We start from the raw sequence: 54946 nt of genomic DNA, 5'->3' as shown, positions 1-54946 counted from the left end.
TTCCTAATTTTTAATTTGATGCGGACAAACTTTATATGGTTAATGTTTATCACTATCCAGTCAGGATTCTTCTTTCTAAAAACTAGTTCCCCTGTACACCACCTATATTAGCATCATTTTATTATACTTTTCATCTTTTTATGTTAAAATAATTGTCTTCAAATTTAAAAGTTTACAGAGATCTCGTAGTCTATAGAAACAGAGGCAATCAATTCAGATATGAATATCAGGCTGTTATGTTGCGGTGGGAGGGTTGCATTATGTATATGCCTGTCCCAAGCCAGGAGCCAGTAGTTCGGTGGTTGTTGTTTGTTTTAGTATTTCATATTTGTTTTTGGTCATTATGTATGTTGTTCATAAATCTGACCTTTAGTTTTTACGTATGAATTGTTTTAGATTTTCACTTTCGGGGCCTTTTACAGCTTACTTTCCGGTAAAAACATACTGTGACCTATAGTTGTAAATTTCTTTGTCAGTTCGTCTCTTGTAAAGACTTTTCTTATCGGCATTCATACCACTTCTTTTTATCTTTATATGTATTACATCCTTTTCACGTTCAAATTTCGATATTTTGATAATTTTTGCTGAGAAAAATGTATTTAGAAACAACCAGTTTCTTTACTGGACATGCATTTGATTTTACTCCTAACTGCTGAGTGCATTTCGGAAAATCATCAAATGCATTTCATGTTTTGCCTACCCATACAGACTATCGAACCATCTGGCTCTTGAAACTGAAGCAATTATGCTCCCTAATGACAATTTCAGGCAGACCAATAGAAGAAAAAGGATTGCAAGTTACATCGGTTATCACAAATAAATCAAATTGATTAATTCTATCATTTATTGAAAAATAATCTGTTTTTGATACACCTGTCATCAAAACTAAATTGAAGAGTTTTTTCGAAATACCTTTACTTACTACTCATTGACACATGCCGCACACAAACACTTTTTACTATATACAGAACATTATAAAAATTAGAATATTTCTTTAAAAAGCATAGTCAGTGAATATCAACGACACTCAAAAACATTGTTTTTTGTTAATAACCAAAAACTTTGTTTAAAGCTAAAGATCTTCGTGTGGAAAACAGTTCATGCTCAGTCTTGATTAACAATATCATTCATGTCCTTCAAAAGAATGTAATGTCTTCATACACTCACTGTTAACAATACTTCAAATACCTCATTCGAGTGGAATGCTTTAATACTTTATACTTGATCAGAAGCACTGTTGGATAGCTTGGTAATTACTCGCTAACGCTATATGTGTTTTTATGTTATGTAAACCATTGTGTTCTGCGAAATCATATGCTGTTTTCTTGTTCTTATCATACACGTCAAGGAATGCACCTTTGTTTATCAAAAAGTCTACAAAGACTATTCCTTCGTTCTCTCTGTATCTCGGACAATAACGACAAGCGGCTATGATCGGTGTTGCACCAGATGAGTCCTGTGCGTTGACGTTGTCAGTTGTTAGCAGCAATTTTGCAAGCTCAAAATTGCATTCAATGATAGCTTTCATCAGTTGTAAAAACATGTCATCATTTATTCTTTTTTTACCAAATATTGTTTCCTCCTTTATTTGATACTTTCTTAACACTGATTTGTTTCTTGAAGCAGTCATTTTAAGTTTTAGCTCCTTAATAAACGACATTATGTTCTTTTCCTACTCGAATCGTTTCTCTGTATCAGTGACAGACAACTGCTCTTTTATACTGCATTTATTTTGTCTGTGAATGATGTTAGTGTTACAAACACAGATTATCAATGTAGGTATGACTATAAAATGTTTGAAATCAAAGCAAATGTTGTTCGCCTTACAAGGTTATACACGTCTTTGCTGTCAACAAGTTGAAAGTATATATGACATTTCATTAAAGAAAATCAGTATTGGAGGGGATAACACATATTGTTTTTTGTTGTTCAACTATGGAGTTTAGTTTATGTCAATAATTGATTAGAAATATCGGTAACATCAACGTCTTAGTATCTAAATTTCCTTGCACATCTTCCTATATCTATATATATGTGTTTTGAAACATATATTATAGACTAATGTTGTGAACATTAAGCTTTTAATAATAAATAATGAAAGCGAGACGACTTGATCAACACGTTTTCAATTTTGCTTCGATATCTGGAACACAATCTTGCTTTTCTTACGCATTGATATAATATCTTGCATTTGTAAATAGTTATCAAAGGTACCAGGTTTATGAATAAACTTTCGCACGATTCGTCTACACTACTCTTGTTATTTTACAGACATACATTGCAAATACGTTTCTGCAAAGTATATACAAATCATTTTAATTTCTAGTGTGTGTTTCCTAGTGTTAAACATTTGAACTACAAATACGGTTCATGAATATATTTTGGAGACTCTCATTCAAAGCGATAATGATAGTACAGTTGAATTTACTGTATAGTAGTGCAATGTTTTATAAATTCTCAAGGTTAATCAATCATTTTTTCTTTCTTCTGTTGCCATAATGAAATTAACAATATATGAAATAGTGCAATGTATACAAATATTGGATGGTCATTAAACATAAGTGTGGAATCTATATACACGAATAACCTATATACATGAATATTATGTATATATGAATAATCGATATTCATAAATAATCTTATCTGAAAATTTGTATAAATAAAGCTTGAACTAAACTAGGTTTTTTTTTCTCGAACAAATAGATATCACATGTATCAGCCTTTAATTGAATACTCCAGACGCGCATTTTGCATACAAAATATTATACAGTAACGCTTAGATCAAAATGATTTATACTTTTGATTACTTTCTGATTACAATAAAACAATTCTAAATTACATTTTATAGCAATAGAACCTTTTTTTAACTCATTTTTAATACATAATAGATATTTGACTTGTTAAAATAGTTTTGTAACCATGTTAATTGATGTTTTATTGACATCAAATATAAACTTTCACAGCCATCCAGTATTGAACTCATAATTCAAAAATTTAAGCCAAAAACGACTACCGTTATCTTTGCCTTGCACAACAAAAATCTTCTTAGTATTTCAAAAATTCATAATTTTGTGAACAGGAAATTTATAAAAAATACCATATAATTGATATTCATGTCAATAACGAAGTCCTGACTACTGGGCTTGTGACAACCTTCGGGACGAAGCGTCCACCAGAGTGGTATCGACCCAGTTGTGTAAATGTAACAGGCTTATAATTAAATATGCAAGACGCGTATTCTGATGATACGAAAAGAAGTGTACTACTGGTTTCCGTAATATGTGATCTTTTTTATATATATTTTCTGGTTTAACTGTACTATACGATTGTATTTTATTATTCTTTTTAATCTAGACATTCCTTTTTTTTATTTGTTTTATGAATTTCCGGTCTGTCATAATATGCGTGTCATTTGCCTTGAAAAGTGTCTGTTCTTTAATAAGTAAACATTATAATTTCTGTTTGACCGAGTTTATATCCTACAGAGAAAATAAAGACCTACCAAGAGGATTGGAAATGTCATTGTCACTTAACAAATATATATTTTCCGTTTGATAAAATAAAGTTAAAACAATTCATACACACTTTGAATGTTTATTGTTGATGAGTAGAAAATATACCTTAATATTTTCAAATCAACCTTTTTTTTTTTTTTGGGGGGGGGGGGGTTACATATTATATAGGCATATCAATCAAAAATATAAATTTCTGAAATACGACAGAATAGCCATATTGAAAAATTTAATCGATCTACTATACAACTGTATACATAGACAAAAACTGTTTAGTGTCTTTAAATATCAGCTGTATTTGTACGAGGCTAGGACACAAGGTGTATGCGAGCTTTTAGCGAGCTACTTCACCTGTTTCAAGCCGAGTACAAATACAGCTGATATTTAAAGACCCCAAACAGTAATTGTCTTTATCCTGCAATTAATTATGTATATTGTTTGTGTTTTAAAAGTCACAAAAACTAACATATTTAGTATTTATTTTTGATTTGTAACCCCTTGAGGCCCGCGTAGTAATATCAAAATCACATATCACGCTGAAGACGGGTTTGAAAAAAAAGAATCTCGAATGGTCAACAATAATACATCGCTCAAGGTGAATAATTATCTATTTTAACATAACAACTAATTTTAACAGTAAAAACAAATAACAAAACATAGTCAAATTTGAAACAGAAGTGTACGAGTTGTCCGTCGCTTCAGACTTGACATTCCCTTAACATGCATGCAGAAATTGACATGGTTGATTTTGTAACACAATCATACACATTCAAGTTTTGAAACCGACAATTGTCGTCGTCATTGGAATGCAACTGGAATACACATTCTGAGGTCACACAGGTTCAAACAATACTCAGTCCGGCCGTGGGCGGAGCTTTAAAGCGATATCTGTATAGTATACATATACATCATAGCGACATCTGTAGGGCTGTATCTGTATAGTAGGACACCCAATTGCAGGATAAATATATTTATTCAAACTGAAGCAGCAATCTATATAATAATTGTATGAAATGATACAAAGAAGTTGTATCTGAAACATAACAACTATATCTCTACATATACTAAATTAAGTAAACTTTTATAGATATTGATTTGGTTATCAGTAAATTAAAAGCAAACTAAATATTACTTGCATGTTATATACATATACACAATCATGGATCTGCAGTCTGTAGATACCTTTATCTTAGCATTGCACTAAGTCATGTTTTTCTCTGACTGTTTATGACGTCTTTATCTGAATTTCATTGGATGTTGAATATGTACGAAATGATAGTTTAGTCTAAGATGCACGATTTTTAACAAGTTGTTAGAGTCTCTGAACTAGCTGTCATTTGACTGCGAGTACTCTCAGATATGTATCTAGTGTCTTTTCGTTGTTGGGATGTACAAGTAACCTTCCTAGTTTACTTTTTGTTCATCTGTTGAGTTTAGCCTTTTCAACTGATTTTTATAATTCGTTCTTATTTTGTAATGTTATACCACTGTCCCAGGTTAGGGGAGGGTTGGGATCCAGCAAACACGTTGTATGTGCCTGTCCGAAGTTAGGAGCCTGTCGTTTGTTTATGTGTTACATTATTGTTTTTCGTTCAATTTTTGTACATAAATTATGCCGTTAGTTTTCTCGTTTGAATTATTTTATAAAAGTCATATTCTGGGCATTTAATAGCTGACTATGCGATATGGGCTTTGCTCATTGTTGAAGGCCGTACGGTGACCCATAGTTGTTAATTTCTGTGTTATTTTGGTCTCTTGTAGAGTGTTGTCTCATTGGCAATCATGCCACATCTTCTTTTTTATTCATATACAAGGATACACGGGGGGAATCTTTTTTTTTGGTTCTGAATTGATTATTATGCATTTTGTATACTGATTCAATCATCTCGATTAAATAATCAATATGTAAATAGCAGCTGATATTTATAATACATTTTGATATACTTTTCTCTTCCCTACTGTGATGTATTGATATACAGTTGAATAGTTCATACTGGTTCTTTTTTTTTTGGTTTATTGCAATAACAGGACAAGCACAACATGAATGAACAAAAGTATACAATATGGAATATTCACAGCGTCAAAAACAGCAATTTAATTTTTAATGTTAAGGTTAAACATAAATAATTATCTAATAATAAGAAAATCTGTATTCGTTCTTTGATATCATATTAGATTGATAGATCAAACACCGATATTTTTTAATGAGCAAAAAATGGAGATCCAGGGACTATATTGTGTAATACTTTTGTTATACAATGTATAAATATTGCCGTCCAAAACGACGCTAAGATTTTCCATATCTTCTTTATAGGTAAAACAGTATCATGATCATTACCTTTTCAAATGTTTATATAAACAAACTTGTGCACAGTAGTCTTTTTCAAACTTTTACAATTTAGATTTTCCGACTCGGTATCACATTACCATTACACCTTAGGAAGTATACTTTTGTTCCTGAAAGATATATTTTTAATTCAAATCCAAAGAAAGAAATTAAATTTTTCCAGTATTTCATTGCTGGTCAGGTGGTGTGGTTCTTAAATATAAAGAATGTATATTCGGTAGTTGTCGTTTGTTGATGTGGTTCATAAATGTTTTTTTGTTTCTCTTTTTTTAATATTGTTAGACCGTTGTATTGGTTTTTCCGTTTGAATGGCTTTATACTAGTCATATGAGGGCTTTTATTGCTTGCTGTTCGTAGTGAGACACTGCTCCATGTACTCTAACCTATATACTTTTACAAATGACGAATGAGATTGACAGTTGTCTCATGTACACTCATACTACATCTTCTTATATTTATAGCTTATAAATTAAAATTAACATCTAATTTTCTAATTATAAAACTGAAACTTCTGATTTTTTTTTAAATAGTTAAAATTTTGTAGATTAGGACGGAAGAGCAGCGTTGCACCGTTATAAGACTGAAATAATTCAGAGGTCGGTATAATTGTTTTGCTACTTTTTAAACCTTGAAACCATAACCACTTTGAAACTGGAAAACAAAGTTTAACGGCAAGTGATATATTCAGGACGAGAACATGTTTTTGGTGGGGTTCGTGTTGTTTATTCTTTAGTTTTCTATGTTGTGTCATGTGTACTATTGTTTTTCTGTTTGTCTTTTTCATTTTTAGCCATGGCGTTGTCAGTTTGTTTTGGATTTACGAGTTTGACTGTCCCTTTGGTATCTTTCGTCCCTCTTTTGTGATACTAATATCGACCCACATTGTATTAGAACCACGACTCTTAGCACGAAAACCTAGCAGGCTATCACAATATCATACAAACGGTAATTATTGGATATCGAATTATTGTGATATATGAAATAAACAAAGTTGCGTCCTTTTACATCTACTTTATAGCAAATTAGAAACGAGATATCAGCAACCTGATTTCGATATTTGTATACCCTGCATGTGAACAAAAAAGTTGTTAACAGTCGGTATTTAATGTTATGCCAAAAGTTATTCATCAGTATCTTATGTTATAATATTTTATTAGATTCAGATGTAATACTTTATAAATACGATATAATGATTAAAATTCAAGACTGTTTTAGTATAATTCAAATGCTAAATACAGGGTATTGATTTTTGACTGTCTCCTTGATATTACAGAAATGTTATTGACGTAATAAATCCTACAGATGGACCTTGATTTCTACCCGTAGTAGCCACGTTTTCAAACAAACATGGTACTTATGAACAAACACACACAAGACCAAAGGAACGAAATACAAGGACGTAGAAGAAAACATTAATATTACAAATATGTATTAAGGCAGAGCTTTGTCTACTCTATTTTATAGATGTTTCAATTTTATAGATGTCTTAATTTTATTGATGTCTTAATTTTATAGATTTCTTAATTTTATAGATGTCTTAATTTTATAAATGTTTTCTAAAATTGACAGAGCAAACCAACAGGTGAATACAAGTATATCAGGCATACAGTACAGCAGTATATTCCACACAACATCAATCGGTTTTTTTTTATACAAAATTTCAATCCTTTTATCTATGATGAGTTTTTCATAACAACTGGGTCAATTCCACTGCTGGTGGAGTTTTTATAAATCTAGGGTATCACCAGCCCAGTAGTCAGCACTTCTGTTTGTTTCCCTTGACATCATCTTGGTACTACTGCTCTGACAATTATATAAATGAAGATTACAAATCTATCAACCCGGATACCGGAAAAACGTCACCAGGTAATGATTAGCGCATTTGTTGACCATGCCAGAACCAAAAAGCGCGAGGCAAAACCGGACACCTCATAAATCGAAAATAAACTGACAACGCCTGGCTAAAAATGACAAGAAGACAATAGACAAACAATAGAACACTTGAAACAACATAGAAAACTAAGGCACAAGTAACACGAACCTCACAAAAAAACCTAGGGGCAAACTCAGGTGCTCCGGAAGGGTAAGTAGATCCTGCTCCACATGTGGCACCCGTCGTGTTGCTTATGTGATAACATAATTCGGTAAATAGTTTATTTCGGTAGGTCACATTCATGAAAGGGAATGGGATTGTAGTAAAAACGTAAGGAACATGTTTGATATCATTTGTAAAACGGTTATTCCGTAACGGTCAACCAACTTCTGGTGGCGGCCGTAAAATTTACGAAGGGATGATTTCAACTTCACCATTTGGAACTCTTGGTTTAATAGCTTCCTTGTAAGCAGCAACCCTCTATCAGGAAAAGCCTGATAGGAAATGCAAGCACGGGAAATCGTATCAATTGGGAGATATATACCCCGCAAAATGCACATAAAGATTTTACAATGTACAACGAGCACGCATGTTTCAAGAACCTCGTGGTTGAAGTTGTTTCAAACTACTTGGTCATACATTGGATTTAGTTCCATCAAACAAATCTAGTCGCAATATTTTTAAAATAATATGCAAGCAGTATGTTTTAAAATGTTTAACCATAGAGACTTACAATGTCGCATTAAGTAACTGGTGCAATAAAATTTAGTGTTTTTATCTACATAATGTTGTTTCAATTTGGAATTGTAATCTTCAAAGCACTTGAGCGTTGTTCTAAGTTTGGATTTTGTAACTTTCTTTTATTCGAGTGTCAGTGATGAATCTTCGGTAGTCGAAATGCATGTCTGGCGTAAAACTTTTGAGTCTGGTATCTATGATTATCTTAATTACCACTGGGTCGATCTTTCTGATTGTATCACTAGCCCTGAAACCAGCATTTCGGTAGTTTCTTGATAGTACGCACATTGTAATATTAAACTTAACTGTTTATGAATTAAAGATAGAGATCACTTTAAATTAATAATATTATCTCCCTCAAACATAGCTTTGGTTCCTTTTCGTATTTGAAATTATTTTTGTCGTTTTTGATTCGTCAGCTCTTTATCGATTGTATTGGAATTTAAGTTTTAAATGTTTTTGTGTCGAGCATCACTGAAGAGACATCAATTGTCAAAATGTACGTTTGATGCAGTAAACTTGTATCGTTTATTTTATTGAAAATAAAAACATAACTAAAAGGTTAAAATCAAATAAAAATAAGGCTGGTTGCATGATTAACGCCAGAGAAGAAGTTTTTAACCGTTAACAATAAAAGATATGTCTTTTTCAATCATATAAACCCTGCTTTGTAACAGGCCGCTTTTGGTATTAAAGCAAACACTTTTATTAGTGTTTTGTTAGACCCGTCCACAAAACAAAACTGCAAGCTATTAAAACAGAGGAATGCAAACACCCTGAAGAAAACGATATTGAAAGAAAAAGTTGATACGTGCAATGAACCACAAATAAACAACATTCATAATTAAAGTTATACATAATTAGTCTAAATTACAGCTCAACAATCTTAGATCGGAAGCAAATATTTGTCCTTTCCTGTACGGTATTCGAACTCATGCTACTCAGATAGCGAGGCACTATATCTTCTTGTACTATGCGCAGAGCGCTAGACCACTAGATCAACTAGACTCCACAAACATCAAGATTTCGGTGGCCTGTGAGTTACATGGCCTCGTCAGTTTTTATCAAGCGTCGTAACACAGAACTTGATGTAAAATTCATGCAAATTGAATATTTAAGATCCACACTAATGTTGAGAGTTCGAACCCCGCCAGTTCATGTGCACTCGACTCCAATATTTGACTTAGATTGTCAGGTTTTTTATATCGAAGGTCAGGGGGTATACCGGGCACTCCATCTTCCTCCACCAATAAATCTAGCCGACACGAAGTATACCAATAGTGGCTCTTGAAGTTGAGTTGAAACAGCAGCAATCAATCAACCAAATGTCAATGAAACAACAACCATCGAACAGAGGGGGACATGTATATAAGCAATTATAAATCCCCGTACATCATTCAACAATAAGCAAACCTCATACAATAAAACAGTTCAAACCAAAAACAAACATGTCAATCATGACAAAAGAATGAAAGAAAAACAGAAAGTATTGCTACCAACAACAATTATTTAATTTTATTAGGCCTTTAAAATAGGACATGTACGTAAAAAATGTAACTGGGTAAACATGTTTGTCAACCTTCCACTAACTTGAGACAATAGAGCAATAGCACAACAAAAGTCAAAAATGTAAAAATAAGTTATTTTCATCCAAATTAATATGTTTTACTGTGAACATAAACACTTATCACAAATACGCATGCACTAAATTTTGATTCATTCTTCATCACAGGATATGTCATAGCTGATGTATTACGGTGGTAAAACGCCAACAACTGTTATCTTAGCGTGATTTCTTTTTTTTTTCTCTTAATACTGATTTCAAAAATAATGTCTACTTCCAGAAACTGTCTTAAAAACATAAAAAAAACGTCAATGTCAACGAATCGCCATGCACATTGAAACTTAAGCTTGTTTAATAGCTTTAAAACAGAACTTTAATATCTTGATAATAACCCTCTAAAGCTATATATCTTTTTATGTTATGTAAACCATTGTTTTCTGCTTAATAATATGCTGTTTTATTGTTTTTATCAAAATTGTCAAGAATTGCACCGGTGTGTGTCAAAAATTCTACAAAATGGCCGCCCTCTTTCTCTTTTTATCTCGGACAATATTTATAAAATATTTTTGATAAGCTAAAAATACGTCATTATTTATTCCGTTTGTTCTATACGTTTTCTCGTCTATTAAGTGGTACTTTCTTACAATTGATGATTTCATCTGAGTTCTGTAATAAACGACATTATTTTCTATTGAAATTTAAACCGTTTTCTCGGTCTCATCATCAGACAACTTTTATGTTATACCGCCTTACGTGTGAAACGTAGGATGTTGGTGTTAGAAACATTGTGAATGTAGGTGTTGATTTAACACACAATCTATCTCTGTTATTTAATTTGTTGATAACTTTATAGTAAACAAGATGAAAAATAGTATATGGCATTACCTGGTTGAAAAAAAAGTAGTGACATTTTTAATCTCAAATGTAAAAAAATGAGATGAATATCTTGAAACAAAATAATATATTAATAGTAATAATAGTAATAATAATGATAATAATGATAATAATAATAATAATTGATGCACACTCACAAAACAAACATTTTTCATATTTCAGTAAACTAATCATATTTTGTTTAAATAGTCATGCACTTGCTTTTTCTATTGCATATACATGTTTATGGATATTGCATATTACAGTTTGCGTTGCAAATAATTACACACGTGGAACTTTTGGGGTACATCTACTTAGGTAACGTTTATTGTCGAACGTTTTACGTCGCACTCGAAAAATGAACTTTTTCTCTCTGAAAATATATTTCTTGCTAAATAACGACGATATGTGTAATCAAACAGTGCAATACATTAAAGTTTTTATTTTATCGTGCTTGTCATGGGAAATATTTTCAAGGAATGTGTAAAGTACAGATTAGCTTAGTCGTCTATTAATTGAACTTCTGATCTAGTTAGAAAACCCCCGTCGAAACTGCCTATAACATGCAGCTTGAGACGCTAAGCGCATGTCTAGACAATATGTAGTTCAATCTAGGAGACGCTATGGGAGTTTCTGGCGCAGGTGGGTCTAAATGAAAGATTCAGATGAACGAGGATTGTTTTGTCTCTTTTTTCTTATTATGGCATGTACCAATTCAGGCAATTGTAGCAGTTCAGAGTTTCTGTTTTTCCCTCTTATAATTGATGTGTTTTCCTCGGATTTGTTTCAGTGTAATCGATTTATGATTTTGGGACAGCAGTATACTATTATTGGCTTTATTATAGCCTTATATTTATAGTTGACTGCAAATACTTTTACTCGGTGTCTTTAACCACTTTATTTGTCTTTTTGTTTGAATTTTATGTCAGTTATGTTTGTATGTCTTTAATGTATGCTAACACAATTGTGGCTGCAGTTTCTCGAATATCAAAAACGTGTGTATTACATTTTGAGAAGTATTGAATCTTTACTATAGATTATGAAAAAGTTCATCCGCTCAAAATGATACTAAACCTCCGCTCACAAGTACATTTCACATTTATGATTGGATGACAATATTAAGGTAAACCTGATATAATAATCGGTACATATCATCTTTCAATACACAACATGCAGTAAGCAAACGGTACATCGGAACAATAGTGTTACTAACGAAACAAAGAAAGAGAGTTTTTTGAAAAGGAGTTCAAAGACAGAATTTTAGTTTAATCGGTCACCTATGTAGGAGACGATTAATGTATTCCCACATCCATACAGTTGAGTATAACACATTTTGACCAGAATAAATATAATCATTTACAGGAAACTGACAGCCAATAATTATATTAACACTTTAATTCTCTACATTTATGTAACAACTCATGTAATGATTTTGTGAGAAAAAGGCAAACAAAGAGAGAAAACCACCGTAACATAGACATAAATGGGATAAATATAAAATACATCAGACAAAAAGACAACGATTGTCATATTCCTGACTGATGCCAAAATGGTGGATTAAACATGATTTTATAGCCAGCTATTCCTATCACTGGTATGACAGTTGCATAAAAATCCATTTTATGTTTACAACGTTGTGTGAATACAATAAACATACACCATAGGTAAAAATAACACACAAAAAATAGCAGTCAACATTGTGTTAAAATCTTAGTCACTATAAAAAAAACCACACATACATGTCGTCAAAGAAAAACAAAACGGCATATAGACAAATCACATTAGCAAAACAACGAAAGAACGGTGTAAAACAATTTACCATGGCACAATAACGCAACGACGGAGTGTATAAGTAACGAGCAAAGTCAAAAGGATATAACAAAATAAACTAAAGAGTAAAATTAAATTCATAAACAAAAGAAAAAAATACTATAACACGTTATTAAGATGATGAACCACGTATGTTCCTAGAATTTATACTTCGATACATTCGTGTATTATTTGTCAATATTTATAAACAAGGTGTTGGTATCTTCGGATAAGCGTTTTTGAAAGGGGACGAGACGTTCGTTCACTATTAACTTCTTCTTCTTCTCTGGATCTTTACACCCTTTGTAGGATAACCATACTTCCGTATGTCGAACAGTTCCACCACCAAAGAAAATAAAAAATAATATATGCATGAAGAATAAATTAACAATCGTAAAACAACAACATTATATATACACTATATTTACATTTTTTTTAAAGTCTTTATGTGTTTTTACAAAGGAGGTTTACATGTTTTATTTTGAATTTTACATGGGAAGTTTACAGTTTAATACTTTTAACATGCAATTACAGGAAAAATTTTGATTTTACTTTTAGCAGTTTTTTTTCATATATTTTATTATTAATTTTTTAATACTTTTTTATTTTGTTTATTATTTTTGGTTACTAATCGATATTTGATATGATAACATTTACAGATTACATATTCACTTTTTAGATAATTAACCAGATGAAATAAAAAGAAAAAGATTTTGGTCTTTGCCCTTTAAAATTCTCCTTTATATCTTTAAAGTTAATTTAACACTAAATTATTCGCTGTGTATTATGAGAACAATTAGTAAGATGATGTTTTTACAACTATTTATAGTTAATTCACAGAATATTTATGAACTGAAACTCTTAAGATTTAATAAGAAGGATTATACTGTTAAGTTTAGTATTAACTCGATAATTTTTTTTTAAATGTTTTGTTTAAAATTTTACATTAACGAAATATGACGTATTGTTTCCCAAAGAAAACAAATACAGCGAATGCTAACAGTAACCTTTGTACTTTTGTTTGTCTGTTTGTCTTTTTCATTTTTAGCCATGACATTGTCAGTTTATTTTCGATTTATGAGTTTGACTGTCCTTCTGGTATCTTTCGTCCCTCCTTTAAATGTTAATTATTTCCAAGCTTCATTCAAATTTTTTTTGGATCTTTTGACATTATAACAAATTTCATAAGCTATAAATATGAGTAAAGCCATATGTAAATGAGCAGCATTTTGGTTTGCAGCCAGTACCATAATAAAACAAAACAAAAATTATCCAGAATTAAAAGAGAAACGAATTACGTTCAATGATGACGATTTCCTATTGTTACAATCCCAATCCCATCCCCTTTTCCAAGCATGTGATCAACTGAATTAGATAAACCACCGTTTTAAAGAACACGACGAGTGTCGCATATGGAATATGCCTACACTTCTGTAGCATATGAGATTATTCCCAGTTTGTGTTAAGCTCGTGTTATCAATTGTTAGTTTTCTACGTTATGTTGTGTGGACTGTTGTTTGTCGTTTATCGGTTTTTATTTGATGCCATGTGGTTTGTCATTTCTTTTTCGACATATGGGTTTGATTAAAACTTTTGTATCTTTTGCCCCTATTGTCTTGTGAAGTTTGCTAGTCATTTTACACCAGACGACACTCGTTAATCATTCCTAGATCAGTTTATGTAATTGGGTATGAAAATGAAAATAAACATTGGCACTTACACTACACCTTCCTATATCTATTACTTTGTAACAGACCTTCTTTCAAGGGACCTAAATATTTAGGAACAACCAGTGCCCTTGCTGAGTTCTTACTTTTATTATGAAGTGAAAGCGGGAAGTTATCGAATACTCTTTCAAGTTTTGCTCGACTAGACTGAGGATCGAACCTATTTCCTCTAGACAACCAATGCAAATCAGTTGAAAGAAAAAGAAAACAAATATACCATCAGTTATAACAAATAAATCACATCGATAAATTCTATAATTTATTAAAAAAAACATCTTCTCTTCTTAATGCATCTGTCAACATAACAAAACTTGGTCTTTTTAGAAGCAGTTCAACTGAATTATTCATCAGAATATTCCGCATAGTATTTACCAAATAACTGGGAATATACCATTCAATATCAATGGTGATTTTTTTTACTGGTCCGTATCTTTGTTGAAAATTTGTGTACAGCAAAGTGTACGCTCCACGAATTCGGTGTCTTCATGTTAATACTTCATTTTTGATCAGAAGCACTGTTGAATAGCTTGATAATTACTCGCTAAAGCTATATGGGTTTTTATATTATGTAAACCATTGCTTTCTGCGAGATCGTATGCTGTTTTCTTGTTATTATCATACACGTCAAGGAATGCACCTTTGTTTATCAAAAAGTCTACAAACACTATTCCTTCGTTCTCTTTGTTTCTCGGACAATTACGACAAGCAACAATGATAGGTGTGGCACCCGAGGCGTCCTGTGCGTTGACAATGTCAGTTGTTAGTAGCAATTTGGCAAGCTCAAAATTACAATTAGTAATTGCTTTCATCAGCTGTGAAAACAAGTCGTTATTAATTTTTTAATACTTTTTTATTTTGTTTATTATTTTTGGTTACTAATCGATATTTGATATGATAACATTTACAGATTAGGTTACATATTCACTTTTTAGATAATTAACCAGATGAAATAAAAAGAAAAAGATTTTGGTCTTTGCCCTTTAAAATTCTCCTTTATATCTTTAAAGTTAATTTAACACTAAATTATTCGCTGTGTATTATGAGAACAATTAGTAAGATGATGTTTTTACAACTATTTATAGTTAATTCACAGAATATTTATGAACTGAAACTCTTAAGATTTAATAAGAAGGATTATACTGTTAAGTTTAGTATTAACTCGATAATTTTTTTTAAATGTTTTGTTTAAAATTTTACATTAACGAAATATGACATATTGTTTCCCAATATGTATATTATGTAAACCATTGCTTTCTGCGAGATCGTATGCTGTTTTCTTGTTATAATCATACACGTCAAGGAATGCACCTTTGTTTATCAAAAAGTCTACAAACACTATTCCTTCGTTCTCTTTGTTTCTCGGACAATTACGACAAGCAACAATGATAGGTGTGGCACCCGAGGCGTCCTGTGCGTTGACAATGTCAGTTGTTAGTAGCAATTTGGCAAGCTCAAAATTACAATTAGTAATTGCTTTCATCAGCTGTGAAAACAAGTCGTTATCAACTTTTGCTTGATACTTTCTAAGCACTGGTTTTCTTCTTGAACCACTCATTTTAAGTTTGAGTTCTGAAATAAACGACATTCTGTTCTATACTAACTTTTATTGTTTTCTGTGTCTTAGCGACAGCCAATCTTACTTTTATACCACAGTTCGTGAGAACGTGTGGGTTGGTAGTGTTACAAACACTAATTGTCAATGTAGGTATTGAAAATATTGTGAGAATAATAAAAAAATATGTTGCACACCTATCAAGGTTGTTTTTGACTTTACAGTAAACAAGTTGAAAATAATGTTCGAAATTTTATGATATGAAAGAAAATAGGAACACATATAAGTTTTTGGATGAAAATGTCGAAAATTGATTTTTTGGTACCGAAGAATTCTCGTCGTTAGCTAAATAATAGTGACCGATCATTCTTTGAGTTGAAGTATTTGAAAACGCATATATACTGCACGAAATCAAGCAGGTTACTCAACAAATGATCTTTTCTTTAAAGTTCATACGCTTCTTTTGTAAAGGCTACACATCAGCTTATTTTAATAGGGAAAAATTAGGTAGATAAATATACTTTAGCAAGGACCGACCGTTTTGGAAACTTTTTTTATGTAGATCACTCAGATCCTCTGCTTCTTCTGATTGTTTTGATAATTTTAAGAAAATAGATAAAAAAAAATGATTTAAAAATGAATGCTGAACTTTACTATAGAGTTGAAAAGTAATTGGGGTCTAGAAGATTCTTTATTTCTTATAAAAGCAAGTAAATGGTACAAAGGAAGATATTTTTCAATATTATAACATACAGATTTTGCGCATCACAAGTTTGCACAAAAACGAGCAACAAGAATGAGAGATTGTTGATCAACCTGGAGAACATACTTCTATATTGATAATTCTAATTAATTTACACAAATTTTTCAATACACGAATATTTTTTGAAATAAATAAACTGCCGAACTTCAAAACATTTACTCGGCTTGTATAGTAAGGTTTAAGAAAAGCTCTTCTACTTTCTGTTAGAGCTGTACAGTTTAAAATATAGTGAAATTCATCACCTATCTCATGAGAATTACAAAGTACACAGTACCTTTCCTGTCTAATAATTTTACGCCATCTACCGGTTTCTATAGGTAACCGGTGATTTCCAGTTCTAAACCTACATAGCGTTATTTTATCTTTATAAGGTAATAAATCTAAATATTCTTCAAATTCAAAGTTTTCTTTAAATAATTTGTAACATAATGCTTTTGGAGAATTCTCCATTTCTGATTTCCAAGTCTGCTGAAATTGGTCAAAAATTCTTTGTTTTATGCTTAACTTTAACCATTTTGGATTAAAACTATAGTTACCCTGATTTAACCAAATATTTGAAAATCCATATTTATTTAAGATACTTTTTATACAAATCAACCATTCGAAAGTAAATCCACCATCTACGTTAAGTTTATAAATATATCTATATAGAATATTTCTCATTTTACTATCAGAACTGTTTACAATATTAGACCAAAAAGATACCATACGGTGTTCCACATATACTGACATAGGATAAGCACCTAGCTCTCCATATACCATAAAGCTTGGGGTTGATTTTTTCAAGTTTAACAAAAGTTTACAAAACTTCAAATGCACTCTTTCTATTTCATCAGTATTACTAAATCCCCAAATTTCACAACCATATAGCAATATAGGCCTTACAATTTTATCAAAAAGATCGTACTGACATTTCACTGTCAGGTTATGTAAGCGGCCTTTTTTTAAAACCTCATACATAGCTTTGGTGGCTTTACTAATGAGTTGATTTTTAGCACTTTTAAAACTACCCGTTTTGGAAAAAATAATGCCTAAATATGAAATTTCCTTGACAATTTCTAAATCATTACCAGCAAGAGTAAAATTTAATTTGCTTGTCAATCTACCATTACCAAAAATAACAATTTTTGTTTTGGTTGGATTTACTTTCAGTTTCCATATATCACAGTATTCATAAAATGTATTTAGCTGTTGTTGAAGATCTTGTGCAGTTTCAGAAAATAAAACAGTATCATCTGCATAAAGTAATACATAAAGTTTCAAGTAAATATTAAGTTGTTCTTCTATTTCATGTGTCACTGTGTTTAGACCTATTACATCATTTCTATGAAAAAAATCTTCCAAGTCATTCAGATATAAAGAAAAAAGAAAAGGAGATAAATTTTCTCCTTGTCTAACACCTATATTACATGGAAAGTATTCGGTAGTATCACCATTAAATGAAATACGAGATTTAATACTACTATACATATTAAAAATTACATTATACATTTTACCATTTATATCATTTAATAGTAATTTTTGCCACAGGCCATTTCTTCAAACGGTATCAAAAGCTTTAGCAAAATCGATAAAAGCACAAAAAAGTTTCCTCTTTTTGTTTTTCATCGTCTGAATGAGAGAATATAAAATAAATAAAGTATCAATAGTGGAGTATCCTTTCCGGAAGCCTCCTTGGTTTTCGCATATTAAGCTATATTCTTTCGAATATTTATTTAATCTGTTATTTAATACAGATGTGAAAAGTTTCCCAAAGCAGCTTATTATGGTGATAGGTCTAAAATTCTTTGGATCAAATTTATCCCCTTTATTTTTAAACACTGGAATTATATCGCCCCATAACCATTCTTCGGGTACAATACCTGTATCAAAAATTACATTAAATAGTTGTACATAAATATCACACATAACACTGAAAGAATGCTTCAGATATTCATTAACAATTCTATCATTGGCAGATGCTTTATTATTTTTCAGACCCTTTAAAGCATTTTCAACTTCCTCACGAGTTATTACAGAGTTAATATGTACATTCAAACTATCTACATCAACCTGGCTTTCCGAAGGATTTTCATTATCTTCATTTTCACCGCTATTCAAATCTTTAAAATAATCAAACAAAACAGTAATAGGGATATCTGGAGTTTTGGATTTTTTGTTACCGTTTAAAATTTTCCAGTATTCCTTTGGATTTTTTTATTTCAAATTACTAATCTTGTTTCTAATTTTCTTGCGGTGTTTATTTATACTTTTATCCATTGTTCTTTTGTATTGCTTTTCTAGAGACTTTGTCTCATTAAAAAGATCTGGTGAAAAGTTACGTTTCAGTTTTCTCTTAAATTTTTTGAATTTTTTTCTTGCAGTCTTGCAATCTTCGTCAAACCATGGCTTGGATGTATTCATTTTAACATTATTTTGTTTATCACATTTCATATAAGTACCAAAAGTAGTCTTAGCAGCATTAACAAGTATATCACAAGTTCTTTTAACAATATTATTTACACAATTATGATTTACATCTTCTATATTTACAGACTCAAGCTCAGTTAGAATAATGTCAGTATGGGTTTTATCTATATTTTCAATAAAGGTATTCAAATTTTCGATGTCCCATCTTTTAACCTCTTCAGTTGGTGTGAACATCCCTTTTTTAAAGTGATTTTTTTTCTCATTTTCATATATACACATAGAAAGTGACAATGGAGTGTGAGCATCGGAAAATAATTTTGATGTTTCAAGAATAGAAAAGTTTTGAAGAAGTGTAAGAAAATTTGCCGAGCCAATAACATAATCTACCACACTGACATTTTTACATGTTAAGTGGCCTTTATCTTTGTCATCCCCGATTCTACCATTACAAATAAATAAATTATTAGCTCTACATAGATGTAAGAAAATGTTACCAAAATTATTTTTCTTTTTATCCATACTTTTTCTTGAAATATTAATATTGGAGCTCGCTAACGTGTTTAAAGATACATCATTCAAATCAAACATTCCTGAAAATTCATCATAGGTTACTTCTGTAAAATCTAAGTCCTCGCCTGTTCTGGCATTGAAATCTCCAAGAAGGCATATATAACTATGATCTGAACTAAACATAAGAAGTTCGTGTTCAATTTCGTTAAATGGGTCACCTATTCAATATGATGAATTTTCTGGTGGAATATATACAATACCAAAAATAATATCTTGACATAGATGAAACCAAAAAATATATTTACAATCTGTTTCAATAGGATGAATGTGCTCAGATAAGTTAGATTTATAAGCAAGGATTATTCCCCCTGATTTAACATTTGCAAATGTACAGCGATTTTTCATTTTAACAGTATACCCTGGTATATTTATTTCATCTACATCATCGGTCTTTGTTTCGACAAAACATAAAATATCATAATATTGAATAAGTTCATTAAATTCTGGATACTGAATTCTTCTATTTAAACCACATACATTCAATGTCAGTATATTTAAATTGATTATATTATTAGACAATAGTTTGTTTTTATTTTTAATATTGTTTACAACTTCCGAGTAATGTTTACACTGTTCTCCACGGTAATCCTATCTGTGATCAGGCGTGTCTTCTCTCTCTGGTGTAGAATGTACCCTTGGGCGTTTTTGTGGCCTTGAAGTTGATTGACGAGGATCTACATGCGTACTCTCCGACTCGTATACATCTGGATTTACTAGTTCATCATTAACGTATATCTTATCTCGGTTAAGCCCAACCTTTGCTTTTTTTCTTCTCTCCTCTTTCATGATCGGATATAAACGTCTCCGTCTCTGTTCTATTTCGGGTGGAAATTGTTCATTGACACCGTAATCCGATCCTTTCAAGTGTTTTCCTGCTTTCTTCACCATTTCTAAGTCAGAGAAATATACAAACTTGGCAACAATGGGTTTTTTACCATTTTCCGATCTCCTCCCAAAACGATGTAGGTTGCTGAATTCAATACGCTGATCAATTTTCATCTCATGGTATAGGAAACGTCGTAGTTTGTCTTCTATATTTTCGTCTCTATGTTCCGACAACCCTGTGAAAATCAGGTTGTACTTCATAGCTCGACATTGAATGTCGGTAAGTTTCGTTTTCATGTCATTATTTTCTCTTTCTACTTTGATGAGATCTTCAGCTATTCTACATCTACTAGTATCTAATCTCAGGTAGTCCTCTTTTATTTTGTCAAAACCCTTTTCTAAGTAGTCTGTCTTTGTTTTAACTTCATCAAAGATATTACTGGTACCTTGACAATTCGTTTCTAAATCTGACACTCTAGTTTTAACATCATAGATATCTTTTTCGGCTGTTATCACCCGAGCTGTTATGGATGTTAGTTTGTCGTTCATTTGAGTAAGTGTTGAAGTATTTTTTCCTGTATTTTTTTCAATACTTGACAGTATAATGATATGGGCGAATCTACAGTGTCTGTAAACAAACCATATGAATGCCAAAAAACGCATGGCCCTATGGTTTTATCGTTGCAAAAGATGGCGTTACATTTGTACTAAAGTGAATTAAAGTAAACCAGGTAAAATTTTAAATCAAGTCTTGATTTTGAATTGGAGTCAATGGGTAATTTTTTACTGAATTTACGCAAATTGATTGTAATTCGAATATCAACACAGAATCGGTATATTTGTAATATTACTTTTTTTATTTGAAATCAGTTGGACAATTGTCATCTATGTTAGAACATTTTGGGTTTTTTTTTACTGTAATTTCTTTTTGACACTTTGATACATAGCAGTTACATGAACAAGACTTAGGGTCAATTACATTGGAATCTAATCAATTAAGTTACACATTACATGGCAAAAACAATCAACTGTACGTATGACCATTACACAGTTTTTGAAATGTAATCAATTTAATTACAATTCCGTTATAAAAGTAATTAATTAAATTACACATTACATTTTATCACAAAAATATATAGATAATAGGTGTAAATATACATGTAAGCTTTCATGACAGTTTACGCATTGCATTTGATCATCATTAGTTGGCCAAATGTTTTGTCAGTAAGCCTGCATCTTTCTGTTCTGTACGCTTTGCCACTAATATCAAATCGTCCTTCAACAGGAGTTGATGAGATTTTATGACTCATGTTATAAGAAGAGGTAATTAGTTCTTTTGACTGCTTACTACATCGAGACGTTTTCTGGCATCTCTGTGCATGGTGCAATAACATAGTCTTTAAATTGATATAAATTAATTATAATTTTAATGTTGTATTTCTATTGTGTCGTAGTTCTCCTCTTTTTTTTTGATGTGTTTCCATCAGTTTAAGTTTGTAACCCGGATTTGGGTTTTTTCTCCATCGATTTATGAATTTCGAACAGCAGTATACTACTGTTGCCTTTATTTTGTATACTTAATAAATATTAAAAACAATGCTTCCCACAATCTATAAAATAATCGTATACAAAATTGTATAATGCCTATAATTTTGCAATATTTTACTAGTTAGATAAAATATATGTAATAGTAAAAGTAGAAGTTCCATAAACCATTCATGTATTTTAATTTGACAAAATAAGTGTTTCCAAAGATTCAAAATTGTGAATGAACTGTTAAAGTAATATTATTCAACAGTGTTCACTCATTTCAGTGTCAATGAATTATTTTTGATAAGGTTATTAATTGCTAATTAAACACAACAGATTTTTGTTTTCATAAATAGTAACTTTAAATATTAATAATGTGAAAAAAATATTATTTTGCAATCAAAATTAAAAGATTTTCTTATCATGAATACGATAGAAGTACATGCAATTAACAATTAATTGATATTACGTGTTTTCCCGTTGCAATTGGTTAGATTACCATAACATGTAATTTAAAAAAATGCTTAATTACACATTACATTCAATAACATTGTAATGCATTACACATTTCATTCAATAACATTGTAATACATTATACATTACATTCAATTACATTGTAATGCATTTCACATTACATTCAATACCATTGTTATACATTATGCATTTCATTCAATAACATTGTAAAGCATTACACATTACATTTAATAAAATTGTGTTGTATTACACTTAATTGTCATTACATTTTCTATTTCCTTTATCCCTGAAATGAACCTATCATGTTTATAAAAGTAACGAAATGTGATATGACTGCTAATGAGACAACGATCCACTTGTTTTCATATGAAAAATTAAAACACCAAATATACTGAACTCCATGGACATATCAAATCGGAAAGCTTTTTTTACTCAAAAAGGCAAAATCAAAAGCTAAAACATGTCAAACGAATGGATAACAACTGTCATAGTGTTGACTTGGTATATTCACTTACTTATGTAGAAAATGGTAGATTTAACCTGGTTTTATAACTATCTAAACCTCTCGCTTGTATGACAGTCGCATACAATTTCATTATTTTGACAACAATGTGTGAACATAACAGGTAAAAGTGTCAAAATATATGTACAACATCAACACTGTGTAACGCTCTTAATCACTAAAAAAACAAACAAATATGTCAAGAAAGACACAATGCATAAACTTAAGATATATAACAATCGCATTCTATAGGAACATGTAATGAAAAATTATGTAACATTGCATATGTTTAAGCATAGACTAATTAGAGACAAACTTTTATCATGCATATTGTATTTGAATAATCTATCGTTTGCTGGCGAGTTTCAAACATATATCATCCGTAGGTATTCTCATTTAGCCTGGGCACTGAACTCTGGTACACTTTCCCTTTGTTCTTTGAAAAGTTTTAGAGATTGAATGGGAAAGCTTGGCAATGCATCTTAAGCGATGTGGTCGTTTTATTGCCTCGTTTAGGATTGCGTTCCGGTAGATCAGACTCGATAGTCTAAGCATTTACTGCGTATTTCATCTTCAGCCGGTGGTACAAAAGCATTTTGTATGCACGTTTGGTTGGGATATTCAGTGTATGCTTTCTGTGAATGCCTCGGTAACTTTTGGCAGTTCTCTATTTGTTCTTGCTCTTTGTACACCCCGTATAAGGAAATACCACTGATGTCCTATTATCAAAGTTTTAGGTGTTCAGTTTGTTATCTTTCGAGCTTATTCTCTATATTTGAGACGAGTTAGATGTCCTACGTTTTCTCATCATTTATTTGGTACTTTCTAACAATTTATAACGTTATCTAACGTTTTAGTTCTGTTAAAATGTAATTATGTTTTATTAAATGTTAATAGAGTTGGCGTTGTGTTGATCAAACAACAAGATTTTATACTACTGTACGTGTGGCTGTGATGGTTGTTAGAAACATTGCGAACGAAGGTGTGGATTTTACAAACAGTGTAAATCTCGCTCTGTTATTTGGTTTGCTTACGTCTTTTGAATAATCGATATGACATAGTATATAACATTGACTGGTAGAAACGAATAAACGACGGAAAAGTTGAATTCATTTGCCACAAAATATATAATTGAGATAAAACAAAATGTCAATAGAATAACAGTATTAATAAAAACGATAAATTAGAAAATAAGATGAAACCTATGATACCTAACTTAATAAATCTCTCGCATTACCATTAAAACGTCGTTTCTATAATCATAACCTAAGGTGTTGCAGTTGCATTATACATTTTCGGTATCTATTGCATATTTCATTTAAGGTTGCTTTTCATTACTCCCTGGAAACGTCATGTGCATTTCTACACTGCCAACGTCAATATTAATTGTTGAACGTTTTAATTCAAATCTGAAATATGAAATAGCTCCGACTCCAAAATAAAGTTGTTAACGAAGACATCAGCGATACAAAGTGTAATTTAAATAAGTCTTTATTATAATGTGTTTGTCATTGGTAATATTGGATCATAGCCGGAGTAAGAAAACACCTAACTGCGTCGTTTATGAATTTGACATATGACCTACATCTGTAGTTAAATAAATGACACACGTTGAAGTTACGCAGGTTGTGACATGCATTTCTAGACGCTACGAGCTTAACCTGATTTAGTTTAGTGTAGAAGACGGTGTTCGGGCGTTTCTGGTATGGTGGGTATCTAGAGGTACGATTCCAACACATAAGTTATTTGTTTTCATATTTGTATACTTTATTCTTGGTTTACTCAATGTGTACTTAAGTCTTTATTGAGAAAGTGTATATGAAGTTATGCTTCATTATAGTGTTAAAATTGGTATTACTGACTAAAAAAAAGAGTTATAGAGAAATGTCAGCTGCTCTTTATAATTTGACTACTCGGTCGCTCACAAGTACAGTCCAAACTTGTGACAGGAAGGCTTTTTTACAATATTGATTTAACCAAATACAATAATCGGTATATATTAGCATATATTAAACAGGTCTATTGGCTTGATATCGTGACATTAGAAAACATTAGGAGATATTTGAGTTAAGAGGGTTCTATGACATGAATAATGGTTAGAGTTAATCGGTTCGCCAATGTAGGAGGCGAACATTTTATATAGTTATATATATAGCGCATGTTGACAGCTGGTTTAATACATTCATTAACAGGATACTGACAGTCAATAGTTTTATTAACACTTCATTATATATCATTTTAATTACCACCCTTGCTGAGAAAAGAACAACGATACTGCTAACCGAATTAACAATTTATTTCAGCATCATTTTTGTTTTCATTAATCAACTATACCTTATAAGGCTTTGGATTTCTCGAGTTCCAGTCCAAAGACTTTGAGATGTATAAAAAAACATAGCAGAAAAGTCCATCTGCTCTTCGATTGAATTAAAAGCAATGATTTTAAGAAAGAACGTTGCCTACTTTACGAAGAAATGCATCAATGCATTTAAATATGTAGTAATTAATTTATATCTCTTACCTTTCTCTCAATTATAAACACAAATATTTTGTTTCAGAATAAGCGGATATAAGTTACAAAAGTATTATATTCATTATTTTCATTAAAACACAATCACGTACATATTAAAGTGTCCAATAATGAACCATATGTATAGCTAAAGCTAACATAAAGCGTAGGATACATGCTTCATAGATCAAAGTTAAAGACTATAGCATAACATTTAAATTGAATCTCTGATAATGGCAGAGATTCCTAACCATTAGCATGCCTATTGTGTATTATAGGTATTATAGGAGGCGTGGCTGCGTGTGTGTTTTTATATAACAATTTGTGTCTACTATTTCTTTTTGTGCAAACAAAAGCTCTGTCTAATTGAAAAATATCATAAATTATATGGATTGTCGGTAAATACGCAAAGTACTAACATTGAACTAAAGTAACGTTGTTTCCATAACGCTGTAGTGAATAACGTTATTGTATGAATTTCAAAGCTATGACGAAGATTAACCGTATTTTCAACCATAACGTATTTATTGAGATTTCACAACGTTTCATGGTGCCTTTACCTTTGAATATATGGATTTAAAGATGAAGTCAGATCATGCAGAATTTAAAGTAGCCTCAAGGTAAAATTCAACGAGATAAAATCAAAACAAAAACAGAAGTAAACGACATGAGAGCTCTCGATCAGGCCGTTTCACAAAAACAGAAAACTTAGATTGAATTAAATAACAGACGTTTGCATCAAACGTCTGAGATAAATCTGGACCAAGAAATCACTGACCCAGATGAGTACTAGTATATATATGAGCTATACTGCAAGCTATGACACATTTGCAAAGTCCTTACACACAAATACTTAAACGATAATGATGATCCTTCAAAAAACAGATTTAACGCAAACGCGTATAGTTTCACGCCCAAAGTCAATGTTAATATGAACACATACGCAATAGTCTCTTTCAACTAGAAGTATTCCATTGACGCACCTGCACTACATAGCGCCAGAGAATTTTATATGTCAAGTCCCGTCAAGATCGAGATCATTAAAAAGAACTCATCATAGATACCAGGATAAAAAAAAATATATCTACGCCAGACGCGCGTTTCGTCCACAAAGGACTCATCAGTGACGCTCTAATAAAAAAATGATGTATATAGCTTTGGGTTTTAGGTAAACACACTATAGTTCTATGTACGATGCTTATAATCAGTTGAACAATTTACCAAATGAGATAATTTTTGCCTTACTTCAACTCAATATCTTTATAACATTTTTTAAGAAGACCAACTTTTTAGCCCATTAACTCAATTACTCATATTTTTTTTCATAGTTTTTTGATCGAGCAGAAAATGATATTAACATTTATAATACTAATGGTAGGCCCTGATTTGATCACTCTGTGGGATATTCATTTAGTCAAACAAAAAATATGTTTACGTATTAAAAGTATAGATAAGTTCCAAGGCAAACGGATTAAATATCATAACAATCAGGGAATTTTTACAACAACAAAAAACTAATAAGGTTAAGAGTAAGAAACAAATTTTAACCAGACACAATTGTTTATTGATTTGTTTTATGGTTCAAAGGTTCAGTTCAAGTTTTAATAATACAAAATATTTTGTTCTATATCACAGCATTTCAAATTATTCATATCTTTGTTTTAGTAATCTTTATAAATGAGTACACTGAAAACAGGCAGAATTAACATATGTATTTTTTTAACAAGTAGTACTATAAAAAAATAAAAAGTAAAATCACAAAAATACTGAACTCAGAGGAAAATCAATTCGGAAAGTCCATAATCACATGGCAAAATCAAATAACAAAACGGATCAAAAACGAATGGACAAGAACTGTCATATTCCTGACTTGGTACAGGCATTTTCAAATGTAGAAAATGGTGGATTAAACCTGGTTCTATAGCGCTAACCCTCTCACTTTAATAACAGTCTCATCAAATTCCGTTATATTTACATGATGCGTTAAATAAACAGTCACAATTAATAAAATAGTCAAAATATGGGTACATCAGTCATCATCGTATAACAATTTTAAAAGGAACAATTTAACAGAACACAAAAACATCTTCTATCTACGAACACATTGACTGATTTGAGTGTCTGACGTCAGAAAATTTGTATACGTCACATAAAGTTGTCGTTCAATGTGCATACAAACAGTTTAAAATTTTACATAGGCAATGTAAGCATACAGGGTTAAAAAATCAAAAGTATGTAAGAATAAATTACAGAAATAGACCGAGATTCAAACTAGTCCAAAAATTATAGGTAGAATTTAGGAGAATCCAAAAATAGTTTATTCCACTACGCGATTAAATGATTTTGACGTTTGTGGTTCAACGTATATAGTAATTCATAATAGAAATATATCATAATGACATATAATAGACCAATATAATACTGACGGGATCTTTTACAGTACAGAGTCACGTAATAAGAACAAAAGAAATACAAAGAGTCGCATATACAAAACAAACCACCAAAAAATTAAAGCCAATACAAACACATTGACGAGATGTATAAGTACCGAGCCACGTCAAACGGATATCACATAAAACCATTCAACAGTAAAAGTAATATTAATAATAGAACAAAGACAAATGAAAGAACAATAAAACATGTTGTTAAGATGATAAACAACATGTATATTTTTCATGTATATAGCTCCTATATGAATAAAAAAAATCAATGTATGTATTCATTCGGCATTTTCTTATATTACGAATTTCACTATGAAGTTCTAAAACCTTTTAAAAGGAAGTAATAATGATAGTTGTGGTTACCCTTAACTAAAAATATCTTCCACTGTACCATAAATATCTGTTTAAATCAGATTCTCGTGCGATATTTCGGAATTCGCTGAATGTAAGTGTATTATGATCACGCTACAAAACATACAGGAACTGTATAGTCAAACTGCAACTGATTATCGAACAATTAAAATATGTGGCATTTATACAATTAAAGATACAGTCGATTGGTTATTTAAAAAAATTAATAGAGTATAAGTTAAAATGGAAGAAAAGTTTGTATTTTTATTCAATTTCAAAACTGCGTGTTCCTTATTCATCCGTCCATATGATTTTTTATGAAAAAAAATTACATTGCTGTCAAAATTTTAGTAATCTAGAATAGCGATTTGAAGTTTGATGCCTTTTGTTAGCCTTTATTTGTGTGTTTCTCTGTCCTTTATGTTCTCCCATTTATTTGTATATTTAACATTGCCATTAAAGCGGTTGGTTTGGCATGCCACAAAACCAGGTTCAACTCACCATTTTTTTCTTTAAATGTCCTGTACCAAGTCAGGAAAATGGCGATTATTATATTATAGTTCGTTTCTGTCTGCATTATATTTCAATGCTGTGTTTCTGTTGTGTCGTTGTTCTCCACTTACATTTGATTCGTTTCCCTGTGTTTTAGTTTGTAACCCGGATTTGTTTTGTTCTTAACCGATTTATGAGTTTCGAACAGCGGTATATAAAGGCAACAGTAGTATACCGCTGTTCAAAACTCATAAATACATGGACAAAAAACAAAATCGGGGTAACAAACTAAAACCGAGGGAAACGCATTAAATATAAGAGGAGAACAACGACACAACACCGAAACGCAACACACACAGAAACGGACCAAGCATCAGACAAAATCCCACGAGAATAACACATATAACATCTAAACCAAATACATGAATTCGGGATAAACAAGTACCGTGCCACGTCTTATCTTAATACATGTATCTCAAAAATAAGAGAAAACAAACGACACAACATTAAAATGTAACACACACAGAAACGAACAATACTACGGTTGCCTTTATTTAAAACCGTCAATTGTGGCGAAATCAGACTAACACGGAATCCTTTTATATCTTTAATCAAATAACTAACAGTTATTTACAGTATGTACAGTTTGTAAACGTTAATAAATACCACATTGGAATAATCCGTCTTTTTCTTTCTAGTTCAACTGATAAAACTTCTATACTTCTGTTACTACTATTTTTACAATGACAATTATCCATAAAAACCCTTATCTTATATACTAAAATCATAAGAACATTCTAAATCTAGAACAAACTATAATTAACTAGAGAAATGGGAAATAATCTATTTTTAGTAACAGGGTAAATTCCGGAAATTGCCAAAAGCTTTCTTGAACATAAATATATACAAGTACTTTCACTATCCATCTAGAATATTCTAGTATGATTCATTTACTATAATTAAAATAACAATGTAATTGTATATACACAATGTCAAAATAAAAGTCCAATGTCTTTATAATTGCGTACTTTCGCAACACTCCAGAGGCCAAAGAAAGTTTATCATGATTCCAACTGTTCTTGTATCTTCTTCATTGCTGTTCGGGCTGCTTGTCTTTGTGTTCTCTCTCGTGTAGTTTTAGTTTTGTCATTTATCAACTCAGTATCCTTTTCCGTATCTGAGTTTTTTAAGCCCTCATCTAACTCTTCACATTCTATAGGATAAAGCATATTCAGAGCTCTGTTTAATGTCTTTTTATTAGGTAGCATAACTTTTCCAGATCTTATTTGTCCATCTCGACTGACTACTAATTGACATATACGGCCAATATTCCAACTTCCTCGTGGAAGGTTTTCCTTAATTAACACTATATCACCAACTTTAGCTGGAGTTTTGCTCTGAATTCTTCCACTCCTTAGTTTGTTGGCAGTTCTTTCACGTAGACTAAGGAGATACTCATCTCTCCATGTTTTCCAAAAAATATTAAGATGTTTCTGTCCTTTCTTCCATGTCAATAGCAATTTTTTAGCACTACTGATTTGCGGTAAGTATTCTGGATCTGTAGAATCTTCTTCGTTTTGATCTGAAAATCCTGTTTTAGGGTTCAGAGTTAGAAAGTGTGCTGGTGTAAGAATAATATTAGAATTTATGTCATCTCCAATATATACCAGTGGTCTTGAATTCACCACTGCTTCAGATTCAGCTAAGAGAGTTCTAAATTGTTCATTTGTTAGACATAACTTTCCAATTGTTTTCCGTAAACATCTTTTTACAATACCAATTAATCTTTCATAAAATCCATCCATCCAAGGTGCTAACTCAACAATGAATTGCCACTGAATTCCTTCATTTGCCATGTATGTTTGCACATCTGAATTCACTGTTACACCATTCCATGCTTCTTCTAAGGTATTGCTAGCTAACTTGAACTGGGATCCGTTATCTGAAATAATTTGTTTTGGGTTACCCCAGCGAGCAATGAACCTTCGAAAGCCTAGTAAGAACTCCTCTGCTGACATGTCTTGCATTAATTCCATATGTATGGCTCTAACCACTAGACATGTATATAAGCAAACCCATACTTTTTTGCTTCCAGTGTCTGATTTCACAAAAATTGGTCCAAAATAGTCTACTCCTGTATATGTAAATGGGGCTGACTCGTTTACTCGTTTCTTTGGAAGTGGAGGCATTAATGGCATTTTATATGGTCCGCCTTCACACCGTTTGCAGATTGTACATTTTCTCAAAACTCTTTTTACTTCTGAACGTCCTTGTGGAATCCAGTATGTTTGACGCATCGCTGATAAAGTTTGTGAGACACCAACATGAAAGTTTTTTCTGTGCATGCTTTCAATTAACAGTTCAGTTACTTTGTTTTTCTTTGGAAGTAATATTGGTGTTTTTGCCCCTTCTGACAGTTGAGCAGCTCCTAATCTACCAACACACCTGATCACATTTTCCTGGTCTAAAATGAGCCCTAACTGACTTACTAAGTTGTGTCTTTTATTTTCTTTAATTGCTATCATCACTTCACCAAAACATTGTTTTTGAACAGATTTTATCCACAATAACTTTGCGTGTTCTAGCTCTGCAGCTGTTAGAGGACCAGATATTGTCTCTTTATTTAACCGTTTAACAAATCTCAATACCCAAGCTGATACTCTGATCAAGCGGATAAATGAGGAAAATCTGCCACAATCAATGTCTAACAGATACCCAACACTAGATTTCGAATTTCCAACACTGTTTGTTTCTCCGTCAGGACCCTCTCCAGCAAGCAATTTTGCTTCATGTAATACTTTAGATACCTTGTATTCTGATTCAATCGAATTTTGATTGTCAACACTTATATTGTGAGGATCCCAACTAGGCCACTCAGTTTTGTGTTTTGTTAACCAAGAGGGACCATGCCACCATTGGCTGTTTTCTTTTAACAGTGATACTGTTGTGCCTCTGCTTGCAATATCAGCTGGATTTTCCTTCGTATAGACGTACTGAAATTGAATGTCTTGCTGCTGCCTAATCTCCTTTATTCTATTATCAACAAATGTTGCTAGAGGTTTTTTCGATCCTATCCAGTGTAAAACACATTGAGAATCTGTCCACAAAATCGTCTCACAGATAGGAAGTTTTAATTGCTTGTTAACAAAGTCAATGCAACGGACACCAATGACAACTGCTAATAACTCAAGTCGTGGTAAAGTTATTTTCTTATTTGGTACCAGGCGTGTCTTGGAAAACAGTAAATCAATTGTACATAAGTTGTCTTCCCTGAGTTGATGTAGATAAACAGCAGAAGCATATGCTTTGGTTGAAGCATCGCAAAAGCATAGTAATCTGAATGTAACTGTACCTGGTAGCCCAATAGCTCTAGGAATATGATATTCCTGAATCTCATCTAAATCAAAAGAGATTTCTTTCCATTGCTGAATATCTTCCTCTGTCAGTTGTTCATCCCATTCCATTTTCTTGTTCCACAACATTTGGAGGAAAAGCTTGGTTCTTAAAGTCACTGGTGTAAAAAATCCAAGTGGATCAAACACAGAAGCCACTCTCTGTAATACTTCTCTTTTGGTGATTGGAAACATGTTATCATTTCTTGCACTGTTCACCGTCAATGTATCATCTTTTATTGTCCAAGTTAATCCAAGAACCTTTAATGTTTCTCTATTCGCCTGGTCTTCCTTGGGAATGCATTTTAAAAATTGCTGTGAATTTGATGCCCATTCTCTTAAGTTCATTGATGCATCACTGAATATTTGTTTTGCCTCTTTATATAATGTAACTGCATTCTCTGTCGAATCTACTCCAGTAATAACATTATCCACATAAATGTTTTCTCTAATATTTGCTGCTGTTGCATTTTTGTATGTGTCAAGGTGATAGTCCAAAGTTGCTGCAAGTAGGAAAGGACTTGATATAACTCCAAATGGCACTCTGCAAAATCTGTAAACTTGTACATTATTTTCTACAGTTGGATGATTAATGTTTCTTAGCCAAAAAAATCTGGTTGCATCTCTGTCATTTTTTTGTAGTTCAATTTGGAGAAATGCCTTTTCAATATCAGCAACTACTGCAATTTTGTTCATTCGAAAACGCAACAAGAGTCCACATAAATCTTGTAACATTACTGGTCCTCTGTGCAGGCAATCATTCAAACTTTTATTCTCAGGTTTTGATTTGGCAGATGCATCATAAACTATCCTTACTTTAGTTGTAGGTTTGGTTGGGTCAACTACAGCATGATGTGGTATGTAATGTTTGATTCCGGTATCCTTACTACATTGGTTAGACACTTTTTCTATGATGCCCTTTTTGCACTGGTCTTTAATAATCTCATCATACTTGTTTAATAGGTCAGGATTGTTCTTCATTTTCTGAAAAAGTGACTTTAGTCTTCCGTATGCAAGTTCCCTATTTTCATGAAGTTCCGGTAATTTTTCTTTCCATGGCCAGGCTACTTGATATCTTCCATCTTCCATTTTGAGTGAGGTGACAAAGTTACTCAAAGTATTTCGTCGTCTGATGCATATGGACAATCTTGTATTCCAATAGTTTCCAATTTCCAGAAATCTTCAATGGAAGGCTTGATTTGAAGACATGTGTCAATTGTAGAGTGAAAACAGCATTCTGTTAAAGTTAATAAGCCATTTACTGTCATGGACATTTTGTTCTCACTTTCTTCATCACTTAATTGTGACCTTCCTGTAAGGATCCATCCTAGCTTAGAGCCAAGTAGATAAAGCCCTTGTTGAATTTCTATTTTCTGTGGCAATATGATATCTAAATAATAATCATTTCCGATAAGAATCTCTATTGTTGAACTTTCTAAGCTACTAGGCAGTGTGTCAGCAAGTTGCAGATTGTTACATAAGTATTTCACATTTTCACATACATCCATTTGTAGAGGTCTTCTTAGTATTGATCCTGTTATCTTAGGAACAACATTAGCATCAATAAGCATACAAACTCCATCTTTTAGTCTGATCTTTAAAGACACCTTTTGTGTTCTTAATGTTTTTGGCTTATCTGCACCAAATGTTACAAGAGTTATCTCCTCTGTAGCCTTCTTCTTCAAGTTTAATCTCTTGGCCAAATTGTCTGTTATATATGTTCGCTGAGATCCGGAGTCCATTAATAGTCTTACTACTTCTGTTTCATTAACTTCTGTATTTGACACAGTTGTTTGAGCTGTCTGCATCAAAACTATATCTCCGGAGGACAACAAGCTATTCTCTGGTACGTTCTCTTCACTTGAAGCTATTTCACACATTTCATCAGCTAGATGTGAAACTTCTTTATGTTGAGAGGGAATTTTCTTCGGGCATAGACTTCTATGGTGTCCCTTTTTCTGTTTGCAATGATAGCATGCTTTTTCAAATTTACAGTCTCTACTAACATGTCCTGGCTTCAGGCAGGTATAGCAACTACCCTTGATTTTCTGCTTTCTGTCTTCAATTGTACTGAACTTTCTGCACTCACAACTCCAGTGGTGTCCATCACAATATCTGCATACCATTGAGTTTCCACTGCCTGAGTGTTTTCCAAATGGCTTTATTGTCATCAGAGCTTCTGCAGATAAGTGTTTTCTTGGTTGAAAATTACTGTTGTTTGACTGGATTTTAGACTGCTGTTTTTCTTCAGAACTGGGACCAGTATGTGTTTCCTTAGACTGACTTTCTGCAGCTTCCCTGGCAGTTATGTAAGTATTGAGAAACTGTCTCAACTTCCCTACTGTCCATCTTTCACTGTTACCTTTCTGTATTTCAAGTTGAATAAGAACTTCCTTTGGTAGCTTAGATGTTATCATCGAGATGAATACATCTTGGGTTACATCTTGATGCATTGCGTCCAAACTACGTAAGTGTCGTTCCAAGTCATCATAAAGTCTACGTAGATGTGTAGTTTGATTTGAAGCTGACTGAAGGTTTATTAAGTCTGAATAGTGCTTGTTGACAACAGATTGAACATTTCCAAATCTTTCCTTTAGTATTGAAATTGCTACATCGTAATTTTCATGGGAGAGCGGTAAGCCAGATATAGCAGAATTAGCTGTTCCAAAAAGTTTGCTTTTCAAGTAATTCAATTTCTCTATTTTTGTCAAGCTTTGATTTATGTGCACTGCTGCTTCAAATGAATCCCAAAATTCTGTCCATTTTAACTTATCTCCATTGTACGAAACTAGGTCTAATTTAGGAAGTTTAACTGCACTTACTGTTGAAGGTTGACTTTTCCTCTGTAATTCTTGGAGTTGTAACTGTTGAAACTGTACTATCTGTTCTTGCATTTGTGTCTGTAATTGTATTAAATGCTCCACCTTGTGGTCCGTGGCTGATTCTGTTTTCTTAATATCTGTTATTTTATCCTGAATTTCTTCCTCGAATATTTTTAATTCGTCTAAGCGCTGTGTTACACCGTCAAGCAATTCAAAATATGTTTCACTTGCCTTTGTAAATTTTGCGATGTCACCTTCGTTATCTTCTCTCTCCTCTAATATAAGTGAAATTTCTTTCATACTTTCTTCAAGTTTTGCTGCAAAATCCTTTAATCGTCTCTCTGCTGATAAAACTTGCCTTAATTGTGTTGTCACACTTTCATCTTGAATCCCTTGTGCTATTATATCTCCACTTTTATCTAATTCTTTAGCTAACAAATTATTGTACCTTGTACAGAGTCCTTTCAAATATGAGACTGCCATCTTTTCTGTGGTTACTTCTTTTCCGTGTTCTTTATAAATGTCTTTTTCTGTTATTCCCGGGTTCCGGCACCATACAATGTGGCGAAATCAGACTAACACGGAATCCTTTTATATCTTTAATCAAATAACTAACAGTTATTTACAGTATGTACAGTTTGTAAACGTTAATAAATACCACATTGGAATAATCCGTCTTTTTCTTTCTAGTTCAACTGATAAAACTTCTATACTTCTGTTACTACTATTTTTACAATGACAATTATCCATAAAAACCCTTATCTTATATACTAAAATCATAAGAACATTCTAAATCTAGAACAAACTATAATTAACTAGAGAAATGGGAAATAATCTATTTTTAGTAACAGGGTCAATTCCGGAAATTGCCAAAAGCTTTCTTGAACATAAATATATACAAGTACTTTCACTATCCATCTAGAATATTCTAGTATGATTCATTTACTGTAATTAAAATAACAATGTAATTTTATATACACAATGTCAAAATAAAAGTCCAATGTCTTTATAATTGCGTACTTTCGCAACATCAATGAGTTTCCATGTTTTCAAATTGATATTTTATAATGAAGTGGGCAGAATACATCTGAGTTTAAAATAAAGAAAACCTTGGCATGGGTACGGAATTGTTCCGTCCAGTTCTACATTGAAAATTTCAAATGAAATGTCATTGCATAAAAAGTAATAACTATCATCGGAAGTAACCAATCAAATTGTCACCCTTTTTTCTTATTTTCAAACTTTTGTTTCCAAGTAACTTCAAGTTTTTAAAATAATCTATAGACACATCCAAGATAAATGTTAATAATTCAGAATTTGTGGGCAATCACAAGCCTACAAATGTAAAAGTCAAGGAAATATTATTGATTAAATTAATTGATTAGAGATGCATGCATATGGTTGGAAAATAATAGAAGCTATATTCTGAATCCGATTACCTCACTACTGTTGACCCGATGGTAATCTTTTAATTGTTCTTTGTCATTTGGTATCTTTCGGAGAGTTACTCCGTTGGTAATCATAACACATATTTTTTAATTGAAACCTCTAATTTTCGGTGGAGTTGAAGACATATCTTAACATACTCATACTATGAATCCTCAAGTTGTTGCGGTGCCGAAGCAATTCATATATATTAAAAGTATCGGTAAACAGTTTAATAATATTTTCTATTGTAAATATCTAGAAAAAAAATACAGAAATTATTTAAGGAGATTTAGATATTATGTTAAAGTCGTCTATACTTTTAATAAAGTTTTGACAAGATTTTCCAAACGATATTTGTTCTTTTCCTTTCAATTATTTAATTCCAATCTTGAGATGTTGTGCATTGTGTCCAACTTGTTTACTGTCAAGATTTAAACGACCTTGATAGTCGACTACATGTGCTATGTTTGTCACAATAATATCCAAACCCTACTCTCACACTCAGTGTTTGTAACACTGAAATCCCCCACACTCACACGAAATGTGGTATAAAAGAAATGTTGGCTGTCACTCAGACACAGAAAACAATAAAAGTTAGAATGTCGTTTGTTACAGAACTAAAACTAAGGATGATTGCTTCAAGAAAAAAGTTAGTGTTTAGAAAGTATCAAGCAAAGGATGAAAAAACATTTAAAAAAAATAGTATAGACTACGACATATTTTTACAGCTAATGAAAGCAATCAATGTGTGTAATTTTGAGCTTGCCAAATTGCTACTAACATCTAACATTGTCAACGCACAGGACTCCTCTGGTGCAACACCGATCATAGCCGCTTGTCGCAATTGTCCGAGAGACAAAGAGAACGAAGGGATTGTTTTTGTAGACTTTTTGATAAACAAAGGTGCATTCCTAGACGTGTATGATAATAACAAGAAAACAGCATTTGATTTCGCTGAAAACAATGGTTTACATAACATAAAAACACATATAGCTTTAGCGAGTAATTATCAAGCTATTCAACAGTGCTTCTGATCAAGTATAAATATTCAAGCATTCTATAGGAATGATGTAATGTGTACATCACTAACAATGCTCGTATGAAGACTTACTAATATTAACATGTGCATGGGTTTTCCACTACACAAAGTTTGTTGGCATTTTCAAAAATACAGACTTGTTGTTTATGACGATTCTATCACAATTCAATTAATATGCTTCTACATAAGCTTAATCGTATATTTATAATTATTGTGTAAATAAATAGTAAATAGTTTAGTTCACATATTTCTAAAAGGCTGAAGTTGTTTGATTATCTTTTAATAAATTAAAGAATTAATCAATGTTATTTATTTGTGTTAACTGATGTTACTTAATAAAACAATTAAAAAAAAGATGTGGTATGATTGCCAATGTGACAACTCTCCACAAGAGACCAAACATTATTGACACATACATTACATATTATGTGGTTTTTTTCTTATTCATTCGAATGGTCTTCATTGATTGTATATTGGAAGCATAATTGCCTCCGTTTTGGGAGCTTGTAGGTTCGATCGTCAATCTATTCAGATAAAACTTGAAATAGTATTCTATTGAAAGAAGGTTTGTTACAAATCTATGTCCATTTTCCTACCACAATTACATAAACTTGTCCTCTTGGTATAAATAAGCTAGGAAACGTCATAGGAAAAACAAAAAAGAGAGACTAATGATACCAAAGGGATAGTCAAACTCGTCTAGGAAACGTCATAGGAAAAACAAAAAAGAGAGACTAATGATACCAAAGGGATAGTCAAACTCGTCTAGGAAACGTCATAGGAAAAACAAAAAAGAGAAACTAATGATACCAAAGGGATAGTCAAACTCGTCTAGGAAACGTCATAGGAAAAACAAAAAAGAGAGACTAATGATACCAAAGGGATAGTCAAACTCGTCTAGGAAACGTCATAGGAAAAACAAAAAAGAGAGACTAATGATACCAAAGGGATAGTCAAACTCGTCTAGGAAACGTCATAGGAAAAACAAAAAAGAGAGACTAATGATACCAAAGGGATAGTCAAACTCGTAGGTCGAAAACGAACTGACAATAATGCAATTGCAAAAAACAAAAAACGACTAAAACTACAAACAACAGCCCATATAACAAAACATTGAAAACTAACAACTTATCCACCCTTTACCCATCAAAACCGGGAATGATCGCATGTCCTTCTAAAGGTTGAGCATATCCTACTCCACATATAAACCAGTCGTGTTGCTCATGTACGTACACATTCCATGGTAAATTGAATTCAGTTGGTCACATGCATGAAATTGAGGACGGGATTGTGTTTACAACTGTTGGAAATATCAGTATTTATTAGTCGTATTTTTGCTTTTGTTTTATTGTGAAATGGATTGAAAAACAAATATGCTTATTCACCTCTGCCTTTACTTTTATAAGGTGCTGATGAAAGTTTTAAGGGCCTTAAATGCCGACCGGCATGAAGTGGATATGTGAGGTGAGGATGAAAGTTTTAACTCATTAAACAATTCGTTTTAATGTGAAGTTCAATGAAAAATATCAAAAGATCCAAACAAATCATAGAAGTGAATATCCTAAAAATAGACAAATTATGAAACTGAATACAATGGACTACGTTTTGAACTATAAAAAAGAAGAATGATTGCCAATGAGACAACTGTCCACAAGAGACCAAAATGACACCGACATTAACAACTATAGGTCACCGTTCGGCCTTCAACAAAGAGCAAAGTCCATACCGCATAGTCAGCTATAAAAGGCTCTGATAAGACAATGTAAAACAAATCAAACGAGAAAACTAACGGCCTTATTTATATAAAGAAAAATGAACGAAAACAAATATGTAACACATAAACAAACGACAACCACTGAATTACAGGCTCCTGACTTGGGACAGGCACATATATAAATAATATGGCGGGTTTAAACATGTTAGTGGGATCCCAACCCTCCCCCTTACCTGGGACAGTGGTATAACAGTACAACATAAGAACGAACTATAAAAATCAGTTGAAAAAGGCTGAAATACTTCAGATCTTTATAAAACATTGTTGTTCTCCATGTGTCTGATATGTGTGGGCTTATGATTTAGACATTTGAAAAGAGATTTTGCGTTTTGAAATTTTCTCGAAATTCTGTTTTTTTGTTATTTTACTTTTTCTCTTGATAAAAGGAAGGAAATAAAATATGTAAAAAGTCTTTGTTATGGTAATTAGATCAACTTTCATCATCTAGTTGTGGCTGATAGATTTATAATGACGAGCTGTGGAACTTTTCTTTGTCTTTTTAATCCACCATTGTTTACATCAGAAAATATATTTTCCAAGTCAGGAATATGACGGTGATGTCTATTCGTTTGATGTGTTTGAGATTTTGCCATTTAGTTATGGACTTCCCGTTTGGAATCTTCCTCTGAGTTTAGTATTTTTGTTATTTTATTTGTTATATATTTCCGGATAGGGGACTGTAAACTCGACAAGCCAAATGCCGTTATTGTCATGATTAAGATGTGAATTTAAAACTGTATTATAATACATTATAATGGCGGTTAGCAGCTTATTTTCCCTTTTGTTAAAACTGCACTGCTTGACTTATAACCAGAATAAAAAAAATTGAAGTGTTAATAAAATTCTTGACTGTCAGTTTCCTGTAAATTGATTTATATATTCTGGTAAAAATGTGTTATACTCAACTATATGGAGATGAGGATACAATTACGTAGGAGTTTTCTTCGTGAACTTTTCAATGAAAATGAATAGTGCATACTGTAAAGTAAAACATATTTATCCTGCAATTGGGTGTCTTACTATACAGATACAGCCCTACAGGTATCGCTATGCTGTATCTGTATACTATACAGATATCGCTTTAAAGCTCCACCCACTGCCGGGAGTCATCATTCCACCAATTGTGTAAAACGCAATACAGACTTTAAAATTCAAACACATTCAAATATATGACAAAGATGCCAACAAAAACGTTCGTGCACTCGATAACACGTTAAAGATAGATTTCGTCATTAATTAACATACTTCTTATTTCAATGAGAGCAATTCCATTCTCCGAGTGAGATGCAATACTTATAACATAGTATGAAATGGCAATTCCAATCAGTTAAATATTTTACGAACTTACAATTGAAATAAGCGTAAATAGTTATCATAAGTACCAGGATTATAATTTTAAACGCCAGACGCGCGTTTCGTCTACATAAGACTCATCAGTAAAATAGATTTGATTATTCCCAACTTTTTGTAAAACTGATTGTACAGATAAGTCCAGGCGCGTGTTTTATCTACAAGAGACTTATCAAGGCCTCTCTAATACAAAAAAAAAGTTAAAAGGCCAAGTAAATGACGCAGTTGAAGAACTATGAGCATTTTATTGTAATTTTTCATCTCAATAATTACATCTCTGACAAAAATGAAAACTACTTTTCTTTCGTGTATTTATTATTTTATGAAGTATTGTTATATACTTTGCACTATTTTAATCTTGCTAAAAAGAGGTGAACAAACAAGATAGAAGAGCAAAACTCACCTGTTAATTATAATATCTACACCTACTAATTGTAACACTAACATCCCACACAATCACGGTACTTATCAACAATACTGTTTAAATTTCATTAGAAAAGATGTCATTAAGTACAGAACTCAGAATTAAGATGAAATTATCAATGGGAAGAAAGTACCATGTAAATAAAGGCAACAGTAGTATAACGCTGTTCAAAACTCATAAATCCATGGACAAAAAACAAAATCGGGGTAACAAACTAAAACCGAGGGAAACGCATTAAAAATAAGAGGAGAACAACGACTCAACACCGAAACGCAACACACACAGAAACGTACCAAGCATCAGACAAAATCCCACGAGAATAACAAATATAACATCTAAACCAAATAGATATAGGAAGATGTGGTGTGAGTGCCAATGAGACAACTCTCCATCCAAACAACAATTCAAAAAGTAAACCATTATAGGTTAAAGTACGGCCTTCAACACGGAGCCTTGGCTCACACCGAACAACAAGCTATAAAGGGCCCCAAAATTACTAGTGTAAAACCATTCAAACGGGAAAAACAACGGTCTAATCTATATAAACAAAACGAGAAACAAGAAACACGTATATATTACATAAACAAACGACAACTACTGTACATCAGATTCCTGACTTAGGACAGGTGCAAACATTTGCAGCGGGATTAAACGTTTTAATGGATCCAAACCTTCTCCCTTTTTCTGAAACAATAGCATAACATCACAACATAGAAAAACATACATGAATTTGGGATACACAAGTGCACGAATGTAAACGCATGATAACAATGGAATAAACAAGACAACTGAGCTACAGTTTTGATCCCGTATTTACAGTTTGATGAAAATTACCAAAAAGGCTATTTTTTGCCTGATTAAATCGAAAATGTAATAAAAAATATGCCTTCATGTGCCACTTTTTTAGTCACACGAGGTCGAAATTTTGTATATTTGCTCAAAATTCGGATGTGTGGCCGTATTTTCTCTTTCGAAAGAAAGCCATAACTTTTTTTCATTTTAAAAGATAAACACAAATTGTTTTTTTGATATATAGTTTGTAATTTCTCTATTTTATAAGTTTCCTTAAAATTTATGCATGTTTTATTCAGAAATAACTCATATTTATCAAGTGGTCATGAATTGAGAGAAAAACGTAATTTTTTGCTGTATCAACATTTAAAATCAACATTTAAAATTGCACTATTTAGAGTTTTACAAAATTTGGTCCACCATAATCTCCCTGCAAAATGAAACAACAAATCGATTTAAAAAATAGGGGTTCATACACTCGTTTTCAAATTAAATCAGTTATATAAAGTGATCCTGAGCATTCTAGGTGTTTACAAGGTATGTTAGGTGTTCGCCATGTATGCTTGGTTGTTATCAGATATTATATATGTTCGTCATGTGTAATAAGGCATCATCATTTATGTTTTGTAATTTTCAGTTATTACTGTTGTTTTTTTTCAAGTTGGATAGATGTTCACCCGGTAATATAACGTGTTCGTTAGCGGTCTGCTTTGTGTCAATCAGATGTGTTAGATGCTAACCCATCCCCATTCTTTAAGTGCCTTACCTAGATCAGTAGTGTGTAGCTCAGTGGTTGTCATTAATCCATGTCTTATATTTCTTTTGTTATAGGTAAGGCAGTTAGTTTTCTCGATTGAATTATTTCATGTTTTTTCATATCGGGGCCCTTTATAGACAAATTTTTCGTATTGTTTTTTTTCTTATTGTTAATCGCCATACGGTTGCCAAAATTGCTTGCATTCACTTCATTTGAACTTTGGTGGATAGTTGTTTCATTGAATCATACCACATCTCATTATTTTATATAGATGCTCATTGGGGATGATGGATGCTTGTCGTGTATGCTAGATGATTTTCATGTATGTTTTATCGGTTCATCAGACTGATGACTGATAATTGGTTGCTTAACCGTTCCAGTGGCAAATATTTGAACAGATTCAAAATCACCAATATAAGCATGCAAGTTATCAAGTACTTCCAACGAGTCCTTGACACTCCAAAAGTAATTTATTCCACTATTTTCGAAGGCCTTATTTGAACAATTTATTATAAGGTTTTTAATTGTACCAAGTGTGCTGGTAAGAAGAAGAGACAATTTAGTAGTTGAACAATGACTTGAAGACGAAATAAATCTATATTTGTAAGGGGTTTTGTGTAGCTTCGGAAGCCAATACATAGTTGGGACTTTCATTGTATTTGGCTCTGCTTGTAAAGCGGTGGCTAAAAGTTTATGTTTGTTACATATTTCGTTTTCTGAAAATGGAGTCAGTTGGAATGTTGGTGAATTGGTGATTTCCTTTTTCAGAACCTCAATGTAAAATTTACGTCAAACAATAACAATATTATTAGCAGCTTTATCGGCCGGGACAAAAACAAATTCCTTGGCTAGTTCTTTCAGTTTATGTTTGATACGAGAAATAGGTTTATTGTGGTTATTGTTAATAGTAAAATGTTCTTTAAAATGTTGAATACGTATATCAACTATCTTCATTACTGAATTAAAAAAAGAGTCCAAAGATTTTTTGTCAGCTTTTTCCCGTTTTATCCATTTCATACAGTAAGTATGGAGTGAGTCGTGGATGATATTACGACACTCATTCCAATTAATAATAGACGGGGGACGATATTTAGGTCCTTTACTGAGGAATGATTTTAACTCTCGGTCTTGAACGATGTTAAGATCTCCTGTTATAACATGGGAAATGGGTCCATAAATATATTCGGAATTACTGCAATTACATGAAGTAGGTGTATTTTCACTGATATTAACATCTTTATACAATTGACTATAATTAAACACAAATTTCCGGGTAGATTTCTTGTAAATATAACAAATAAGAGGTAGCTCAGTGTTGTCAAAATATCCAGGAATTTGTTCTTTAACAGAATGGTCGTTAAATATACCGGCAATATTTACAAAATCAAAGCCTTTATTGACATACTTAATTTTGATAAAATGTTTTTTATGATCTTCAGGGCGATCAATTTTGGGAAATAATTTAGAATAACAATATGCCATAATAATTTGAACAATTTCATACTTATAAGCTGTATACTTATAAGGTACATTTATACCTATAAACTGTATTTCTTCTGGTTTGAAATAAACTACAATAAATTCAGTAACACTAGAACGAGAATATTCACTTGTGTGCATGCATTTGTTTATTTTACTAAAATTTTGATTTGAAACGCGTTTTTCTTTTAATATATTTTCTTATTATTTTAATGTTTCGCTAACTGGTTTTCATGTAATGTATATCAATAATTCAACTAAATAATTTTGTGAATAATCATCAATTATTCAGTGGGTTTCATCAGGAGAAAACATTACACTAACTGGTTTTCAGGTAATTTATATCAATAATTTAACTAAATAATCATCATGGAGTGAGTTTCATCAGGAGAAAACTATAAAAACTGAAAACTCGGCAAGACTCGGATATTTCTAAATTTTGCAACACCTTGGTTTGTAAAATACTAATGCATTCTTAATTTTTTTAATGATGTGTTGTATAATTGTTAAATTTGAATGACGAATCCTTTTGTCCATTTACTGGATATTAAAATTATTTAAACTTATTATCATAACACACAAATGAAAATAAAGCTTCATATTACATTTTAACATTAATATGATTTATGCGAAATCGATATACCTTCACGACACCTGTCCGGTAGATGGCGTTCAGAGTCACGCTATTGTTAATTCATAATAATAGTATCGAAAATGTAACTTATAGTAGTGTATTAAAGTCACACGTTAGCTGTATAAGGTAGGTGTACTTATTAAATGTTTGGGTTTATCTATTAGACGTCTAACCGGTAAGTAGATTAACGAATATTTTATAGCATGAGTCATCTGTGACGACCATTTAAGGTCAAGTGTGTAAAGATATAGCCTATAGCCGTACTTGTTATTGTTTACATCACATATCGAAGTGACCTGACTGTCACTTGTTCTATTGTTTTATTCTAACATCTTGAATCGACTATATAGCATACGTCATGGGTGAAATAATTATCCTGATAGGCGTTTCCTGTAAATTGTTACCTGGTCTTTTTCTATTATGAAACCAGGACTAGTTAGTAGATAGTAGGCCCAGAATACGTCATTATTTGTTTATCAAGGTCTGATATTTGCTATTATGACACCAGGGACCAGTAGAAAGTAGGCCCAGAATACGTCATTATTTGGTTTATCGATGTCTTATATTTTGCTATTATGACACTAGGGACCATTAAATAGTAGGCCGAGAATACGTCATTATATGGTTTATCGAGGTCTGATATTTTGCTATTCTGACACCAGGGACCAGTAAGTAGTAGGCCCATAATACGTCATTATATGGCTGATCGAGGCTTAATATTTTGCTATTATTACACCAGGGACCAGTAGATACTAGGCCCAGACAATGTCACTATTTGGTTTATCGAGGTCTGATATTTTGCTATTATGACACCAGGGACCAGTAGATAGTAGGCCCAGCATACGGCATTACTTGGTTAGGTTAGGTTCATGCAAAAGGAACGCTGAACCCAATCGTTAGCGTTTTTGAAAGATAGGTAATTACCCCATATCCCCTAAAAAAAATGCCACATTTGGAGTTTATTTACCAACTCCATGAGAAAAACTGCAAGCCCTATTGTGTATAACATTAATAAAAGATAAGTTTTTGCAACCCCAAATACTAGCACCATATTCAACAATTAGAAGCACCAAACTCTCGTATAATTTTGAAAATCCAAAGTTAAAGTAACACCACCTAAGATTTTGCACATATCTATAACAAGGCCAACTTGCTCTATTTGCAGAAGCTGCCACAGCTTGAGCAGGTACCTTATAATCTAAAAATTCACTTAAAACTAAACCTAAATATGTATAAGTAGTAGAATATTTAATGATATCATTCCCACATTTAATTTCTACATGTGACTTATTAACAGAAGGTGTTATAAAATGCACAATATTATACCTTTTTTAATTAATAGTCATAGTACAATTATCTCCACACCATATATCTAATGAGCATTGCCTATACCGCATGGTTAGCTATAAAAGACCCCGAAATCACAAATGTAAAACTATTCAAACGAGAAAACTAACGACCTTATTGGTGAACGAAAACACAATAAAATTGAGATTGGAAATGATGCATATGGCAAAGAGACAACAACCCGACGAAAGAGAAAACAATAGCAGAAGGCCACCAATGGGGCTTCAACGCAGCGAGAAAATCCTGCACCCGGAGGTGGTCCTCAGCTGGCCCCTTAATAAACTGTGTACTAGTTCAGTAGAAATGGACGTCACACTAAACTTCAAAACATATAAATGAACTAAAATTAGAAAACATACTAGACTATCAAGTCCAGAGGCTCCCAAGCCTGACTTGGGACAGGCGCAAAAATGCAACGGTGTTAAATATGTTTTGTGAGATCGCAACCCTCCACTATACTTCTAGCCAGTGTAGAATAAAGGAACACATAGCAATGCGCAATATTAAAAGAAGTCAGAGCCCGGTGTCAGAAAAGTAACATTAGAAACCAGGGACTTTCTATACGTTAGTATAGAATGTCGCTAAGGAAACTCAGCAAAATGACAATGATACATAAATGAACAAAGAAATACTAGCAGTTACTGACATGCCAGCTCCAGATCTCATATAAGCTATTTGAAAGATAATATATTCATCATATGAAAATCAAGTACAATCCCAGCGGTAAGGGGTTTAGTATCATACCATCATAGAATATAAGAATAAGAATAAGAAGAATAAGAATTTTATTAGTTTGAAATCCAAACAATAGGATTGTTACTAAAATACACAACAAAAAAACAAACAAACAGGCATATTAAAATTACAAAACGATAGTCAATAAACAGTTACACTACAAACATGTAGCATTGAAAGAAAAACAAAAACATAGATTAATAGTATTAATTATAATACTATTTTTGACAGCATGCCTCCTCTTTAAAGTTATGTATTAAAATATTATGCTTATGTATCAAAAAATATGTTATAATATACATTACACAGTTCATATATTGACATTATAATTGTTTCTCTCATTATACATTTCACTTATGTAGTTAACAATGATAAGTAAAATATCACATTCTTCGCAGGAAAATATAAAATCAAATTTATTTTCTTCACTCATGGAATTAAAACAGGGGACAATATTAGAAATTTCATTAAACATTTTGATCCTAGTTTTATTAATTTCTGAACATGTAATGATGAAATGAAATTCATCTTCCAACTCTTTATGGCATAAAGGACATATTCTATTTTCTAGTGCTGTTTTGTTGTATCTTCCACGTTCAACAGCCAACATACTATTACTTATTCTTATTTTAGCATAATTTTTTGTAACATTTTTATCTAAATTCAATAAAAGGTACTTTTCTAGTTCATACTTAACTTTAAATTTTCTGTAGGTTCTTAGTTTATTTCCATTTATTGAATTATCATCATTAAAGAGACAATTTTTCCAAAATATAATGTAATTTTCATTGAGCTTCTTCACGACGGCTAATAGTAATCGTTTTTTAGAGAAGGTACATTGATTTTCCCAAACATGAGTGAAATTTAATTTTGAAAGTAGCATTTTAACTTTTGAAGCAAATCCATCATTTAACTGCTTGTTAGCTTTATAAACATTATATAATAAAGACTCATTTTCATTTGACTTTAAAATATGTAACCAAAATCCTAAAGAAGACTTAAGGGCCTGTATACCAATAGGGTACATTCCCAATTCAGCTAATACAGCTGTATTAACTGCCTTTGAATTAACATTTAGAAGACCTTTCGCAAATTTGATTTGGAGTTTTACTGATTCCGTAGATAAATATTGATATTCAAGAGTTTTGTTGTTCTTCACAATATTTAGCGACCATATCTCACTACAATACAGTAATATTGGACTAACACAAGAATTAAATAGTTTCATATGGAAAGAAACATCCATCTTATCTGAGTAGAGTATTTTTTTAATACAAAACAATGCCTTAGAAGCTTTTTTACATAGGAGATTTACAGCATTAGTGAAAATTCCTGATGGCTTGAATAGTATACCTAAATATTTATATTCTGTGCAACATTCAATTAATTCATTATTCAATACAAACTGGTCTTTTGTAAGTTTTTTACCACTTTTATTAAATATCATTGTTTTTGTCTTGTCAAGATTGACAGTCAAGTTCCATTTTTCACAATAAGTATTTAACTTGTTTAGACAATTTTGTAAACCTTATAAGAGGTTTACAATATATGAGATAAAAAAAAATAACCCGTATCATGCCAACAACTGGTTTTATAATAAATGTGTTAATTTCCGATGCAAAGACCCTATGAGTGAATCAATATTAATACCAAACTATACAACTACTGAATTACAGGCTCCTGATTTTGGACAGGTACACAGATACTGGATGTGACGGGATTTAACATGTTAACGAGATCCAAACCCTCCCCCTAACCTGGGACAGTGGTTTAACAGTTCAACATAAGAACAAACTATAAAAGTCCGTTTAAAAAGACTTAACTAATCAGATGTCGATTTTCATATCGATGTGTACAATCTTTGTTTATATATGTTTTTATATATTTCAGGAATAAAGAATGGCCAACCTTATTGCACTCATCTCGATTAAATGCATGCTATTTTATGGACTGCTGGCATTAGGTGAAAACAAAACATGTGTAAACAACTGTATCTGTGATTGGAAGAGTAACACTGCTGACTGTAGTTCTAGGAAACTTAAAGTCATTCCAGATTTTGGTGTCAGTTCAGCTACTATTCAACTCCTTGATCTATCCCACAACGCTATTGAGACTCTTCAAAGTGAGAGCTTTAGGAATTTCACAAATTTAACTTCGTTGCATTTAGAATTCAACAATATATCGAAAGTCGAAGAAGGTGCATTTAAACATTTGACAAAATTGACTGATTTGAGAATAAACAACAACATACTAACTGTGATTAAACCAGAGATTTTTGTTAATTTGAACCTAAAATACTTGTATCTTGGTCATAATAAAATAGAACACATAGAAGATATTGCCTTCACAAATCTTCCTAATCTTGAATTGATAGATTTAGAAAGCAATTTTCTTTCATCAATACGTGAAAATTCATTTAGTATTCTTCCATCACTTAAGGATTTTTATATTCAAAACAATCGTTTATCTGCAGTGCCGACTTCATTTTTCTCTCGAACTCCCCGATTAGATTTTTTATTGATGAACAATAATACGATATCAGCAATAGATGCATATGCATTTAAAAGTTGTTCGAAGTTAAGGAAATTGCATTTATCAAGTAATACAATCAAAGCGATTCACCCTCAAGGATTTAGTATTCCAGCAGAAAATTCGACTATTCTGTCATTAAACCTACAGTATCTTCATATGGCCAACAACACATTTGAAGAAGTACCAACAGCAATAAATTCTATACCTTCTTTGATTTATCTTGACCTCAGCATGAACTTATTTAAATCCGTGCGCCCGTCTTCTTTTGGATCACTTCGTCGTCTTAGAAGTTTGCACTTGTCACGCATTAAAGATTTGGAATCCATTGAATCAAAAGGGTTTGCTGGTCTAATGGCACTAACGCAATTGTTTATGACAAACAACAAAAAACTCCAGGACATTCCAATAGATGCATTTCCTGATTCATACACTCTGCAAACCATTTTTCTCGAGGGTAATGCTCTGAAGACCTTACATGAGAATATGCTTAACTGGGACAATTTGAAACTATTAAAAATAGGCCAAAACAATTTTTCCTGCTCGTGTGATTTAATTTGGATACAAACAAGTAAACTTTTGCAAGAAAGTGGCACTCGGCAGACTCTCGAAAAATCAACGTGCGCATTGAATAAACAGACAAAATATATATTAAAGCTGAATGCAGTTGAAATGAAATGTCCCATCAAGCAGACGTCACATAATGACGCTAAAACGCGTTTAATCACAGGGCTTATTGCTGCTAGCATATCTTCATGTGCGCTTATCGTGTGCCTCGTATTGATATCATGTAGACGGAATGTATACAGTAAATACATACAGTTTAAATATCACAGACATCTAGATGAAGCACTATTTACAGTTGAAGACCCCAAGTCTAAAACAAAAATGTTTTCAAATAAATCTCTGATCCGAAACAAACGCTCAAGAGAGGAAACATTGATGTAAAATACGTGGAAATGTAGAAAGTCATATAGGTTTTGTATGGTGCTGTTGTCTTTATGCCCCACCTACGATAGTAGAGGGGCATTATGTTTTCTGGTCTGTGTGTCCGTTCGTCCGCTCGTCCCGCTTCAGGTTAAAGTTTTTGGTCAAGGTAGGTTTTGATGAAGTTGAAGTCCAATCAATTTAAACTAAGAACACATGTTCCCTATGATATGATCTTTCTAATTTTAATTCCAAATTAGAGATTTTACCCCAATTACACTGTCCACTGAACATGAAAATGATAGTGCGAGTGGGGCATCCGTGTACTTGGAACACATTCGTGTTGTATATGTATGCTTGTTAAAAACTAAAGGATGCCGTAGCAGTTTTATTATGAAAGATGTTATCAACATGGGGGAAACTTTAAGGTGATTAATTATTTAAATTTTTGTTTATCTAATGAATCTAACACCATGTGCTTTTTAATGGCCGATTTTGTGAAACATAACTATGAGACGGATTTCTTTTCATTTAAGCCATTATAAACCAAAAAATAGTAGATTCAAATAAGTATTGTATTACTTGTGCACCTTTGCAATACGCTGTTATGTCACATTTGTGACAGAAGATAATTCACGAGGTGAATGCCACTAAAAAAAGAAATTGATGCCTTTAGCAAATATACTTTAACAGAGCCGAGGCATAGAAAAAATCTAGTTGGCCTTTATAGACATTGATGTTGTAATACATACAATAGCAGGCTGTTGCGCATAGGATCTACCCATTACAATATTTACTTGACCTTTATCGTCACTGTGCTATTGTGCTACGGTAATTTTTTGTATTCTTGTTTTTCATTTTTTTTGCTAATGTGCTATTTCTATATGCCATTTTGTTTTTCTTTGTTGACATATTTTTTTGTTTTTATTGTGATTAAGATTATAACACAATTATGACTGCTGATCCATATTTTTTATATTTTTTAACATCAATATCTGTTTGGTTTGTTCACGCTTTGTCCTAAATATAGTGGAATTCTATGCGACTGTCATACAAGAGAGAGGTTTTATACTAAGCTTTAAAACCAGCTTTAATTCACCATATTCTTCATAAAGATATGCATTTACAAAGTCAGATAGGAATATGACAGTAGTTTTTCATTCGTTTTATGTGTTTAATTTTTGAATTTTGCAATTAATAAAGGACTTTCTGTTTTGAATTTTACTTTTTATTGTTGGAGTCCACGATAAACACGTATCCAATAATTGTTGATCGAATGATAGACGTAGATGTAAATTTGTCCATTATGATAATTGGTTGCAAAGTAGGCAATATACAATTTAAGAGGCGTGGCCTTCGTGTGTTCTTTAAGATTATTGTTTCAAAAGTCCCATTTTTCCACTAGTGTGTTCTGATATAAACGTATGTCATAATTCCAGGAAATGACATCCACCTGATGCATTTAAGTATTCACATTTAAGTTTTTTATTAATTATTATTTATTTCCCGACACATATTTTATAACTTTTCCGCAATATTTTTGTCATTTGTACATTGTAATATATAACCACTCGGATTGTCACGGAATAGAAGTTCCTTTATAACATAAGTTCCAAAAGGAAAATATATTCTAGAATATTATTTCCACAAGTATAAATATTACAGTATATGTTCCTAACGGAATAAATGATATAGAATATTTGTTCCAACAGGTATAGATATTATGAGAATGTTGATAACAAAGCTTCCATTGGAACTTCTGTTAGGTGGAACAATACATGTTGACAGGAGAACTAATGAATATTGTGTATTGTGTATTTGATATATTTATTATATTCGTATCTGCTTCGAACTTTTCAACGGATCTTATAATTGTATATTGTATAAACTCGCATTTACAGTCTGAGACATATTTGGTTCAAAATCTATAATGTACAACGTAAAAACATAAAATCTATAATGTACAACGTAAAAACATAAAATCTATAATGTACAACGTAAAAACATATATATATATATATATATAACCAACGTTAAATCAAAGATGCACACGTGTGAATTCTATAATGTGGATAACACATTGCTCTGCGTTTGATTAGCTGTGTTTCACTTCCACGTCCGTCCAAAATATAGTAACATGTATATGAATGAGAGAGAGAGAGAGAAGATGCTCATGTGTTTAATGACTGATTTTATTTTAGTATTGCCTAAACGTTTTTGTCCTTCGGGATATATTTTGTGGTGTTGTGTTTTTTTTTAAATTATTTTTCAGTATTAATTGTTTATATTTGAATTACTATGTTCAATTCACTTTAACTTTTAAAAGATATCAACAATATTAAATATCATTTACAAAACCCGCTGCAAATTAAGGACTATGCACTACCATCCGCCATTCTATAGATATGAATGTTGTTTTAAAGTAGTTGTATTTTTTGTAGTTTGAAAAATAGGATTATGTTTTTTTGAATATGAATGTTATATTTCATTAAGTTTTATGCTTTTTACCGAGTCCATCTTTTTTCATTCTTTGAATCATTATAAAATCTAATTACTTTGCTTTTGCTTTTGCTTTCAAAGGCATGCCTTGTTTTTATTATCTTATGCAATTAATTATAAAAAATATTTGATTTTTTAATATTTTCTGTTTTCTATTCATTGTCAGGTTAAAATCAGCTAGTCCTGATGTTCTCCAACTTCGTAAATAACCTGTTTCATTTTTTTCTTTGAGCCTCACGAAATAGCCCGAAAGTGGCACTTAAAAGTAGCGTTAAAACAACAAAAATCAATTAATCAATTTTCGGTATTCAATATTCTAAGGACAAGACAAGACAAGACAATAGGATGTTTTCAGAACAAAACATGATTTAAGAATGTCATACAACCAAGATATTTCTTAATTACCAAACGTCTTATAAACTAGAAACTAAGAACAATTGTTATTCATAACATAATGCACACATTATACTAGTTTATTAGCAAGCTCTGATATATGTATTTTGAAAATATTGAAAACACTTTCTACTTGTGCATCTTCATTATCATGCGCGATATGTCTTGAATATAAAACAAATTCAAGCATATCGATATTCATTTTAAAGCCGAAAACGTAATTAAAATTCTAAAAAATCAAAAATATACCAACAGTCTGTGTTCTTATTTCACCTTTTAACTTTCTGATTCTTGCGTTCAAACTCATTGATGAGGGTATATACAAGGGTATGTCGTTATATCGACAAAATATTAAAAAATAGTTATTTTGTTTTGTTTTGTTTTCATCCGCCTACTTTCAAGTCTGTTACTTCCAAGGCCTAAGTTAATTGATGTACTTGAAGCTATACCAAAATAATGCACGGGAAACAATCTGCATTTATGCATGTATGTGGAACTTTATAAATTGGTGTATGTGGAACTGTATAAATTGGTGTATTTAGAACTGTATAAATTGGTGTATAAAAAGTAAAATCACAAAAATACTGAACTCAGAGGAAAATCAATACGGAAAGTCCATAATCACATGGCAAAATCAAATAACAAAACGCATCAAAAACGAATAGACAAGATCTTTCATATTCCTGACTTGGTACAGGCATGTGGAACTGTATAAATTGGTGTATGTGGAACTTTATATATGGGTGTATGTGGAACTGTATAAACTGGTGTATGTGGAACTGTAAAAATTGGTGTATGTGGAACTGTATAAATTGGTGTATGTGGAACTGTATAAATTGGTGTATTTAGAACTGTATAAATTGGTGTATAAAAAGTAAAATCACAAAAATACTGAACTCAGAGGAAAATCAATACGGAAAGTCCATAATCACATGGCAAAATCAGATAACAAAACGCATCAAAAACGAATAGACAAGAACTGTCATATTCCTGACTTGGTACAGGCATGTGGAACTGTATAAATTGGTGTATGTGGAACTTTATATATGGGTGTATGTGGAACTGTATACATTGGTGTATGCGGAACTGTATAAATTGGTGTATGTGGAACTGTATACGTTGATGCATGCTTGTAAAACTTTTGTGAATTGTGAATGGAAATTGGAATGTATCAAAGAGACAACAACCTGATCAAAAAGTAGAAAACAGCCGAAGGCCGCCAATGGGTCTTCGAAACAGCGAGAAAACTCCACATCCAGAGACGTGCTTCTGTCGGCCCCTAAACTAAAATGTATACATAGTTCAGTGATAATGGACGTCATACTAAACTCTGAAATTTATATCTAAACTACGCTTAAAAGAGGGACAAAAGATACCAGAGGAACAGTCAAACTCATAAGTTCGAAAATAGACTGATTATGCCATGGCTAATAATGCAAAAGAAAAACAGACAAATAATAGTTCACTAAAAACAACATAGAAAACTAAAGACTGAGCAAAACGAACCCCACCAAAAATTGGGTGGGGATCTCAAGTGCTCCGGAAGGGTAAGCAGATCCTGCTCCTGCACGTGTTGCTCGTGTTATTACAAAGCCGGTTAATAGTCTAATTCGGTACGTAAAATTCACGAAAAGGGAAGAGATTGTAGTTACGACGTAAAAAACATATCCGATATCATCTGTTAAACGGTTATTCCATAACGGTCAACCAACATTTGATGGCGTCCGTAATATTTACGAAGTGAAGATTTCAATTTCACCATTT

At 31.9% G+C, this 54946-nt stretch overlaps 3 protein-coding genes across 4 annotated transcripts; 1 reads left to right on the top strand and 2 right to left on the bottom strand.

The window, feature by feature from the left end:
- Window positions 1-29922: 29922 nt before the first annotated feature.
- On the bottom strand, window positions 29923-33342 carry LOC134711084 (uncharacterized). The gene has a single exon (XM_063571517.1). The coding sequence runs from the start codon at window positions 33340-33342 to the stop codon at window positions 29923-29925; it is 3420 nt and encodes a 1139-aa protein (XP_063427587.1).
- Window positions 33343-33365: 23 nt separating this feature from the next.
- Window positions 33366-35558, bottom strand: LOC134711083 (uncharacterized). The gene has a single exon (XM_063571515.1). The coding sequence runs from the start codon at window positions 35556-35558 to the stop codon at window positions 33366-33368; it is 2193 nt and encodes a 730-aa protein (XP_063427585.1).
- Window positions 35559-44769: 9211 nt separating this feature from the next.
- Window positions 44770-53390, top strand: LOC134712644 (chondroadherin-like). 2 transcript variants are annotated; one of them, XM_063574386.1, is made up of 2 exons: window positions 44770-44878; window positions 48725-53390. In XM_063574386.1, the coding sequence occupies exon 2, from the start codon at window positions 48734-48736 to the stop codon at window positions 50309-50311; it is 1578 nt and encodes a 525-aa protein (XP_063430456.1). In that variant the 5' UTR covers window positions 44770-44878; window positions 48725-48733; the 3' UTR covers window positions 50312-53390. The 2 variants fall into 2 exon arrangements, with proteins under 2 accessions (XP_063430456.1, XP_063430455.1); XM_063574385.1 differs by having other exon boundaries at window positions 44776-44927.
- The last annotated feature ends 1556 nt before the right edge of the window (window positions 53391-54946 follow it).

Source organism: Mytilus trossulus, chromosome 3 (assembly GCF_036588685.1).
Source record: "Mytilus trossulus isolate FHL-02 chromosome 3, PNRI_Mtr1.1.1.hap1, whole genome shotgun sequence".
NCBI classification, from domain to species: Eukaryota; Metazoa; Mollusca; class Bivalvia; order Mytilida; family Mytilidae; genus Mytilus; species Mytilus trossulus.
Note: the sequence above shows the minus strand (reverse complement) of the source record. Positions and strands in the feature narration are given on the sequence as shown.

Bases quoted from the DNA above. Each gene is read 5' to 3' on its own strand.
- LOC134711084 (XM_063571517.1), bottom strand. From the start codon at position 33,342: ATGGAAGATGGAAGATATCAAGTAGCCTGGCCATGGAAAGAAAAATTA.
- LOC134712644 (XM_063574386.1), top strand. From the start codon at position 48,734: ATGGCCAACCTTATTGCACTCATCTCGATTAAATGCATGCTATTTTAT.
- LOC134711083 (XM_063571515.1), bottom strand. From the start codon at position 35,558: ATGGCAGTCTCATATTTGAAAGGACTCTGTACAAGGTACAATAATTTG.